Below are 60,948 nucleotides of genomic sequence, written 5' to 3'. Positions count from 1 at the left end.
CTTCCTTTACCAATCTTTCCCCCCACCAAATCCCTTGAATACATTTGTGTGATAGCGAGCAAACCTTCTCCTTTCTATCTTGGTCCTGCAGCCACGGTCCAAGTACAGAGTCTTTCCTAGGCAGATCCAACTGCTTGGCCAGCACCCGAGCCCATTTGTTTTTCATTGCTCTCACCACCAGTGTCCAGATTCTGTTTGCCATTTACCGTATTGGTAAGTGTGGATTAACTGAAATGACTTCAGCAGATTACTCCATCACTCAGGCCACAGTCTGACCCATAATGTTGAAGATTTTCATTACAAATGAAACAGCCTTTTCTACTGTTGTCAAAAAGTATGTGCCATTAATTCTTAAACTTCTGATCATTTTTGGTGTCATTTTACTAGCTTCCAAAAGCCATTATTAACTTTTTTAGCACATCTCTAATGGAAAAGAAAGTACTTGAGACATTTGCTTCCATGCCTTCTTCCATCACAAAAATATTAAAAGCAGTGAGAAAGTTGTTGCTCCTTTTAAGACATACTTTCTTAATTAAGCCATTTCTGTCAAGGGCAGAGGAAGCCTTTGAGTTCCATTTATTAAACAGATCTATACTGAGAGATATAACTTCTTTTAAACCAGTTCAGAAGATATCTACAAAGGTGACTGTCTCTAGGGCCCTGGTTGCTAGATGTCTTAAACTCGCTGTATAAGCAAAGCTTGAATTACAGCTCTACAAATCTTTTTTTAAAATAAATCATAGAGGAGAGCAGCCAGTGCCCTTAAAGGATTCCAGCCACAAGCTGTGGGTCTTAATGGGTAGGCATGCATGTTTGATTTAGTTCATTCCAAACTTTCTCCTTTCATGAGCTTTTCTTGAGTGTCCTAAGGTATAATGCCTATGGGCATGCCTGAACTATGATACAAATGAAAGGATAGAAGCATATTGTTATCTAACATCTTTGGCAAAAATCCACTAAGTAAAGTGTTCTCTGAATTCCAGACGAGCAAGTTTTAGTTGATTTGATATTCATATACCTGGTTTACTTGCTCTCCCATCTTCCATGTTGCTATAGGTACCACTATTCTGTGCAGTCACAAAAAAAGAATAGTGTAAAATATGGGGGGTGGGGGGGATGGGAAAAGAAAATAGAAGCCATTTGTCTCCAATGTTATGAACTCCCAGCAAGAGGTTCAGAGGAACTCGCTTTTCACTACCTCATCTGCCCAGCATTCAGCCTCATCTGGTCTGCTAATTGATTGCTGGAAGACATCTTTCAAAAACAAATGAAAGAACACAATAATGCTGACATATCTTATACCCTGCAGTATTCCAAATGTGTTAAAGTTAATATACAAAGTGTAGACAGGAATTTATTCATTTGCCAATCGAAAGGAAGAAGTACACAGCCACTTCTGCTGTGAAACTGCCCACTATAGTACACGGCAACAAAACAGCTTAGAAGAAAGAATAGAAATGAATTCTGTACCTACCGGTAACTGCTACGATAATTTAGCAAGGCAGAATGTAACGGCCTACACTGGTCTTTAGCTAAAATTGAGCAAGGAAACATCTTGCACAAGGGTAACATTAACACTTCTCATTTATAAGGAGTGAACCCTCCTATCCAAATATAACACATTCCAAAAAACAAATATGATTTGTGCCTAAGCTAGCTTCAGGAAGACAGTAGAGTTGCCATTTTATAAGTAGTTCTCCATTCAAGCTTCTCCTTAACTAACAGATTTACAGAAAGACCTTTCTTATCTGCTCACATAAGCATTAAATAGCAGCTTATCTTCTTATAAGCGTTCACTCAACATACCCTCTAAAGGCATATGTACATCCATGCTACGCAGCAACCACTAACCACTCAGACTTGGCTTGCTGCAAGCACACACGTCTCAGTGACTCCTCCTGAAGTAGGCAGCAGGTGACCTATAAAGGGGCCCTAATCTATAAATCAGTTTCTTATGACTCTACCTTGTCTTTCGGTTGGTTTTGAAGAGCAACAAAGACTGTCTCATTTTACATTTTGAGAGGTACAGTCTGATAATCAAATACTGCTGTACTCCTTACCCTTAGAGGACAGATCCTGCAAAGCATGAAAGCTCATGGGAACAGCCTGCTTCTGGAAGAAATGTATTTAACAGGGACAGACTCCAATAAGCTTCCCTCTCAGCAGTAGTCCCTAGCTTTATATTTCAGGAATGCTCTTTCAAAGGCAAGTGTTGAAGAAGTGCTAAGGGTTCAAAAAGGCAACACCTGAGAATGAAGCATGTTTCCAACCAATAAATGGACTGAACTGTCCTTTACAAAGGCCCTTCTTTGGCAGGTAGTTTTAGGAAATATCTTGTGTGTTTATGAGCTCCATTTAGCTTCTGTAGTTAGATAGTAAGAAACAATGATATAGGACAAAAGTCAAAAGGAAAAAAAAAAAGGAAAAAAAAAAGAGGACAGGATCAAGAATTGCCCAAAGCCCTGAACTCCTTGGAAAAAAAAGGAGTGCCTTTTGCTTCATTTCACCGCGGTTTGCTGGGACCATGTAAAGGTAATTCCTCAGCAGTCCCTACTGGAAAACCCTGAAAAATTTTCCCCTCAAGACTGCTGGTAAGTGCTGATCTATTTGCACTGACTTTTTAAAAGGATAGAGGAAAGAGCTCCTTTCTTTGCAGGGAGTAAGTGTGGGGCAGGCCTGCTGAATTTGTCTGAGAACTCCTCTAACCTATCCTGTTCACGATTAAACCTTCAGTGATCAGATATCAACAAACTCCAGCTGGCTTCTCCAAGGAAAAGGAATCTCTGATCTCTGTCTAAAATTTAACAGGTGTTTGAGTTCTCCTAACTCGATTAGGAGTTCAGTTTATGCATCCCAGCTGGTGTTTCACAGCAGTGGTGACGAGATGCTCTCAGTGTGGAGCTGAGATCCTTCTTGGTGAGATCCTGGGGCCTTTAACTCGCTTTCTGGCATGAGGGCTACTGATTATTTCTGAAGCTCAAAAACACCTTGACTGGCTGAGATTAGACTGTTGCATTGTGTGCTGAATTCACACTGGCTGATGTAAGTAAGCTTGCAGCAAGAAGTCAGTTTCTTGGTTGTTTCACTGATAAAAGTTTTCTTGATAAGGTTACTATGGCTTTATGTTGCAATTACGTGGAAAATAGTGCAATCCTCTGTGATGTAGCTCCGAGTCAGAGGGTCAGAGAGCCACCTTCCCAAAGTGCTGCTGTGAAAGCAGCCAGCTGCAAGAAGCATTAGTAGCTGATAAGATATTTACAAGGGCTTCCCTGCTTCTACTTTGAAGTGGGAATTAGGAAAAGCAGTAGGAGATGATTCCTGTTCAGTGCTTCACAGGATTTACCAGGACTGGTGCCTGTCCCTTGCCATACACATGTGCAGCTGAGGTTGTTCCTTTGAAGTGAAGATACAGTCTCAAGCAGGTTGGAGAACTTGGGATGCTGATGCTTCTCTCCCTGCAAATTTGTTTGAAATTCAATGTCTCGGTTTCCAAACTAAACCACGTTAACTGTGGCTGGAAGAGAGAAAATTGTCATGACAAGCAGAGGGAGAGATGTTTCTGACCACGCATCCAAACTCTCTCCACACAAGTGAGACTTGGCAGCCATACAACTCTGGCTGGAAATGTTGCTTTGACAACTCTTACCCTCAACAAATTACTAGCTCTGCAGAAAGCAGCAAGTAATGAGGAGTTACTGGGGAAGAGTGAGCGTGTTTTCTCTAATAGCATTTTTGTATGTATTGGACTCCTTGAAGGAAAAGCAAAGGGCAGAGGTGGATGGCAAAAGTTGTACAGACTGTACAAGCCTGTAATGTTTCTCCTACATGGAATGAATCTCCTAATTAACTATTTAAATGTGCAGCAAGAAAAGGAAATGAGGATTTTAACAGGCATCTTGTTTTAGCTCTGCTAGTTCCTCAGGTTATAAACTCTCCTAGGCGAACATTACCTTCATTTCATAAAGACCTGAGTGCACTTGGCATTTTAACAATAGTCTGATAAGTGTTTACTTAAGGTTTCACTATGCTCATTTAGCAAATACAGGATCAGCTTATAATAAAACACCCAATAATTTACAGAAGCTCTACATTAAAAGATAATTTAGTATTCAAAAATACAAAGCAATATATTAACAAATATACATTTTTCCAGAGATGCAAACTTTCTCTCTCTTTAGCCTAAACTGTACAAATACTATGAATAAATCCTTAGCATTTCTTTTACAACTTTGTTAAGAAACAGAACTAAAACATAGTCTATTGACGAGAAGAAAAAAACCCTACAAGGTGGATAGTTTAATCTCTTGAGCTGGTTAGGGAAAGCATAATGTTTTCTTTTAGCATTCGTCTCTGGTGTCTTCATACATGTCCTAGTGTCTTTGCAGCTGCTTGTAATTGCTGAAATTTACCCTAATGTGGAAGCTCTACACTGTCATCTGAATTTTATCCTACATACACAACCAAACGGCAAGGAAATCCATAACATTGTCCATCCCATAATACAAAGTAAACCCAAGAAATTAGCAATACAGGAAGCCTGTGTTTCATAGGCATCACAAGATGGCGCTATAGGACAGAGTCATCATGCTCATATTGCCATTGGATCGGCAGAAAATCTGCTGCCGTGGGCAGAAAGGGAGACGAGCCTCCCTCTGCAGGGCCGTGTCCAGTGCTGGGTTCCCAGTGCTAAAGAGACTGAGGCTACTGGAGTGAGTCCAGCAAAGGGCTACTGAGATGATGGAGGGATTGGAGCATCTCTCCTGCGAGGAAAGGCTGAGAGAGCTGAGACTGTTCAGCCTGGAGAAGGGAAGGATGAGGGGGGATCTTATCAATGTGTAAAAGTATCTGAAGGGAGGGTGTAAAGAGAGCGGGGCCAGACTCTTTTCAGTGGTGCCCAGCAATAGGATGAGCGGCAAGGGGCACAAATGGAAATGCAGGAAGGTCCGTCTGACTCTAAGAAAAATTTTTGCCTGTGAGGATGTCTGAGCAGTGGAACAGGTTGCCCAGAGAGATTGTGGAGTTTCCATCCTTGGAGATATTCAAAAGCTGCCTGGACAGGGTTCTGGGGAGCCTGCTCTAGGTGACCCTGCTTGAGCAGGGAGATTGGACTGGATAATCTCTAAAGGTCCCTTCCAACCTCAACCACGCTGTGATTCTGTGAATATGGGGGTAAGCCACATGCAGGTGAGGTGGAGAACCAGAAAGTCAGGGTTACACAGACTTAGACCAGCAAGAATCTTCCCATTTGTAACGGGTTCAGGGGATTGCCCTCTTGATGACAGCAGGAGCTTCACACGGAAGAAGCTCAAAATGCTCCAAGGGAAATAGAATTAATGTTTTGGAGAAAGGGGGTCCAGCTCAGAGTGCGGCAGTGTCTTTTTGCTTTATAAAATGACTTTGTGCTAACTAGAAATTTGAAAGTCCAGCAGTGGAAGGACAAGGACCTAGAGTACATGAACTTTGCCTATGTACTCTGTTCTATTAGATTTACACTGAAAAAATGCTGTGAAATAAAAACTAAAAAAATAAGTGCTCGTTGTAGCTGCCATAAAATGACCACTAGGGAATGTTTTCTTTCCAATGCCGTACATTTCAGTCACCTCATTCCTGCCTACATCTTTTTAGCCAGAAAATCTGTGTTTCCTTTACTTCATGGAACCACCCTGAGCCCTCCCTTTCAGATAACCACCCTGTGCCACACCTTTTTTTTTTTTTTTTTTTTATGTTCCACAAAGAGAGCCTTTGGACTTGCTTCTTAACGCTCATATTGTTTCTTATAGAATAAAAAGCAAATCCTGGGCTAGCTCAAAATCTGTCAGGTAGTTCGCAGTAGAAGTTTTTTCTCCAGCTTGCGTTGTAAATGCACATGCTAAGATGTTATCCTCACCCCATCACTATTCCTTTCTTCAGCAGGAAGCATGGTGTGGGATGTCAGTCCTTTCTCCCTTTCCACTGCTATTATCTATTATCCTCAGGGTCTTTCTGTAGCAGTATCTCTGAGCTGAGGTTCACTGCTTTCTCTGTAGACTCTGTGCTCTCCAGAGACAGCTCAGAGGATGTTGAAGTGTCATCAACTTTAAACTTGGAGACAATCCTGGCAGTCTCCTGTGTGATCTCAAAACGTTTGAGTTGCTGTTTCCCACCTGGGCGGCACTTGAGTGTGCTCACGTCTGGTGAGCTGTTCCTACTCCTACTGCTCTCCTCCAGGTTGTCCTTTGTTGTAGAGCTGCTGTCGTTAGGGTTGCCTTCTGCACCAAACTCCATTGCCGTGCTGGATAAAGTAGTAGTTCTCAAAGGCAAACTGGAAGACTTGGGAATGACTGGTCTCATTTTTGCCTGTGTTCGAATATATTTTACCGGCTGACGGCTGAAATGGCCTCTGGGCTGGGTCCCTAGGACCATGTCCAAATCACTGTCTGTCTTTTCCTGCACAGAGTCCTCCAGGTCTTCCAACTCAGAGTCAATACTTCTGTTCATCTCTGAACAAAAAATTAGAGAGTTATCTTAGAATGGTGAGACATGGTTACTACGACAGCAGTAAGTACAGTTTTGGTTGATGATTTCTTTTCCTAGTAGAAAGGATACTGAAAGCCCTTCAGTGCTGCCAGGCTAAAAATCCTCCCTCTAACAACTTCATTAATCAGGAGCAATTGCAAAGATAAGCATTTGAAAGAGGTGTAATATATGAATCAGGCTTATATTCTTAATGTTCTCTGTATACATTAAAGCAAGCACAGTTTGCATGTGTCTCTGGGCCTGAGAGCTGAGGCAGTACAAGGGAAAAGCCCTTCCTGAGAGCAATGGAAAATGTGCTTGCACTTTCAGGGAACGGTGGTCGTTGTTCTGCAGCAGGTTATCTGTACAAAGAGTGAAAGGGCCCAGCTATGCTTTCTCTGCTGTGTAATGTAGAGGCAGACAGAGACAGGTGTGAAAACCAGCAAACACGAAGCAAGACAACCTATACCAGCACCATGATCACCGCTTTTACCTAGGGCATCCGTGTTTAATGGACTGTGGGCTCTCTCCAGAGTCAGCTCATTGATGGCTTCCCTGGAAGACGAGTTATCAGACACATAGTCCACATTGAAATCATGCTTGGAGGAGAAATTCTGTTGGAAAAAGCCATGAGTGTTTATAAAGGACTCTGATATGAAGAGACTGTCCACTCCCACTTCACCCCAAATGCTGTTATAGACAAGTGAATGGAGGCAACTGCTTGAGCTAAAAATGCCTTAATTTGTCTTAGTTTAGCAATAATGCTTGAGCTGCCTGGTTCAGCAAGATGGAGATGCAGCACAGCCTGCAATATATGCTGGCTTTGAGCCTGTTCAGGCAAAAAACGAGTCTATTATAAGTGCATCTAGAGACCCCTAGTTTGCTAGATCTTGTGCTTATATGTCTAGCGAACAGTCCCTGTCTGGAAGTGCTTGTGGTCTAAATAGACAAACAGAGTGTGTGTTGGGGAGTGTGTGTGAAAAAACAGGGAGGGAGCTTGCAGAAGGTCCCATGGCAGGGCCATGAGAGCAAGTTATGGTTCCAGACCTGCCGAGTCCAGCACCCAGGCCAGCAGACTGCAACAACTGCCACAAAACTCACCCCGGAAAGCAGACGTTGCTTTCTGTGGAGAAGCAGTGTGCTGAGACTGAGATCCTTGTGTCCTACATGACACTGAAATAGCCCATTTTAAAATGAGAAAGGGAAACATCAGACACGAACGTTAACTGTAGCACAGTAATTATGATCGCATACAAATGGGATGATGAGTCAATTGCATGGAAGTTCTTGGGAGTTGTGGCTCGTATGGAACCAGTGCAAGTTCACACAAGGATTATATCACCTGAACAGGGGCTCCAGAAGTTGGTTTTATTAATTACAAAATGAGAGTCACATTAAAAGCAACTCTTCTTTTCAAAGGTTTACAACACCTTTTGTAGAATTCAGTTATACTATAGAATTATATAAAATGGCTTTGAAAGTATAAACCTAGTCACAGGTAATAGTTGTGTATCTCTCAAAGTGTTCTCTGAAGGTTTATTAATCCTGTAGGATTTCTGCATGCCAGAAGTGAATTGTGTCTACTCTGATTTTATTTCAGCTGTAATCATAGTTACTCTAATTTATGCTTCCTCAGTGAGCAGGACCTGTACAGAAAGCAGGATTACTGCATGTCGGACATGGATGTGATCATTGCAGACATGGAGTGTCTCTCACATAAGCATCCGTGACTTAAAAGTAGGGGGAGGAGAGTCCTAAGAACAGGATCCAACTCCCTTTTTTTAACTTTAGGAAAGTCATTTCTTCTTTCTGACTTAGTCAAACCAGCTGTGAAAAAGACAGAGCCACCACATCCCAGCTCAGGGATGTTATGCCAATTTGTGTTTTTAAAGTGCTGTTGTGAAATAAGCTGTGAACTGTTGTGAGGCAAGAGGTAGGGAGTCTGGGAAGGATACAGAGCACTTGGTAGCAGGGAGATAAAGGGTCCGTGGCTTCTGATCGGGAATGCAGCAGAGCCCTGTAGGGCTGCACAAAGAAATCAGCTGGGTCTTATGTGCACATATCTGCCTCAAAAGTTAGTGCTGTTTACGGAGAGAAACAGCACTGTTCCAAGTAATTTAGTATGGAGAAACCCACAACTCTTCAGAATGACTGGATTCTAAAACATGCAGTAAAAACACCATCCAAAGTGGTCTGAGAAGCTGCTGCGTGATCTGTAGCTCAAAATTTCTTCTATTTGTCTCACTCCACATGCAATGAGCTCTCTGCTCCTTCCTCTTTGAATAACCCTCTGCTAGCAAATGGTTTCCTTTTCTGTGAAAAAACTCTCTTTAATTGCTAGTCCACCTTCCTGTCTCTACAGCAGGGTCAGTAAGCCCAGCTCAGTGTCTGGGAGCTCTACCTCTAGAGTTACATTCTGGACTTTGTCTGGGTTCTGATGTCCTTCATCCTTCTCTGTCGATGCTTCTTGCGAAGGATTTTCACATCCAAGGGACAAGGATGAAGGCAGGTCATCCATCCCAAACACCCTTTCGTAGTTCTGAATGAGAAACTCCACAATCTGGGCTTGATACCCAGAGTCAACAAGGCATGACATTGAGACATCGCTCCCTGAGCATGGCCGGATCAGAGTTGGCCCAAATATTATGCCCAGGTTGTTTGGGGACATCTTGTTCTCTTCGTATTTCTCTGCCACCCTGGTGAAGGGAAACATGACTGTTAGGGGCTTCCCAGCTCTCAACCCGAATGCACAGAGTGTTCAAATGGAATGAGTCAATACCCCGTTTCCTAGTAGAGAGAGAAACCCCAGCTTTTACAGGGGAACAACATTCTGGTTTGCGCACAGAAACTCCAGAGAAAAATCTCAAAAGTTGCCTGGATCTGTCTGGGTGGTGCAGCTCCAAGCAGAGTGGCTGCTTCTTACAACCTGTGTTCAGAGCTGGATGAAAGGGGCCTGCTTCATGTTCTTCCTTGACCTCTTGATCTGCACTTTAACTATGAAGCATCATCAATAAGAAACTTCTAGTCCTTACTGGTCATTAAGACTTTCTCCTTATTGTTGCAAGATGTCAAATAGCCCTTTCTATGAATGAATTTTTAGCCTCCTCACAACTGCCTATGGGGCTCTAGATCAGGCCTCTCCCCAGTTAAGGAAGCGCAGATGCTCTTCTATACACATTTGGTGCTGTGCTAGCTGCTCTGGTAGTGAGAACTCAACAGTGATCTCCTCCTGTGGTCAGCACCGGAGCTAACGCTAGCCAGCGTGACAGCCAGCACACTCCTCACCTGTACAAGTGTGCAATAAGATGCCGCAGAGTATTGTAGTTGGTTCCAGGTAATTTGCTCAGCAAGTCCTTCATGCACTGGATGGGATCTGAAGGGAAGCCTGCACAGTCCCTCTTTTCTTCGCTGGGTTTTTGCAAATCTTTGGCAAGAGCAATGAGATCATCATAGAGCTGGTACAGCAGCACAGGTCCTGAAAGCTGCAGAGAGTGGGGAAAAAAAGAATGTTACTTCATCTGGTGGTCTGACACTGAGGAAAATCTCTTCATCTTTTTTTTTCTGTCAGACAAGTTGTACTTCAGCCTCACATGCTTTGACTCCCACTAGCTCTCATCCCCATGTCACAAAGGTTCCCTGACTCTAAGGGACTATAAAAAATGCCAAGCACTGCCAGAATTGCCATTTACCTGGAAAAAAATACTTGTGGCAGACTCAAAATATGTAAGACCTGCTACTGCTTAGAGATTCAGTCTCATCATCCCACTAAAACTATCAGCAAGGAGCTCCAAGTTCTGGTGAATCAGAACAACTCTCAGCTATTGTTTTAATGTCACACATAGCATTATTGAACATGTCAAGGCCAGTGACTAGAAGAAAAGATCTGGCAGAACTAAAGCCCTTTCCCACAAACAATGTGATATACCTCAGCAACTTGGTACTTAACCAAGAAAACCGGGAGTAGCCTCCTTTATAAGGAAGCATCAGAAATTGAAACCCAGTGCATGCAACTGGCTGAGACCTGCCCTCCCAACAGAGATTTGGTACCCACTTCCTTCAGGAAATGCTTTAGGACCCCGGTGATATCATGGGGGGAGTGCTCGGAGAGTTCCACCAGGCTCCTTCCATTTTCAAAGGCCTGGCACAGCTTTTCCACCCGGGCCTTGGATCCGCTTATCCGATAGATCCCCTACATTGTTAAAAGGGAGAGACATCAGGAATTTTGGATACAGAATATCAACAGAGCAGAGAAGAAGAGGGGGTCAGAGCAAGATATTCGCCAGAATAACTTAGCATTTCTGGATCAGGTTTCCCTTCAGGGTCAGTTAAAAAGGAAGGAAGGAAGAAGAAAGAAGTACCTTCTCCTTCTTGCTATGAATAATCAGGAGAATGTCACAAAGTGTGACAAGATTTGCTAGTTATCTTCCCTATAGCAGGACATTACAAATACCAGAACAACAGAGAGTCGGGGAAATTTCTTTGTTGCCGTTGTGTTCTGTGTGAGGAGGCAAGGCTCAGAGCCACAGTGGGCAGTGCATCAGGGAAACATATTTTAGCTGCTTCGAGACAAAAATCGCCAAGCAAATGTTTAATCAAAACTGTGGAGAGTTTTATCCTAAACCCTAGACTGAACAGAGTTGTACCCATCTGTGCAGGAGCTGCGGCCATGCTACTCACCTGCACTCCAAGGGCACGAGTTTCAATTTCTGAGGTGCATTTCACCACTATGAAGGGAACTTCCTCTGGGAAATCTCGAGGAACTTGCATGAAGTCAATGCCAAAAAGAGGTACTCGGTTAGGCAACTTCTTGTGGCCACAGGTGATCAACAGGTTCTCTAGACACTTCTTGTGGCAGGTCAGGTAGCACTGAAATGGCAGAATCACCCTCGATTATGGTCTGGTTATAGCCCAGACTTCAGCAGCATCTGGGTCTGTTGTTCAGGTCTCCTTGGAGGACTTGTCCTGGTCCCTTCCTCTCTGCGAAACTACCGTGCTGCCTTCTCAGTGCAGTGGAACAGCAGGGCTGTTTGGGGCAAGTGGCACTTCATGGCTTACTTGCTCATGAACAGAAAAATGTGCCTCATGTAGAACACAAGGAGAACAATCATGTAACTTACAGAGGGGCCCTTCATTTCCACAGTGCTTCAGTGAGATAATGATTATGACTGGCTCCCATACAAGGTGTCTGCAATGACAGCTGATTAGTTCCAGCTCTCACCTCCTCACACTCAAAGCCATTGACCATGAAAGTGTCACATTCCCTGCATTTGGATGGCCCCCGGAGCTTCCTGAGCCGGTGGGTCTGTGCTGCACTGGAGAGAAGGATGTTCTTAAACTGCTGCTGGGACGTTCCATTTTCTGTGGAAACAGTATTTAAGCACGATAAAGAATTGATACCTAAGCAAGAAAGCACAATGAGTTTCCACCGTATCCGTGAAATACCTCTGTATTGCTCACCATTTTCAAAAGTTTGCAATGAATCTCTCTCTTCAAAATCATCGGAGGAGGACATGGTGCCAGTGGATGGAGCTTTTAGCAACTTCCTGTTAGAGTTTCCTTGAGACAAGAGAAAACATAAACAGTTCTTCTCTCCCTCATAATGCACAAAGTAGTTCAGTGTATTTTATTTCCATTTTAGTTTTTGGTTTCCATATTAGGCAGGAATTTCTGCTGCACTCACCTGGGCTGGAATTGGGAGAGTCCAGAGATCGGGATTCACAACTCCCACCAAGGCTTTCTGTGTCACTGCAGAGGGACTTGCTCATACCTACAGAGGGTGGATACAGTGACAGACCATCCCAAACACTCTTCTAGCTGAGGCAACTAGTGAATGCCTCTGCATGGATGTATATTCTTTTCAATTATTTCTCATAATGTGCTCATCTGTGACTGTCCTTTAAGCAGAAAAACAGGCAGGTACATGATGGACCAAAGCAGCAACCTATCCCAGTCAAGTTGGGCTTTAACAGACTTCTAGGAAATGTCCTTCTGTATTAGAAAAATTTAGACAGTTTCTACTCTAGAGATAGATGTATTTGAGATGCTGTTTGATGGTGAAATAAGTTTTAAACTTGTAAAGAAATGTGATTTTCTTTGCTAGAAAGATGTAGATATGCTAACAGGAGGACAGGGCTGAAGCAATAGTTGTGAAAGGCTCTCGGGCTACACTGCTACATCACAGTTCATCCTAAGCCAGGATTCCTACAATCAACAGTTGAGCATAAATCAAGGATGGGTTTACAAACACGGCACTACCTATATATGGGTTTGGTGACAAAAACAGGGCCAAAGTCCAAAGCAAACTTCCAGAAAATCTATAAATATTTTTTGATACGTATAAAAACAAGAACAGAAAGATTAAGAGAGAGTGAGTGAGAAAGACAGCTAGTAGAGGGAAAACAGCAGGAGAGGTCTCACGTCATGACAGAGGTAAAAGCTTCAAAAGCAGAGGGGCAGGCGCATCCTGCCACAGGCCACAGCTAGCCTGGCAGCATGGGCACAGCTGCATTTGCGTCAGTGGTCACCAGAGACCGACGGTGGCAGCTGACACTTTTCTCTGTGACATGCAGCATGTAAGATGCATGCAGGTGAGAAGCAGCAAGAGTCTTGATTTACTTAAGGAATAGATTTTTTGGAATCTGAATTCCTTTGTACAAAAGTGTGATCTCCATGCTGCAGCCTTTCCCAATCTGAGGACAGCCTTAAGCATTGCCCTAAGAATCTGAGCTCCTCTCCCAGCTCTTTTTGGCTACATCAATATATGTATTAAACTACAGTGACTCAAGAGAAAATTAGGTCTTCTTTATTAAGTTAAACCTACTCTGTTCACCATTTGGGGAGAACTGCTTTCTTGATGCATCTTCTGGAGTGCTCACATCCTTTGCTGCAGAAGAGGCTCCTGTGTAATGCAATGTCGTCCTTTTTTTGCCACTGGGAGGGGACCTGAGGAGAGGTTGCAAGCAATTTGCCAGCAGTGAAGAATAATGAACAGTACTGCGCCACAGAGGTACTTTATGGATACTGAGACAAACCATCTGTTTCAAGGAGTTTGCATGTAGGTATAAACTGAGTTTTCAAGGAGGCCATAACAAATACTTGCACAAAACTAGGAATTGTTTCGGGAATTTTTTCACTACAGTTTCAACTTTTCTATCCACAGGAAAAGTATAGAACATAAGTCAAATATCACCTATCTGAGAAAAGAGTGATCCGGATCTTTGGCAAATGATAGAAATAATCCTAGGCCCACAGCACATAACTGCTGCCCTGTTTTTGCTGATGCTGGTCCTGTGAGCTGCTGCTCATCCCAAGGAAACAAATACACCTTTAAAGATCTGATCTCCAGTAGTGTTAATGGAACTACGTAGAGAGAAAAGACCCTAACATTTGAGATTGCAGGGTTTCCTGAAATTACCAATGACAATGCTACAGTATTGCTAGTGACTTTATAGTCATCTGTGTTCTAAATTTGTCTTTTTTGTTCTGTACATTATGTATTTTGACCTTTAAACTAGAATTTAAGTTTTTCTTTTTTTTTTTACCTCTGCCCCCCAGAAGCAAGTGGCTCAAATTCAAACACCTCCATATGAACTTCTTTCTTCTGCAGAGTCTGAATGAATTCCAGGTATTTCTCACCCACTTTGTATGGTCTACAGACTTCAGTCAGGTGCTGGTAACCCACTGGAATCTGTTCAGACTGAATCTGCCGCTGCTTGAACATCCTTAACGTGACCTTATAGAAAGAAAAAAAAGAAAGAAAGAAAGAAAGCATTGAAAGTCAAAGCAGAGATGATCTTTCCTCCCTTGGATATCTCTGTAGTTCACCAGTCTGCGGCTTTTGTGTTATCCATGCTCAGTTACCTGCACTTGTGCTTATTGATAGTTCTGCTTAACAGTATGGACAAAAAATGTTTGTCACTGTTTTTTGTGTTGTTTTTTTTTCCCCTCCAAGTAGGTCTTTTTCTATGGATATCTATGTTCTCAAAGCAGTAGTAACTGAAAATGCACTTAGATATCTGAGAACGGTCTGCAGCAGGTCAGTAACAAAGCAATGTCCACAGCACTCCTCTAATTTTGACTGTTTGAGCATGGTTTGTTATATGGTAATTAAACTATAAAATAGTGAAGGATATAGCGGTCTTATCCCAAACAGCAGCTTCCCTGAAACTAGGATTGAAGGAGAAATTAGAAGACTGCACATACCCATGTCAGCATCTCATCTCCTTGGTAAATGAGTTTCCGAATATGGGAGACAATCCGTGCCCGCACTTTCTCCAATTCTTGTCGTCGGAAGTTGGCATCACTGATGCACATCTTGTACAAAGCTTCTGTTTCTTGAACCTTTGTGTGGTGAGAAACAAAGCAAGGGAGGAGAAAGCCCTCAGAATAGAGAGGAAGATAGCATAATGCAGTCAGAGTGCAGACGTGTTGGAAGTAACAGCACTGCGGTCTAAACTCATCACCTTTGCTTGTGCCTCCTCGCAAGACCGACGGCGTTTCTCCAGCTGCTTGTTGGCACTGCCAGGATGAGTGACCGCTGTGCTCTGGTATTCATCCTCTGCCTTGGCACTCAGGTGCTTTGCTTTCTCCAGCTCCTCACAGCGCTGTACATATTGCAGTCGGGACTTGCGCAGGGATGACAAGGATTCATTCTTCAATTGGAAAAGAAACAGATTTAGGAAAGCTGGTGAGGCAGTAGTGCAAATGGGTACAAATCTGAACTGCATTCTCTCTCTACCGGTCTCGGCAGGTCAGTGGGAGGTAATGAGATCTAGCAGGTAGTGCAGACAGGATAGAGCAGGAATGCCTCTAGCACTCCTTCCCAGGTACTCTTTAAAAAATGGAATGTCCTTTTATTCAATTTGGTAAATAGCAGGATGCATGTTACATAATTTAGTTACTACTTGTTGGTACAGGTTTATGTTTCCGGTGTTTGGGCTGTAACTAGCATAAAGGTCAGGTCCATCTTTTGACCTCTTACCATTCTCTTTTGCTCTTTTATCCACTGATCTTTGAATTCTTTCCTCCACTTCTCAATTTCATTCTTCTTGGCTGACAGAGGCTGAAGAGGAATAATAGTTATGACAGCAACAATTCCTTAAGAGATAGGAAAAAGTATCTGACAGATGAGGACATAACATTAAAAAACAAGTTTTGCAAGATACTGCATTCTTGAAAGTAATGCTTCCTTTTCCCTCAGACTTGGTGTGAATTCTTCTCTCTCTTTTTTTCCCCCTCAAACCAAGGTATACCACTTCTGTTAGGCCTTTGTAATGCTCTAGCAACTGCCTCTGTCTAATTTTTTGGCAAAGTTGTCTAACCTAAGCAGAAATACATTACCTGGTAGAATTCTTTCTGTTGAAGCAATCCTGCAGTCTCGTTAGCTGAGTTTCCAACCATAATGTCATGTTCCAGGACCATTGTGTAGAGTGCCCGAAGAGGCATGTTGGACTGCAAAAACAGAAAAAGTCAGTGTAAAATTCCAAACTAAAGGGCTTGTGTTAACTATGAGCAAGACTGATTATAGAAAGGGAAGAGTGTCTACACTGGTTAAATTAGTGGAGTTTTTTTCAGACAACTCAGACTGCAGAATGCTGGAAGCAGAAGAGCTTTTATGGTGTACAGCATTGTGCTGACTTCTTGCTAGTTCATCCCTCTGTCTAATTTTCTGAACAGTCACTCCATGCGTTATAAACATATAGAAGAAAAAAAGGAATTGCTCTACTACTGAGAGGCTTAGGAAAGTCTTTGGATGGGGCATTTGCAGTAGGGATATTTGGAGGGATATTTGTTGTTGGATTCTAACTACAAGCAAGTCATGTGTGCAGACTGCCTCACATTTGCTTGGCGTAGGATTCCCTTCTTTCTTCTCTGAAATATCTGGTTCTTTTCCCCATCAGAGGCCAGACAGGTAGATTGCACACCTGGTTATTCTGACATGATATCGGCATTTAGAGTATCGCCAATCTTCTTACTTAGGACTGTCTGTTCAAAAGTGCTGAGCTTCTCTGGGTTTTCTTTGAGCAAAGAGGAAATCCCATCACGCAGACCTTATTGCTATCTAGAACACAGCACACCTAGCTCCAGGGGCAGTGTTTGCACAGGGGGATAGCGAACCCTGTGCCGTGCAGCAGTGAGGAAGGAGCAGCACAAGGACCCATACCTGATGGATAATCGCATTTCTTCCTGATTCTGCTATCTTCACAATCCCTTTGGCAAAGTCTGTTTCTGTGAAGGGGAAGAGTGGATTAAATGCTAGATTTACAGTAGCACAGGTGTGTTTGTCAAAGCCAGAGGTGCTTTCAGCCAGTGTGGCAATTAAGATAATCCTAACAGAATTCTGAAGGAGAATGAATTTCTTCTCCAGATAAGAAGAAATTCTCACTTAACATCTTCATCTTTATATTTAGCCAAAAGCACGTAAAAGGGTTTGTGTTTAGCCTATTTTTCACTGGTGTATTTTCATGCACAACTGTGTGCTCTGACCCTCCCAGTTACCTATGGAAAAACAAAAAACCCACCCAAAAGCGTAGGAACTCTCAGCTGGTATTGTGCATACTGATGACTCACCATAATTCAGACGTTTTTCAATCCAGCTAAGAAGCTCTTTGACATATTTACACCACATTTTGGCATATTCAAGGGCTGCATCAATGCCACCTTCACATTTTATCAACATTTCATCTGCCTCCTCAACTGCAAAAAATAATTCCAGATTCAGAATAGCTCTAGCTGACAGGCAGAGGCTCCCCCAAGAGTGATAAAATTGGAGTCTCCTTAATAGTTGGTGCTGTGAAATATTCAGATAACAGCCGTAAAATAGGTCTTCACTGAATAATGCCATTATCGTGTCAATGCCATACAGTCTCACCTACAAAACCATGCAAGTTCCCAGCAACTTAGACACATATATCTCCCTCTTCTCACTTTTTATTAATATTTTGATTTAATTTATCTTGAAAATCAGAAGTTAAGGACCTAATGCATTTTTGGGTGACAATGGGTATATTGGGGAATAGCAGTAGTGATTCTTGTTCCTGGCAGAACCTAAGACAGATCCATCACACTGTAGTGAGCAATTCTAAAATCATTTCAAGTTAAAATCTGTCACCAAACACTTATAAAATGTGTTTTTCTTCATATAAAGTCCCCATGAAGCAAGAAAGACTTTTATGTTGCATTTTATGATGCTAGCAGCAAGTACAGAACAGATGAGACTCTTCCCAGTGGCCAAGAAAAATGCTTCAGATGATTATCCTGAGTTTTATTGGGTAGCCATTTACTGTGAGTCAGACTAGCACATATTTTTTGTAATTATTGTCTCAATACTTAGAAGTCAAGACAACGTAAGGGGCTAGCTTAACAAGACGTTAGTGGAGGAACAAATGAAGATCTGCAGAGAGAGGGAGCTCGGCATGCACTAGAGGAAGCAGGGAGACTGTGGAGCTCAGCCAGGCATCAGCCTTGCTGGGAACTGGCCTGGGTTCAGTTCTAAACTGGTGGCAACAGTGACACATCTGTGTTACTCATTCTTGCTATGAAACTGCAGGAACTTCTGCCAGGTAATGGACCAAATATTCTCATGTCACCTTTTTAATTTTATTTCATTGTATTACCTGTTATGTCTGTCTGCACTTGCCTCTCTGAACTGTTTTTGCTCTTGCAGAAACTTTCACTCGACTGTAGGGGGGGAAAAAAGAGAAGAAAATGGTAAAGGAAAATGAGTGTTCAGAAGTTTAGAAGATTTTTCAAAACAGTCATCTGCAGTGCTTCTTTTGCTTATCTAAGCAGCCCAGTGCAGTTAGAATAACAGCCCAAGATTTGACAGAGGGAATGTAGCATGGCATAAAAGTCTACCACTAACAAAAACATGGAGGAAACAAACACATCATCAACGCAGAGGGATTAAGGCCAGAAAAGGGCTGCTATGACTGAATGTTTCCAGCTCTCATTTTATCACAGATCTCAAAAGATTTAAACTTTTTCTTAGATTTTAGCTCCTGGGATAATACAATTACATGAGAACATTGGCTGCCAGAGAAAAATTAAGTTTCTAGCCCTTTTGTTTACCAGAAAAATATGAAATGAGGCTGATTATTCCCAAAAGTCTCACACTGCCAAAAGCAAGCAAAAGAACCATTAATTTCTATTTTAAAGGGATTCTGTTTCTTGAGGCCAAAACTTTAGAGATTTTTGAAGCCTGACGCATGCCTCAAATATATTTTGGGCTTGCTGTGCTGCTGTCTCATCTGATCTTTTTCTTAGCACACAGAACTTAAACTAGCAATTTCCACACTTCCTTTTTCAGAAAAAAAAAATCCAAACAGTACATGCCTGAACATTTCCACTAAATATTATCTGTTCTGTTGCCACCACCATTATTGCAATAACTGAGTGTTAAAAAATTCTTTGCTATCTACTCAAGTAAGAGACATAACTGTTTTTTCAGATGGTCACCAGAAAAACAATTTGAATAACATTCACTTTGGCATGGGACATCATTGATAATTTCTTTTTTAACACGGATCTCGTTCTTTGCCTACCGGAACAATCTCCCTTTCTGTGGTCAAGTCTATGTTGTCAGTGCCATCCAAATCACCAATGAACATATCAACTGTCCTGTTGAAATACAATACAATACAATACAATACAATACAATACAATGAGATTGTAATAACCCAGAAAACTAGTTCTGTCCCATTTCTTTACATACACATTTCCAATTGAGATTTCTATGGCATCCAGACTCCGGAAGATCTCACTGTACCGCTTCTTATTTTCAGGTGCTCTCTCTTGACTGTCAAGACCTGGAGTTGGAGAAGAAATAGTTTCACTAAAGTGCTTGGCCCAAAGTTCCTGATATCTACAGGACAGTTTCTAGTGATGCAGTGGAACATGGCTTAGCTCTACTATCCTGGGTGGATTCACAGGGAAGTAAAAACTGTGATGGCCTGGCAAAGCATGACAAGATGAGGCCAAAGATGAGATGGGATTTAAAAGAAAACATTGGAAATGGTATATTTTTCAAGATTCCTTGGGCAGACGCCCCCCCTTGAAAATAAGTTAGTGGATGTCCATGGGAGACATCCAAGCCATTTTTAGGGCTTGCAATCTGACACAAGATCAGCTGTGAAAACTGCATGGAATTCTCTGTAATAGATGCTCTGAGCTAAAGTCAGGACACTGTCATTAGTTCAGTGTTGGCAATGTGCTGGCAGACCTGATGGAGGGGCTTATAGAATACAATGGCCTGCTCTGTACTTAGATCAAGTAAATGATCAGCCTCTTATTGGGAAGCCAGGCCCAGGTAAGCAGTGCATGTACATGCTGTTAAAACGTGCATTTGCAGAACCATGTGCATATGATGGTGGAACAGCAGACATTGCTGCAGTCAGAATTGTGGTGTACAGGCAGGGCTGAGTTGCCCAAGCTGTTCATTCCTTGCACATCACATGCATATGTTGCAATGTGTTTGTATGCAGTGACCATTTCTCAACCTTAGGCATGCTTATTTATGGTGATAATCTACATTAGGAAATATTCATCTCATTCAGTCTGTAGCGGGTGCAATTTATTGGGCATGCAAAGCATAAAATGTGCATGTCTCCACGTGAGAAGTTTTCAAACTAGGCAATGCATTCCTGCCATGGATCTTCGTAAGGGCTAAGCATATTCTGCCAGCAGCTGGACAAATAGCAGGGTGGAAGTGAGCATCGGCATTTTACATGGGGTGATCCATGCAGTTAATCTCACTTTCCACTCAGTCATACGTTGTGACTGAGGACAGAAACTAAAATTGACTCAGGCTGAAAGTCACTGCAGGAAAGAAAGAGAAAACCATTTTGAAATATAGAACTGGGCACTTTTGATGTAAGTAAAAGAAAACTTCACTCTTCTTTGTCCCCTTGACATTCCAGGAAACAGGATGTGGTTGACCTAAATCTAGGGTTGCTTCATTGGTAGTTGAGTCTTTGACAGTGAGCAAATACTTGCAAATGTCACTCAAATGATGCCTGATGGAAAAGTCAGTTTGTGTCTCATTTAGCTCTAGCTATGTCTGGGCCTTGTGTCAGTCCTGAAAAATGCAGATTTTCAAGTCAGATTTTTATTAGGAGCTGCCATACCATTAGCCTATCAGCTTGAAAATAGAAATAATAATAAACCACTGAGGCCTGAAGGAACTGTAATGAACCATTCAGAATGGCTGGCCTTGCTTGGAGAACCTAGAAAAGGAATTTAAAAGCACCAAAGGAGCTAATACAGACCTGTAAATGTACCCAACATGCATCCTAGTTGATCAACAATTATTTCTCACCTCCCATGCAATGAAAGTGAGCAGTCTGAAGCTGAGAACCTGGCTCACCTCTGCTGTATTAGTGGCAAGACCCCATATTGGTAACGAGTAGCATCAAGGCTCTGGGAAACAACTGTAACCCAAATGTCCATGAAGTGGCTTACAGGGGATAGCCTGAAATACCTGGTGCAGTCATATGAATCCTGTACCATGACGAGAAAGGCAATTCCCATAGCCTGTCATAGCTTCAGGATCGTAACCTGGATTAGTGGCAAAAGAAAGATCTTTGGGGCTGGCAGTTTCTGAGATTGGCAGCTTCTGACTGTTTTTCATTAGTAGAAATTCTCTTAACTAGGTCTCAAGCTTAACCGTTCACAGTTAGTTTCCAAAACATCTCATTCTGGTTTTCCAGAAGAGACGCAAATTGTTCATAATCTGAGGCACAGCACAACAAATTAAAGACACATTAGTTTAATCGGAATCCTAACCAGTCTCGTTACTTTTCCTGAGTACATATATTTCATTTCTCTTGTTTACCACTAGTAGAAGCAGAAGGATTGTACAACAGGAAGAAGTGACTCAACTTAGCAGCACTGGGGATGGGCAAAATGAAACATGCTGCTTTTGAAAGCAATCATTGTAAGGCACCATAAGATAAGAAAGAACCTCAGGTTCTCACAGTCTTTTTGCTTCATCTCAAATAAGATAATATTATATGTAATACTACAAAAGTAGAAAGTTAGAAGAACTCCCAATAAAAAGTTTTCCTAGCCTTGCCATATCTGATATTTTTAAATGCCTTCTCACAAGTTTAAACATATGCTCTCCTGTATGCATTCCCTTTGCCATTCAGGAGCAACCAATTTGTCCTGATCTATTTGAAATCTTTCAAGTGGCTTTTTGGCACATACAGGCCTGGGCCAAATGATCATGTGCCTCATATATATCTCATGAAGGAATTGCCTCGAATGTATTGCTTCTCTTCATCGTCACAGCTCTCATTACTCAGCCATCTGTCAGACATTTTCAAGCGGTCCCTTCCTGCTTTCACCTGATTAACAGTGCACCCTTGACTGCCCACTTGCTAAACGTGTAAACATCTGTATCATTTTTCTGTACTGCCTGGCAGGCTTGTGAGGGCTCCTGTAAATATCCATAAACTAATTCATCTTTCAAATCCCTGCTCAAATCCCTTTATCTTGTCCAGTGATGGTTGGGTGGCAGGCTCACAGCACATCTGCTATAGTGCTGCTGCACAGGCCTGGAAGAGACACTGGCTCACTGAGCCTAGTTAGTCCTTTGCCAATTCACTACAACTCCGTAGTCTTATTTATAAATGCAAGCTTCATTTTAAAACCAGTTATGTTACTGGACAACCGAGCGTCAACAGGAAGGCTGATCCATAAACTCACTGTTCTGGTGATTAAAAACCTTCTATATTACTAGTGTCAGTTTCTTGAAGGACAACGTATCCTTAGTCTTCTCCTGTGTCTGTGCCTTAAACAGCTTGTCAAACTCCCTGATGCTGTTTTCTCATTGCTCGCTTGTGCTTCCAAGTGCATTCTCCTGTCCCTTGTCTTAAACATAGCTCTTTGGAACACAGGCCATAGTTTTATTCTTCGTTTGGCACTCTCCAAATACAAATTAAATACTAAGAGTTAAATACATTTGTAGTGAAAAACTATCTTGAGGCAAATGAGGAGGCTTAACATCCTGTAATTAAACACTTTGATGGTCAGCAGCAGAGGAGAAATGGAATAACATAATTTCGAATATTTTGTTTGTATGCCATATAACTTTTTTTTTTTTATGCTATTCTTTCATAATAGCTACTCAAATAATCTGGACTACTGAGAGAGATTGCGCTCTGATTCAGAATTCTCTCACAGAGGTATCCCACCTGCATTGCTTTTTTTCCTCTTTTTTACCTTCAAAATATACACATGAAGATAAGGCAGTTCTTCATGATGCCTACTAACTCTTGGACAAAGAGTAATACATGAAAGCTGGAAAAAAGAGCCACTTAGTAAACGATTTGCTTTTGTCTGCTGAACACAGAGGCCTGAACATAATTTACTATGATGGGCACAGTTATCCCAGCTGTACAGATGAGGAAACTAAGACTGAGGCTACCCAAGCACCTAGCAATTTTCTCCTAAATCAAAAAGTTGGTTTGAAAAATTAGTGTTATATTGTCGCTAGAATATACAATGAGCATTATCTTCACCTCTGAGTCTGCTTTCAAAAAATCTCTGGCCTTGAGGTCAATAATGATTAGGTTCTAAATATCAGTGTAAGTGATGGCAAATGAAAACAGTTTGCAAATATTTTCCATTTTGCATCCCCTGTAAGTGATTTTGTTTAGTTAGTTCTTATTCTCCTTGACACTAACCAGTCCTAATGATGGAGCAGAAATCCCTTCCAGCATCAGCAACAGACCTGCATACTAAAGAAAAGTATCTGTGTGGCTAATGCTAGCACCAGAGTTGGCCAGCTGTCATACAAAGCTCTGCCACATCTTTGGGTCTTGAATGAGATGAGACTGTCATCTGATCTGCATCTGCCTTCCAAAAAGCACATTGCTCTTCGCCTCCTTTTGCTGCTGTTGTGGAGAGAACAGGCTCCCACTGCGGGGGTGTGCAAAGCATCATGGATATTTTTAGAAGGAGAAGTTCTTGTTCTGCAGATTAGCAGAAGCATCACTTCCCTTTCAGCCACAGTTACCATGAAATGAGGTAAATGTCTAAACCCTAATTTACTCTTCAGTATGGCACCATTGCTGAACATCAGTATCATCAGCCTGTTTCAGGAGTTCCCGGTAGTGCCTTCCTCTTTGCGTTCAATTCTGCAGTTTGCAACACAATACCTGAATTTTTCCACTGGCTCAGATCTCCCATTTCTGATAATACAGTCAAGCTGCAAAGTTGGTGACTGCACACATGCCTTCTGCCTGCACTGGGACTTCACTTTCAGCACTTAATACATATACATCATAAGTCATTCTGGAAATTGTATTTCATCTGCATATAAGGACTCATGCATATAAGCAGCAGCTATATAAAACCCACTGTTTGCTAGGTCACAATACAGTTTCAACCAGATACAAAATTCAAATCTGAAAACTCTCAAATTGTCTTCTGCCACTCCTGTCTGAAATCCTCCCTCCAACCCTTAGTGACACTCTGATTGTGGCTAAGAGCAAAGCAAGTTGCACCAGCTGCCTAGATCAGGGTCTCTCTACCTACCTGAGGAAGAAGGGTTTTAGAACAAACTAATCCCAGTTCCCTGAAAACAGCTTTGCAAAACCAAGATCCCTTCCCATCTGTCATTCCATTATTTCTCATATTCTCTTCCTATTTCGATGGAACAAAGGCCCTAGAAAAAAATGAACTTACAAATCAACTAATTGTTTAGGAGGCCGGAACTGTTACTGAGCTGCGTGATCACCCACAACTGGCAGGAAATAGACTGGCAAGGTCAGCTGTCTTAAATAGTAGTACATATCAAAAAGGTGCTTAATGAAACACGTCAGGGGAAGAGGGAGAATTTCCACTTAATATATCAATTCATTAGAAAAAAAGAGCGCACAGACTCCAAATGTTTCTGAGATGCCTGACAGTAGAAACTGAGCACAGGTGCAGTAGGCTGCAAGATAAAAATAAGGTAATTATTTCACTATTTTGTTCCCCTAAAGTTAGCCAAGCTGTGTCTTGATAGATGGCAGGCTTCCTACAGTTTTTTACTTGGTTAATAAACCTTGCATTTTAAGTAAGGACAAAAAACTATATTAAACTTCTGGCTGCTTGTTTCTTCAATATTAAGAATAAGGAAATGTTAGATATGGTAAGAAGAATTCACATTGGCAGTGAAGCACACCAGATGTGTTTCTAGTACTGGAAAACAGTGAAAGGACCTCCAAATTAGAGTGATAGCAGACCCCTAGAAAATAGAGGAAGAATTAATTTAGCATTCTTTATTTGCCAAATAATAAGACTAAAAAATAATTAATACCAGTTATCTTGGTTTTGCAGAAGAGTTGTCAAACAACCCCCCTTAAAAATACTAGATTCTGTTGGTAAAAGGTACTCTGTGGATATAGTACACCTGGATTTCTGAAAGGCATTTGACTTACAGTCATGTCACATTCTTATTCCATTATATGGAATTCTTGGTCACATGTTAAAAACTGTTTCACTGACAAACCCAAAAATACAGCTTTAATCAATGTATGGGGCTGTTTCTACAGGGATCTCAGAAACTGATTCCTGCTCTTTGGTGTATTTATTAATGATCAAGCTTATATAAAAAAATCTTTCCTGGTGAAGTGCTTGATGACAGTAAGATTGTAGACCCATAAATAAGGCAGACAACCATTTATTATAGAGTGTTTAAGTGGCCTCTGAAATGGTTATGCTTCCACTGCAGAATGTAGCTGAATGTCTGCAAATTAGGTACGGATGTTATATCTCCAGGCTGGAAGACTCTGTCTTGAAAAGCAGAGATGGACACAACAGAAAATTGCCTAACACGAGTTCCACAGGTGCTGCTGTAAAAAAGAGGACCTATGCAAGCTTTGGATATATACAGAAGGGGAAGATAAAGCAGAAATAAGGCTCTGCCTATGCCTCTGCAAGCAGTAGTGTATGGCCACATTAGCTGCTGTGTTAGTTCTGGTGCCCATGCTGGCAGAAGGATGTGGAGACATTGCTGAAGACACAAAAGTGGTCTGGAGGGAAGGGGTGGGCACAAAACTAGTCTCACAATATGAAGCTAAACAAACTCAGATTATTCAGTTCATAGCTATCCCTGTGTATGATCCTGAGACATAGAAATTATATGTTAGTTAATGGCTTTTCAATTTTTATGACAAAGACTTAACAAGGTCCAGCTGCTGAAGTTTTCTAGCTACAAGGATAACGATGCATTTGAATGTGACAGCTGGGAAAGTACTAATGGTGCTTGTCGTGTTTCCTTGATTACAGATCCACTGAGATTTTTTCACCTCTCTCTGAAGCACCAGAGATTGTCCCCTGTTGAACGTGGGGCTCTGGCAGGAGGGAATCATGCCCCCAGGTGGTACAGAGAACTCTTTCTTAGATGCTCAGCTGGTAGTGTTACTCAGATTCAAACTGATTATCTGAAAAATATTTGGGAAGAAACATATACAGGTTGGATCAGCAAGGACCTTGGTGGGCAGCAGCTGGGGAGAAGGGACAGATGGAAAGGGCGGGGGGGGAGCAAGACTTTCTCCGCAGCCTTGTGTAGTTTGACTGCTTGATCTCTGGGCATCTGTCAGTCAGCTCATCTGTTGTTGCTACAGGACTGAGCACCTTCAGCTACTTGTGCCAGTGCTACAGTTTAGTCTCCAAAGGAATGAAATGCTTAACTAAAACATTTGGTTTTAATACTGTGCTGCAGAGGGGAAGCCTTCTCTGATCTCCTGAAGCCACAGAATATCTACTGCTGCCCTCTGGTTTAAGGCATATAAAGTATTTCATGAAAGCAAATTACGTTCATAATTAAGGTTGACACCTTTGAGAACAAGGGGTTATGGGAAATTTTTGTCAAGGGGATTTTAACTAAAGGTACACAAGTACCAGCATTATATGTTCCAAGTCTCTTAAGAAAGAGCGATGCAACTTCTGACTGCTGAAAAAGAGGGGGGTTGCATCCTTTCCTCTTACAAAAGTCAAAATCTAGTACAAATACATCGAATAATTTAATCTGCCAGAGAAAGATTCAGTGAACTGAACAGCCAAGATCCTCATAGGAACCCCCTTCAGAGGAACTTACAGCTGTATAACAGCCATATTTGCTAAGTGCCTTACAGGCTGATCTGCATCTTATGTCATATCATGCCCCAAAAGCTTATGCTATAAACAGTATAAGGTTGTTTCAAATGCCATCACATACCACTTGGTTCTTGATCTTCCATGGCTGAATCCTCAGGGTTTTGGTCTGAAAGCAGCAGAATCCCAAATTACCCAGCTTTGAATCACAGCTGAGTTAAGTAAAACACAAATCCTTGGTCAGATCAGATGTTAGCAAATTATCCAGTGGCCCATGATAGCTGCACACAAAGACCTGTCTGAAATATTTGGCAGAAGTGTCTGTCAGTGAGTATGGCTGCTGTAGTCAATCTACTTCCTGCAGACACACTTCCGTGTAAGGAAACAGTCTGCAGTGCACATTTGATCATGCAATTTGCATAACTCGGGTCTGTCTTGCTAAATAACAAAGAAGGGACCGTTTCAGACTCTTGGCTTCAGTACTTGCAGCTATCACAGCAGCCCGAGTGCTTGCTTTTGCAATTCTTGTACACAGGTAGCACTCACTGTCTCCTGAAGAAAACACCACCTGTGTTTCCAAATACACAGAACAACCCACTGAGAAACTGTCAGTGATGAGGGGAAAGGGCCGTTAGGTTAAAAACATTGACGGAAGAAGGGAAGGGATCAGCATCTCAGGCTCCAGCTACCACCCTGTAGTTTTAATGCCCGTTCAGCACCAACGCTTATGCCCCTGAACTACTGAGCCTCCAATATGTTGTTAAGAATTTCATCCAAATTTGCCACAGGTGAAGAGTTACCACAAAACATGGCCACTGTTTTAACAGACTCCTATTCAGAGCAGGGTACTTCATGTCAGGCCAGGAGGAGTGGGTTTGGGGCTGCAGACAGTGAGAGAATGGCAGAAAGGGGCCTGAAGCAGTTGTTATCTGCACTTCTCTCCCTCCACTCTGTTCACTGGTGTGTGGGTATAATGGAGCCTTCTCAAAGATCCCAGCCTTTCTCGAATTTAGCTCGGCAAAACTGAAATGTAAGGTTTTGAGAATTTATTCTGTAAATTAAAAAAAAAAAAAAGAAGAAGAAGCCCTGATTTCCTAAGTTTTTGATATGCTAGAGAAAAATCTATCTCCTGCTTGCATCAATATGTTCTTCAGCCTGGGAGCATCCTTCAGACTGTGGATCGTGATGTAAGCCTTTAAGTCCCAACTATCCCTCTCGTTAGATGTTGTGCCCTAGCTCAGTTACAAACTATGGATTTACTGGGTGGAACCATGTAGCTGGTGTTGTTGATTTTTAAAATCTGTTAATTTTCCCTTCAATCTAGAAATACTGTTAATGATTTAGTGATGAAACTGTGAGATGGGAAGTAGAAAACACATTTATTCAAAGGTTATAGATTGAAGTGAGCAGAACTTGGAGTGTTTTTTTAAGAAATTATTAATGAGAGAAGCATATGGCCAAAAAAAAAGGTGTTATAAACAAACTTGTGCTCAGCAGTGAAGCTCTTCATTTTTCTTCACTAAGTTATAAATAATTAAAAAAATACATCCGTTTTCTCTGTGCAGCATAAAAACATAGTATTGCTTCAAATGTGTTAAAATCACACTACTAAACCTCCTTAATTTTAGTTTCCTTCTCAATATGAGCAAAACCTCTGCTAGCTGAGGTTTTTTGGTGTGTGGAACATAGGAAATCATTGCCAGTTCCTTGGAGTCTTTGTCCAGTCTGGAACCAGTTGTTTGCTCACTTAACTAAGTGAGCAGGAGAACTGTTTTTTGTGTGATGATACAAGCAGAACCCACTGTGAAGCTCACAGCTTCACACATATTTCTGCTCATGCAGCTGTCTGTGGGCAGGTATCAAAGGCTATAACGCAGACTTGAATACAAACGTTATTGTTAGAGCACAGTGGTTAAATGTTGTTCACAAGTTTCTGTGGTTTAAAATACAGAACTAGGGACACAAAAGCATGATGTTTCCTCTAAGTCATCCTCCTCTTCCTCCTCCTCCTCCTCTTCCTCCTCGTCCTGTTTTCTGACTCAGTTTTGTAATCTTGCTTTCTCTCAGGGTTATGATCTGAGTGGAATGTCTGATCTATACCTACTGTGGCAACATACAGAGCTGACCTGCAGGGATCTGCTGCAGGCACACTGTAATTTTTTTGTGGCTTTGGGCTCCCCAAACCCACCGTTTCCCCTTCCTCGACATCTGCTGGAGACTTAAGTAATGCTGCTAAATATCTTCTGCAAAATTTTTCACTGCAGTTGCATTGCAGACTTTGTGGCAGCCAAATCTACTAGCTCTTCTGTCACATTAACTACAGGCAGTCAGGCCTCCAACACTTCACTGGCACGAGTCAGAATTAAGATTTAGCTGACCTTTCTATCATAAACACTTATTTCATTTAAAAAATCATATAATCACAGAGCTACTGCTTTAGCCTCAAATGTTTCAAGTGAATGTTGTGTGCGTGTGAACTCCAACGAGTTCTGTTCAGACAATGGAATTAGCAGTTAATTGAAAAAGAGAGGGCGAATCAGGGTGCATAACTGCAGGGAAGAGCTGCTGACATCAGTCGAATGTCAACATCTGTCTTGATGAGTTTCTCCCATCAAATCTTCCCTGGCCTGTGTCTCAGTTGCTTATGTTCAACAGGTATAATTATCATTACCCGGTTTGTAAAGTGCTTTATTTACAAATAGGAAGTGCTATAAAAAGTGTTTTTGCAGTGTAAAGGCATTTATAGCTAAAAGGGTTGCAACATGGTAAAGCAACCCCCCCCCTTTCTTAAAAAAAAAAAAAAAAAAGCTCATAAATCTAATAAGCACTAACATAGTAAAGGGTGTGGCTCCCTATTTACCAGAAAGTAGAACTCATGGTCCCAAATCCCAGTCTCATCAGCCTGTCTTCTAGACATTCTTCCTGAATTAGTATCTTCCCCCTCCCTTTTTTTTAAAGTAGAGATGGTAAAACCCCAAACTTTCTTTTGCAGATAAAAGGTTCACAAAAGGGACGTCTGAGAATTCTTAAAAAATGGACCATCTTCCGCTGCCAAGATAACAAAGAGTCTTATACAGCACAATACTACCCAGTCTCTTAATCTCCTGAGATACAGTCTCTCCACTTGCTGGTGTAGTCAGATCATCATTTATCATGGAACAGAAAGCAGTGAGACTGCCACAGACATTCCTGGGAGCCCTTGTGCCAGTCCTAGCTCTGCTCGAGGGAGGCCCGTACATCAGAATTTTGGGATGGGTCGTTCAGAATTTTCTTCAGGCCCCCTCAACAGCTGTGACTGGCAAGGCATCTGTGGGAAATCCCTTGAAGCTCAGTTCAGCCCCAAAACAAAGGCCAAAAACCACTGTGCCTTTCTTTTGAGGTGACAGAGAGCAGTTTTCAGATGAGGGTTATCCACTAGATTTAAGTATACCCAAGCTCCCAAGAAAGTTACTGCTGTGCAAAACAGGAATAGAAAGAGCTTTAAGGATTCATTTTCAAATGTTCCAACCCAAGAAAGCCATTGCAGAATAGGATACTACCCTTACTTCCTAAAGGCTAAGTTAACAGTGTCTCTTAGTTATAATAGTGTGTAGCTCCTGCAGATCTCCAAGGGTTGTGTAAGTAAAATATCACAGCAGTTCTGTGGGTCATTATAATTCCCCCCTCTCCAATGCACTAACAAGAAAACATGTTGAGAGGTAAAAGCCTTTTGTATGGGGTTATACAGGAATTCAGTGCTGAGAGAAGTCCTGACACATACCTGCTTACTCCAATAGCCAGACCAAAGTCAAAAACAGGTCCTCAGAGCCTTGCATTTCCATTCTTCGGTTTAACCATCTGAACACAGCACATCTTTATTGGTGAAAAACACAGATGTGTGCAGTTTGCCAGCATAATTGCCGAGCTAAGTAGAAGGGGTCTCATGTCTAAACTTTTCTCATGCTTTCATATATTTTAAAAGCACAGTCTTCCCTAAAGATGAGATCTGAATATGAGTAAACCTTGATGATCACTGACCTCCTGCTGCTCAGCTGCGCAGCTTCTGTAGTAACATGTGCTTTACCTGCACATGGATACCTGTGTCTGTCTATGCTGAGCCCTGTGAGAAAGTGTTCCATTCCTGACTGAACCCTCTGCCATCAAACACAGGGCAATAAATACAGCACTGGTTAGGTTCTCGCAGGTTATGGATTTACCATTGATACTGGTGATAAGGGTTGCTACAGCAGGCTGGATGGCATCCCCAGTCAAAGCAGGATATGTATTCCGGAAGGAAGAGATAGCTTGCAATAAGTCTGCCAGTTTGGCTTCAACAGGGCCTGAAATAACTTCTCCTAAAATTAAGAAGGGAAAAAATATGGGTTTTTGCATGCGTAAACTCTCATCCTCACCTCTCCCAGGGTGAAGTCACTTCAGTACAGCAGCACAGGTGCCCCACTGTTCCTACGTACAAAAGTTCCAGGCAAAACAGAAAATAACAGAGGCTGAAGACTGAAACAAGCAAAAAACCCACCTGCAGTGGTGGGATGGATCTGGACAGTGCCTGGCCTTTAGTCAATAGAGCCAGGAACCCCACTGCGGTTCCCTGCAGCCCTTTGCCCAGGTTCTGCTTCGCTGGCCCAAGTAATGAACGTCCCTGTTCCCCGCTGCGGGAGTGCTGCATATCTTTTGTCACTTTACAGCTGCAGGCCAACCTCTAAGAGAAAAATGCGGTCCCAAGATGAGCGTTCAGCAGGACATTCAGGGAAGGAGAGGAAGCCGGCTGAGCTGAGCAGGCCCAAGCAAGTCTAATTTACATGTAGAGCTGGCATTGTTTGGGGGCTCTCTGTTAACAGCAAACAAGTTGTGAAGCTAAGAGCATCACTGGAGTTATGAGTTTGCTGTGAAGAGTGTTGCTAACCCAACTTGTTCAGCATGCCTGGGGTAAGACAGTCACCGTGAGCTACAGCTTGCGGCTGTGGGTGGAGAAACTAGGATCACAGGGAACTCTGGATAGCTTGGAAAAGAGGGTGGCACTCATTCAGGAAGTTTCTTGCTCCAACAAGTAGTTGAGGGGATTGTTTGTTAATGCATCTTTTATAAAAAAGCTGCCATACTGTACAAGGTTTCTCAAGCAGCACTGAATCTGTTACGTGATAACTGTTTTCTTCATTCTCAATTTAAGTCTATAGTTTGGTTTCAAAGACATTTACTTGGCTGCATTTTGTGGAGCCTGGAGAGCATCCTGGAAGTACAGAGACTATTTGGGGAAATGGGAGAGGAGAACGGGCCGATGTGTAGAACAAGAAGGTACGGTACTTTAGTTGTAGCAGGTTCTATGTTGTGACACATACTTGGACTGCCACCACGACCTAGATCACTTTCAGCTTTCACCTCCATTTGCCTCGTGTTTGGATTCTTCCCCACTGATGAATCTCAGTTCTCTCAGTAGTCATCACAGATACCCTTTCTTTGAGCTAGTTTAAGTCACTCAGTGTTTGCAGGTGCTGTCAATAGCATTTACGGGTTTTTGTGTTGCGTTTGAAGGAAACCTCTGCACTTAGATGCCTAAGTGCTATGAAATTTTATCTATTGGTACAATTCGTTACAGGAAAAGACATTTGCACAATTAACTATCTACACAGAGAGAAGCCATCCTAAATTGTCTGAGGACCATCTAGATTCACTGTTTTAAATATATAATGCAGCAAGAATGATACCCAGGCTTGCTTTTGCCCGCAGTTGGGAAACACTGGCCATAATCTGCTTGTTTTGCAAGCAAATAAATACATTTTTTAAAATTTACCTTTTTTGAAGAGCTCACGGAAGTTCTGAAATTTCCTGTTGATGTTCCTCAGGTGCTCAGTGATGTGGAGTACCTCACTAGCAGAATGGTCCATGTGGCTGGCACAGTCACCGTAGACAGGGCTCTGAACTGAAGCCCGCACAGCACTCAGGGATCTGGAGTCAGATTCATGGTCAGATGTAAGGAGTCTATTGCCTGGTAATCTGCTTGCAATCTGAGCATACCTGGCATTATCCCGAGATTCTGTTTGATTCATGGCAAGACTGAGATGTAGCACCAACTACCGGGCAGTACTGTTCTTTCCAGAACCCAGCAGATGAATTTTTTTCTCAGGCTTGGATTTTGGGTGTCCAGTTCCAAAGTCCTGCGGGCCTTGTGCACAGCTTTCACTCATTGAAATAAAGAAAAGAAGCATTCTGCAAAAAGTCTGGAGATGCAATACAAAATACTTGGAAAAAAATGGAAGGTATGAAATGAATTCTCACATTTTGTTTGCAGTATTTCTTCATTTTCTAAATCAGTAGAGCTGTAACCAGTGCCTTCCGAGAAACTCACAAAGCAAGTTTTAATCATCAAATTTCCTTGCACTCATTTCAGCAAATGGAAACCCAAGGTTAGGGAACTTTTTCTTAGCAAGATTTGGACATCAAAGTAAGCCCTGAATATCCATATGCAATAGCATTGCATTTCTGTATCAGTCTCTCTTATTTAGCATAATATTGCCTACAAGTAAAAACATTGGTTTAGGCGAGTTGTAGAGAATATTTTCCTTCTCTTTCATTGTCCTTTCTTAGCTAAGACACAGATAAGGAAAAAACATGACCTATTGTGAGAAATCTGTTGGCTGCTTAGCCCAGGTACCGCGGCACCTCGGTGTTTGCTGATGCAACCGGAAAATCAAGTTGTCGTCCCTACTACCTGCGTCCTCGTGCAGCACTCACTCCCAGCGACTGCAGCTGGGCTCTGAGGTCTTCCACGCTGCCACTGTGTCAGTCCCTTTGGAGGACGCGCCGGTGGGAAGGAGTGCTACGTGCAGGCTGTGTGGGACAAGTCTGAAACCTCAGACAGGTGTCAGGCTATGCGGATCTTCCACATTCCTCTTGGGAGTTATGAAATTACTCACTTCCCAGACCATCTCTGCCATCTATAGGATCAGACTGATCCTCCCACCTGACGTTCCTTAACTCTTTACTTCCTGAAACTTGTGAAGCGTATTCATGATTCGGCACATAGTAGTAGTTTACTTGTACAGTATAGCAAGGCCTTTTCTAGGAAGTATTATTTGTGAAATAGGACAAAAGTAAAGTAAGAATTACACAGAACTGTAAGGTAGCACATCTGAAAAAATAAATATATCAGAAATTAAGTATTTGCACTAAAGGGTACTTAGATACTACTCTAAGCACTCAAATGACCTTTGTTCTATGTCATACTTATAAATAATAAGCCCCACACATGAAACGAGAGCTAAATATCTTAACAGCACTTTGCATTACTGCTGTGCAGTGTATCAGTCAGGAGGATTTTTCATGTGTGAGGGAACTTAAGGTGGAAAAATAATGTGACTTTTCTAAGACCACAAATGGAGCCACTATTAGAGCTCAGGCAACGTCTAGTCTAGTTCCATGTTCTGGCCGAAAAAAAAAAATCATCTCTAAAGATAGAATAAAATATACTTTTTTGTGTATTTTATCAATAATATTGAGTTTTTCTACTAGGCCCACTGGAGAATTTAAAGGATGTGCTGAGCAAAGGGTTTTGTAACCTAGTTGTCTCCTGACATTGGACATTTGAAATGAGGTTTCAGGTATCTGGATCTTAGCAATTAACTCCAGCTACAGATTGCCCTAGAAAACCCCCATCAAGGAAACAAAAGACGAGTAAACTTTGCCAACTGCAGAGCTTGCAGAGTAATACTGAACTGACACAAAGGTGTAGGGGTTGGTTTAGCTGTTTGGCATCACTGGTCATTCCTGCATATTGGAGCTTGTATGCTTTTCCTTGGACTGTATGGCTGAACATGACTTAGCATAAGGGACAGCCCAGAGCTACTTGGGAACGCAAACTATTAAACCTGTTCCCAGCCGTTCTTTCTCTGCAGGATTTTTCTATTGCCTGCAGTCTGCGTTAAGTGCAATACCATGTTTACTCTCTAGGTAGAACATCTACAGCTCATGTTGCCTCTTGTTCTCCGATCTGTAACGTGACTCTTGCCTATGATGTGCCTTGCAGGTTTTGTTTCTGTTGCTTTCCACATTTTGTGAAGCTTTATTAGTAATGAGAAAGGTATGGCTATACCTCACACTTTTGTCCAAAGTACATTCATAAGCATTATGGCTTGTATTGGGGGGGGGGGGGCAAAAAGAGGAAATAAAGAGCTTGTTTCTCTTTATTATGTTAGCACAGCAGCACTTTCCATTGTTAGCAGTTTCACTTTTCACAATTGCTCAGCGCCTATTGCTCGGCCTGTTGCTCTTTCACACGATAACCAACAGAAGAGTAACTTTCTGTTTTGAGCACAGCAAAATATGGTGGGTAAAAATGGACAGGACAATTTCATATTAATATAATTAACAAAAAGTCAAGTGGTCCTTTTACTAATGTCAAAGGTCCATGAGGGTGAGAAGCAGCACCTGACTGCCTATTAATAGTTATAATACTAAAATGGACAGCTCTTACAGATAAAAGCATTGCCCTTTGCCTCCCTCCCATACTGTCATTTCCTCAGGCTCCCGATTTGTGATTTAGAACTTCCTTTTTTTAAATACTGTTGTAACAGTCTATTGTATTAACTGTTGAGCATTGCCCTAAGTAAATGGAATAACGTTTTATAAATGACAATTAGAGTATATCTGACAGTATAGTTTTACTCATCCAGCAGATAGGCCATCTGAAAGAAAGGTTTTATTTGTATCTCTTTGCTCAGTGTCAGTGTGCCATACAAAATACAGGGAGCATCTTGAAGGAAGCGGCCTTCTTGCTGCTCGTATGGCTCTTCCAGGATCCCTTAGTCCATTTTTCTTTCTCTTTTATTTTTTCAGATTCTCTGTCACAGACTGATAACAAGTCAGCTGGTTATACTTTCTTCATCTGAAACATGAGAGATCATTCTGTTTATTTTATTTTATTTTTTTCCATGGGAATCTTTGTCTGTCAGACATATACCATACCTGCAGGTACCAGTCTTTTACAAACCAAGCCAGATAGCCAGGGCTCTTAACAGTTCCTCCCAATCATTTGTTTTATATTAATTCTCCTTCTTCCCTCTTCTACCTGTCAAACTTGCTGGGTAAAGAGGGGGAGGATTAAGTGAGAAAACAAGTTGAACAAGCTGGCCTTGCACTGCTTCTCTATCTGTCTTCAACACAGACCTCTGTTCTCAGATCCTTCATGTTGTTACGGAAAATATTCCTAGGTTCCCGCTGAGGCAGAATTTTGAAGTCAGATTGGGGAGAAATATAATTTAGTGATACACGTGTGGTAATTACAGCTTGAGCTGGGTGCCTCCGAAGAGGGACCCCGAACAAAGAAATCCCTGGGCAATTATACCCTTACAATCTAAATTCCCCACCCCTTAAGCGATAGTTTGGACCAATAGTAATAGTTAGGTCTGGGTTCTTCCCCTTCTTCATTGGGCCCCTTCATTGTCTCTAGGCAGGCTGCTTCTTATCTTCAAGGTTGGCTACTCCTGCTGTCCGTGTAACTTCTTTATCCCTCCAGCCTGAACCGGCTTTGGGGCCCCCTTTTACTTATCTAAGTAAAAGTTCACAGCCTGAGGCCTAAGGCTTCAGCAAATTTAGCTACTAATGCTAAGCAAGTTATGCTAAGCAATTAATTCTAGACAGCTTCAGTCCGATGTTCTCTAACAATGTATCCAATAAAGTTTTAAAAATCCTCAGCTCCTCCCCCCACCAGTGATATAATTAAGAACAAGGGACCAGAAATGAGCAAATGAATTATTCTTTGGTCTTTCACAGGCTTACTGCTTTTCAAACTCCTTAGTTCCTGGAGATGCCTCCATCTCCAGTCTGCAGCCTCCGTAACCAAGTTTTTGTATGCTCCCAAAGGTGTAAAAATATCATCTTAGTTGGCTTCATACAAATCAGTTTAAACTGGAAGGGTGAAGCAGAGAGCTGCTTACTCAAGATGTGTCCTGGCCTTACAGTTTTCCTTACCCGCCCAGCGCTTGCAATGGTAGGTGAGGACAGACGGGTCTTTGACCTGACTCAGGCCTGCCAGCTGTATGGTTATAAATATTTATGCTCAGGAATTTCTTCAGTGGAGCAAAGGAAGGATTCCTTGAAGGAAGCTTTCTTGAGGTTGTGCCTAGTTAAACGCTTTCTAACAAGGCTGGAGCTCCTGTCCGAAAAAGGGACCCGGGTTCTCTGCTACTGTGCTCAGCACTTGATGCTTTCCAGCAGCAGATGGCAACCGCGATTAGCGGAGAAAAGGAAGAGGTTTGCAGGGCAGAGGCAGGTCACTGGGGCAGCTGCTGAATGTTGTATTGCTGGTCATGAAACAACCTGTTCATTAGCTCTCAAATGAACCTGGCTGGAATGTAAACTTGCAGCAGTATATCAGCAGCAACACGAGAGATTTCTCAGGACTTGCTCACTTAGCCCATGGCTATCTTTCTGTCTCCAAAAAAGAATACATTGGCTTATTGTAGGGATTCTGTTCTCACTGTTGTTTGCTATAGCTTCTCAGTGTCTTCACAGCAACCCATGGACATGCTGTTTTTTTTTTTTTAATGCAGATCCCCTTTTTAAAATTGTTTTTACTGACTCATTCACTGAATGCTGCTCTCTAGTAGTTACTTTTCTTCTAATGTTTTTAGTAAACGAACAACAAAGACTTTACCGTGAGATTTTTTTACTACAGTAAATGTAAGGGTCCTGGAGTCATAAAAATGAAATGTGATTTGGCCAGGCTCAGAATGCCCTTAATATGCTAACTAATTGTCTAGATACCAAAAACTATGTGTGAAAGTAGCATGCATTCGTCCCAGAACAATTTTCCTTTCAGAAAACTGGCAGACTTAAAATACAGATAGATGTCACTGGACACACTTGTAAAGCCCAGTTGTCTGCCTTGTCTCCCCACTCATATGCTGACTCACGCTAAGGGTTCTGCAGCTATCACCACGATCACAGTAAATCTTAGGGATCCAAAAATTAGATAAATAGACTTGTGTTCCTGAGACTGCATGCAGCCAGGCTGAGATAGTCATCTGAGGGAAGTCCCAAGCCATGTCAGCATAGCAGCTGCAACCTCATGAGCCCCTAACAAGACTCTTCACCTTCCTCTTTCTTTTCTTCATTCTTTGTCTTCTTGTTCAGTTTGTATTTGAGGCGGCGGATGGGGTCAGTGATGCTGCTTCTAGCCAGGTCATCAAAGTCCTCTGCCAAGAGGAAGTTTCTGTCTACTAGCTCAGCAGCCTCCTGCCAGTTCCTGAAGCAGGCAGGACCCATGCGCCTAATCTCTTCCACAGCATTTCCAACAATCACCTCCCCGTTTGGCTTCAGCACCACCACTGCAGGTACATCAGACACTGCAAACCTCAGCTCCAGCACTCTGGAAGGCAATGGGGGAAGAAACCACAAATCAAGAAGAGCAGTGATCCTCAAACAGTGCTAGAAGTTCCTTGCCATTCATTTAGACGCCTACTGCTGAGAAAAGGATGGCTACCAAGGCTACTGTCTACAGGCTGCTAGGTTTATACTGTGGGGGAGTTTGCAGATCTTGTTGTAGACAGGGTTCCATGATGATATACTGCTACTTGTAGTATATATATCTGCCTTGGGCAAAAAGCGGTCTTGGAAAGTAGTTCACGAACCCTGCTGATTAGTCCAAGATCTGATAATTATGCAGATGTCTTACCCTGTGGTGCCAGTAAAAGGGGAAGGGCGTTTAGGTGCTGCCACATCAGGGCACCAGTAGATGCAGGATGACTGCTTTGATTTGTTCTACGCAAGCAATGCAAGACTTCAACAGTTAGTAGGAAGCCTTGACTTTTTAACGTGCTCTAGTTTATCATCAAAAGGAGCCGGACGTATTCTCAACATTTACTATTTAATTACAATTCTTTCTGCCACTAATGAGGTTACATTAGATAGGGGCATGTTTCCCTTTTGGAAGGTACACTTCAGTTACTTATGCAATCTTTCACTTTATATATTCAGCCTGGAGGGATGATGTATTGGCAGGAGAATACAAATATATTAGATCAGCAAAAAATAGAAGTAGAGGAAATATTTTTTACTCTAAGTCCTTTATAAAGGTGTTCAACGAAATAGCTTTAGCAGTTTGGGTTTTTTTTCCTCCAGCCAAACAGAACCATGAAGGCTGTAACATCCTCACTGCTTCTTCTCTGTTCAGTCTGTGCCTTCCTCTTCCCCAGCAGTGATTTGACCACCAACACCACGGAGGACTTTCCTCTGTATTTCCACAGTGTGGTGCCTGCCTCAAGCTGTCAATTAAACGTATGAATGCACCACGCTGACCGGTCCTGTGGGGACTGAACGTGGGGATTTTGGAAAACTGTATAAACGTTTGAAAATACAGCATGGAGTTACCTGAAGGAAACTTAGAAGCTGATAAATTTTGTCTTGCCGCTTTATTCAGTGCTTACCTTTTGAACTCGTCCTTGAAAGGCAAGGACAGCCATCCCTTTGGCATGGTCTTCAGGAACTTGGTTTGCTTTTCCTCTGTCTCATCCTGAGACACGTACACCAGGACCAGCTGCGAAGCCCTTTCCACGTAAAATTCGTCCGTAAGTCTCACAAAGAAATCTCTGAGGAGCAGCGAGAACTTCTGGCATCGTGGGCACTCCCCAGACCCAAAATACAGCAGCAGCACCTTGTTCTCCAGCCTGCGGCCCAGCTCCCACTCCGTGTCCAGCTCATCCCGGGCGCTGTTGTTCACAACCAGGACCCTCCCGGTGAAGAGCGAAGCCATGGGCAAGCCCGAGCTGGGTCAGCTGGGGGATTTACGGGCCAACGAACAACAACCGTGCCGGGTTTCAGCCCTTTGAGGACGCGGGGCTCCGGCTGCAGCCTCCTCCGGGCACCTGCTCGCTCCCGCTCCCAGGGCGCTCCCGCCTCCCGCTCTCGGGCTATTAATAAACGCGGATTCCGTGAAGTCTCCCCTAATCTGCTTAAAGTGCGAGGCCAAAGCCTGGGGCGGCCGCGGTGGCCGCGGGGAGGCGGTCGCCGGCCGTGCGGGACCCCGGGCCATGCCGGTTCCCTGGGCCGTGCGGACCCCGGGCCATGCCGGTCACCGGGCCCCGGCCCCGGCCTCGGCCGCGACGACAGCGCCGCCCAGGGGGCGGGGCGCGCAGCACCCGCCCAAGCCGCCCCCCGTGGGGGCGTCACGTAGGCCTTCCCCACCGCCCAATCGCGGAGCGGCAGCCGCTGCCCTCCGGCCTATCAGAGCTGGCGCTTTGGGCGCTCCTGCCCCTCGAGGCGCCGCGCGTGGGGCGCGGGGGGGTCGCTGCTGCCGGGGTCGCAGAAGCTGCTGAAGCCGCTCAGGTAGCGGGGCCGGGCGGGCGTGGCGGGGCCGGGCTCATCCGGGCGGGCGCCGCCTCCTGTGCCCGCCGGCTGCAGCCGGGGCGGGGGATCCCGGCGGGGGCCGGGGCGGCCTGGCTGTCGGCGCCCGGCGGGGGGGGCCGGGCCGCCCTGACGCTTGCCGTGTCCCCGCAGCATGCACGCCGTCGGGGCCTGCACCGCCTCCCTCGGCTCGCTGGGGCTGATGCGGTTTTTCGGCGTGCCCTGGTCATGGAGCCTGGCGGCCTCGCTGGGCGTCTACATCGGCAGCGGCGGCTGGCGGCTTCTGCGCGTCGTTTTCAAGACCGCCCTGCGAGACCTGTTGTGAGTATTGCCCCGCAGGTGCCTCCCCCTCCCCCCAGCGCTCAGCGTTTCCACCGAGCCGCCTTCGCTGCCCATAGGAAACCCGTCAGGTTTTGCCACCGGCCCTGCAGGGCGGGAGGTGCGGGTGGGGGATAAGCGTCCGCGTCGCAGCTCGCTCTGCGTCCGAACCGCACAAAGTGTTTACTGGAGGCAGCTTTTCTTTCTGGCAGTGTTTACTGGAGGCAGCTTTTCCTTCTGGCAGCCTTCCCTGCACGTAAGGAGAAGCAAACAGCGATTTGGAAGGCCCAGTCTTAAAAGGAGCAGGTGAACAGCTCACAAAACGGGGATGTGAGCTGCAAAAGCGTCCTTATGTGGCACGCAACGAGTAGCTTGTAAAGCATTTGCTTAACCTGTGGGACGAGTTACAGAAGTGAAGTGTGCTGTTGTTTCTCCTAGACTTGGAGACAGTCGGTATTAGACCACGTAAGCTAAAATGATCATTTATGACCTACAGATTTGTAAGTCTTCGGGGCCATCCCCATCTCCTGGGAGTTTGTCATTGCTGTCTCATTTAGTTCCGTGGTTTTTTAGGCCTTTCTGAGGAGATCCTTTTATTCTAAAGGATTTAGGGCTCTTGGGATTGCCAGGGACTGCCTGGCTTTACTGTAGCTGTCAGTGTGCTTTGAAGAGCTGTTTCCTCCTGATTGCATGGCAAGCTAGGAATAATGGCAGAAAATAAACTAGGCAGAATGGAGCCCCTTAAGTATCTGGAAAGTGCAGCTAACCAGTGAAAAGGCTCTTCTGTTCTGTATTTGGCACAGCTTAGTGAAAGGTCACCATGAAAGCCCAGCTCAGTCTGACAAATGCCAACAACTTGTTTCTCAAATGTACCCTTCCCCCTTCTCCAAGGCTTCACTGACCAAGGTTCCTGCTATTGACATTCACTCGTGAGAGTTGCGGGGGTTTTAAGTACTAATATTAAATGACCTTCAAGTTTCTGGGGATTCTTCCAAACTCTTGTTGCGCAACAATTTCCTATTTGATGGTGGAAAAATAGTGCCTCCATCTTCCTATCTCCAGGAAGGAAATGCGACCCATTATATGCACCCAGATCTGCTGTTCTCATTTTGATGATGATGTTATGGAAGTGTACTTTTGGATATCAATTATAATTTAGATATGAAAATAAGCTTGCTAATCAAGAGAGCTAGTATGTTTCTAAAGATAGTATTCACCTGGAGAAACAGAACCATATAAGTGAGACAGTTGAAGTTCAGACAAGGACTTTTTTAACTGCCATAAAGCTTGAACTGTGTCAAGATTTAACTTGCAGCTTCTGCCCAACAGACTTAAAAGAATTACGTAAATTACAGAAGACAGAAAAGCCCCCACTTCCCTTCCTGATGTGGAAACTGATATGAGTAGTTATCCAGAAGCATCATCCTTTTTAAAACAAAACGAAACAAAAAAACAGAATTGCAATATAAAAGGAAGAATTTTTTCAGGTTACAAAAAACAGTGACAAACTTAGTGGCCCTCCAGATAACACAGAGAATGTCTCAGCACAGAGAGGTCTTTCAGTCTGTATGGCTGCCCAGAATCTTGAATCAATATGTTTTGGTGTGAATATCAAACTGTCTTTGAGACCTTCATAATTTTTGCTAGAGTTATGCCTTCTCTTTCTTTGCTGCAGTGGCCTCTCAGTGCTGTTACGAGTCAAGTATAAGTTGCGAAGGCATCAGAAAGCCAAAAACACTATTCCGAAGATGTTCCAGGATGTTGTCTGCAGGCACCCTGACAAGGTGGCTCTGATTTATGAGGCCACTGGTGAGAAATGGACTTTTAGGTGGCTAGATGAGTACTCCAATGCTGTGGCTAACTACTTCTACCAGCAGGGCTTCCGTCTGGGGGATGTCATTGCAATCTTCATGGAGAGCCGTCCTGAGTTTGTTGGCCTCTGGCTAGGGATGGCAAAAGTTGGCATTGAAGCAGCTCTTATTAACTTTAATTTGCGCTTGGATTCTCTGGTTTACTGTGTGACAACCTCAGGTGCAAAAGCTGTGATCTTTGGAGGAGAGCTGTCTTCAGGTGAGTCACTTGGACGTTTGTGTGCATTATGGTCAAATCATGAAGCGAAGTGTTCACTTGGTCCTGAATAAGGCTGAGTCCCGTTTAATGCAGAGATCAAGTGTACTAAAAACAAAAAGATATGGCCACATCTGGCCATATTAAAAGCTAGGAACTATACGAAGATGGTAAATCTCCTAATGATTTAAAAAATGCCAAAGTGTTCAGTTAATATTTCAGACTAAAGGAGGAGCAGTGCTCTGAGTTTCATATGCTGGTGTCTTTCTGGTATCAGAGGGCACAAACTGAACTCATTGGTTTGATCTAGTTTCATTGGATCTGGAAGAGCTGCATCTGGAGTTTTGTACTTTAGCATAGAAATGGTGAAATGTGCCGCTAGGCTTACTTATGTTTCTCTTTTCCTTGGTTAATAATCTTTGCTTAATGTCGCACTTTATCTGCTGTATAATAGGTTTATCAGTGGATGCTGTTTTTAAGCACATCCCTGCTTTTCTAATCAACTTTCTTCCAGCAATTATTGTTAGAGCTGATAATTTAATATTCCAAATCATCTACTTGAAATCCTTCTAGATCATTTGAAGATCATGGCATGGTGGGTCATGTGGAAAAGTAATTTTGCTTAGTTTTGTGATAGGGTCTTTGCTGGACCCAGGACGGTGACTGCAGTTATGTTATCTGAACAGATATGACATAAGTATTGTAAAATAGTCTCTGGTTCTCCAGGTCTTTCCATTACAGTGATGCTGTTAGGCACAACAGGACTCGACGCAGTTCATTTTTACCATTGCCTGCAGTGTTACGTTTGTTGCAAGAGAGACTTGTTTTGTGTTGCAGCAATATCTGAAGTGAATGGGATGCTGGGGAAGAACATGGCAAAATACTGCTCTGGTGACTATAACCCAGATGTTATTCCTGTGGAGACCAGACATCTTGATCCTCTTCTGAGTACTGCATCAAAATCGCCTCCAAATCAGGTTCCAGTCAAAGGTTTAGATGGTAATTTCCTCAATGATTTTTACTTTTCAATGTGATGTGAATAAGGACTGCACTAGGTCACAGTAAAACAAGAAAAATAAGCAAATAAAGAGTAATTAAGTTAACTCAGTCTTGGGCTCACAAATAGAAGAATAAAATGAAAAAAAAACAAAAAGAAGATCCTGGTTCTAGGACTTTCTGGGTTAAGCTTCTCATTGCCTGAGATTTCCAAGCTTTACAGAACTCATGTATTTAATACTTAAATGAAGGCGATTGGCACATACCCTAAGACAACTCTTCCATTGCATAAGAATGGCTGTTGGAACGCACGGGTGCAGAAGCTTATATTTCCCAGGGTTACCTCTCGCTCCACTACCTCTACAAATTTATCCTATTTTTCTGTAGGATATAACAGCCTATATTGTTGTGCCCCCCCCTCCTTTCCCTGTAACTGACTTGTATGTAATTAAAAGCTTTCTTTGTAATAAGCCTGTGCTGCAGCTGAGCATTGGTGGATTTGTAATAAAAGAGAAGGGAAGAGGCTAGCTGGCTAGTCTGTATTTCATATTTTAAGACAGCTAATCACATCTGAGATTGGTAAGGCAGTAGACTCCATTTTGGTACTTTGGATACTGTAGGAGGAATGATGCTGCCATGAGGCTTGTGGTATCTCTTCCTTTAGGTTATCTTTTTTGCTATAGAATCTCAGAAATCCTGCCCTACTGTCAGACACAGTTTGAGACCTCTCCTCTAGAGTCATCTCCCATTAGTGTCTGACCTGGAGAGTTAACCTAGTTACAGGGCAATTTGCACGAAGAGGTAAAGTTCATGTCCTTAAGGCTTTGCAAACCAGTTGTACAGGTTTCTGTATTTACCATTACAGATGACATTCAGGAGCACCACAGATTCTGTACTAGGGCTGCAAATTGACTTTTGTGCCAGCTTTAGCAGCTTACTATCTGCTGTGCTGTCACCACTTCAAAGCAGTTTCTCAGCTGATAGGAACAAAGCCTAAAATACCAGCCCCACGGGGATTTTTCTCAAACAGTTGAGAATAGTCTGTCTGGCACCTGACTCCTCTTTCCATTCTTCTAGATCGACTCTTTTATATCTATACTTCAGGTACAACAGGAATGCCAAAAGCTGCCATTGTGGTGCACAGCAGGTGAGGACCTGAAGAGGTACTTCCCTCTTGAGGTGCTTTTCACATAGGTAAAACCTTGAGTTTCACTATTTTACCTCCTTAGCACGCACTATGTTCTTACAGGTATTATCGGATAGCTGCCTTTGGTTACTATGCGTACAAAATGCACCCTGACGATATTCTCTACAACTGCTTGCCACTGTATCATTCTGCAGGTAAACTTGCTTCTCCTCTGAGGTGGAGATCCGCCCCCATACATGTTATGATCCTTTTGCCACTGAGATCTTTCATGTACCTTTACAAATGAATGAACCTAGAATGGCCAAAGCTAACACCAATGATCCTTGTTTTCCAGGTAACATTATGGGAGTTGGCCAGTGTCTAATCCACGGCCTCACTGTGGTAATCAGGAAGAAGTTCTCAGCCAGTCGCTTCTGGGACGACTGCACAAAATACAAATGCACGGTGAGGGCACTGATGACGCTTCTAATGGAGCAGTTGCTGTCTTTGCTGCCTAACTCTAGTCTCTCTGGTGCTGTCAGTATGCTGCTTAATTACTGATCTCCAGATAGTATTTCCCCATTGTTACCTGTCATCTGTCCCTTTCTTTTCTTACCAGTCTGTCAGTCTTTGCCTCCTGTGTTCCTGTCATTCCTTCCTCATTGCTCAGTAGCAGCTTTCATCCAGTTCTGAGCGTCCTTCCTTTGCTATCTGTCCCTTGACCCTTGGTAAATATAGAGGTACTGGCACCAAAATGTGTTCAAATTGCCAGTGCCACATCAGGAGTGCAGGATTAAGAGGCTTTCTGAAGTTTCAGTCGTCCTCTACTGCTTCCCCTTTGTAAATTTATCAAGACCAATTTTTAAAACAAAAAGGGGTTTGCATCCACCACTGGCTGGAAAGCTTTTCCAGAATCTAACTGCATTAGGAGAGTCTGCTGAGGAATCTTCTGTGCATTTCATTGCCAATAAGTATCTGCTTGTGTTTGTGTCAACATTATCTTCTAACTTAAGCAGCTCTTCCTCCTTCCTTGTGTTTTTCTTGCTCTTTTCCCTTCCCTCTCCCCCTCTTCCCCCCACCCCCCAAGTATTTAATGATAGCAATTGCATCTCCACTCAGGCTTAATTTTGCCAGCTCAGGCAAGTCAAGTTCGTTCTTTGTGTTTGGCCGCTCATTCCCCCTATCTTTCTAGAGGTCCTTCAGGACCTGTTGAAGTATGAGGGTTTTTCTGTGTATGGGTATCTTGATTCATATTGAGGAATCCCTTCTCTATTCCTCTCTCTTTCCTGATGTTAATTTGCTGGTTCCTGGGGGGAGCAACTGTTTTACCTTTGCATAGTTTTTCATGGAAAGAAGCCCCAACTTGAACTTGTAAACTTTCACAGTTTATTAAAAATCTGACATGTCTAGTTCCATGAGGTACACTGCAGCCAGTGGCCTCTTAGTTGGCTTTTTCCAGGGCACTGTAAGGATTGCCTGAAGTCTGAGCTATGTTTTTGTATTTACCACTTTAGATTATTCAGTATATCGGGGAAATCTGCAGGTATCTTCTGAATCAGCCTGTACGAGAGTCAGAAACTCAACACTGTGTGCGGCTAGCAGTGGGTAATGGTTTGAGACCCACCATATGGGAAGACTTTACAAAGCGCTTTCGAATTAAACAGATTGGAGAGTTCTATGGAGCCACCGAATGTAACTGTAGCATTGCAAATTTGGATGGAAAGGTAAGGAAAGAAGTGATTATAGTGGAAGGTTAGGGAAAAATACAAAGAAAGAAAAAACTCTGATTGCTTTCCTTACTGCTCTGCATGTTGCATCCTAGTCCTCTTGCAAGGGATGACAGAGAACTAAATTGGTGATTAGAAGTGTCACGCACAAAAACATGGGATAAATCTTGCATTTGGGGTAAATTTGCTTGTCTCCTGTTAAATGGAGGGGGAAGAATGAGCAGAGAATTCCCAGAAAGTAGTAATACATAAACTAAGCAATTTACTTCCGCCTTTTGTTTTCCTCTACCTTTTGGAAGGTTGGTGCCTGTGGTTTCAACAGTCGGATTTTGCCCAGTGTTTATCCCATTCGTTTGGTGAAGGTCAACGAGGACACAATGGAGCTGATCCGTGATTCTAGGGGGCTGTGTATCCCCTGTCGCCCAGGTGAACATTAATCTCAACAAATGAATAACGGGTTTATTCTTTAAAAAAAAAAAAAAAAAGAAAAAAGAAAGAAAAAAAAGAAAAGAAAAATAAAAAAGAAAGAAAAAAAAGGTCTAATGAGCTCTAGTTGGTTTGAGTGGTTTCTAGTGTAGTACGTAGATTTCCACTTCTAGATCTTTTCTTCAAAGGTAGTTCAGTTCAGCAACTGAATATCCGTGACATACAGCAACCACATATGGATGTTTACAAAGTTTAACTGGTTGTGAAATATACCATCAGTTGTCATCTTGTGGTGTCTGGCCCTGTTTTCTGTAGGAGAGCCGGGATTACTTGTAGGTCAGATAAATCAACAGGATCCCCTGCGTCGATTTGATGGCTACGTCAGTGAGAGCGCCACCAACAAGAAGATAGCTTACAACGTGTTTGAAAAAGGGGACCAGGCATACCTTTCAGGTACTGTCAGCATGAGCACTGGATTCACCAGTACTGATTGCAAACATTCTTCAGCATTGTGCAGAAGATGGTCTTAAGAGCTTCTAAATTTTAACTGATAAAATTCTAAAGGTTCTAAATTTTATTTGAGAATAGTGGGATTTTTCTTTTCAGAGACAGACTGGTGAGAGTTTAGAAGTTGCCAGCTTTTGAGCTGTTCTGGATTTAATGAGATTTAATGAGAAACATCTAAATATGTGTAGGGAGAGGTTTTTCCTCTGCTCTTCTAATGTTGTAGCGTTTTTTTCTGTCCCGTAACATGGAGATGCAGTACACTGCAGGTGAAAAGTCACTGATCTAGCTCTGTACCTCCCTGGGAAGAAGGCAGTGCTGAATCTGCATGGCGGATCAGAGGAAAGGAATGCAATCTTCAGTGCTGCAGAACTTGAGTTCTGAGATGGTTTGGCGTCTTCTCTCTCCCTCCCAGGAGATGTGTTAGTGATGGATGAACTCGGTTACATGTACTTCAAAGATCGCAGTGGGGACACCTTTCGATGGCGAGGAGAAAATGTCTCCACCACAGAAGTAGAAGGAATTTTGAGTCACATCCTCAACCAGACAGATGTTGCAGTGTATGGAGTGGAAGTACCAGGTAAAACATAGTCAGAACTCTCAGGGTTCAGGGAGAAAAGCAAATATTAGGCAAGCATACTAGATTTACGTCACACTGCAAAACAGGTAGAAATCAGTCACCTCTACTAAAACTGGGTACCCCAAAATGAGAAGATACGATAGAGACTGACAGTGGAGTTTGACGTGGCTGCCTCTGTTCTGAGCAGTAGAAGTAACCTGACAGCCACTAGTGATCCGTGTTGCCAGAGGTGGAGTCTTTATTTGGAGGAAGGTATGTCATTTAGAGATTAAACAGATTTTTCCTCTTGTGTATTCAGAGTTTTCCATCTGCCATATGGTACTACTCAGTCCTGGTTCATGCTTTTGTATATGATTTGTATCTATTTGTTTCTTAATGAGGAAGGTTTCTATGATGAACTTCACAGAAACTCTTGGTGTGAAAAGACCTTTCCGTAGGAAGAGCTGGGTGTTTGGGCCCTTAAATTTTCAAGTAATGCAGAAAGGGGGATTGGGGAGAATGGGACAGAGGTGGGCACAAGGATGGGAACAGGATGGTCAGTCACTTGTTCCGGAGAGTGCTACTCCAGTGGTGAAGGTCTCCTGGCTCTGCTCCTGAAAGTTCTCATTTGTGAAGCCTGGCTTTCTGGCATAGCAAAGTAATACAGAACAAAACAAGTCTTTTGGAAAGGATAAATAAATAGCTCTCAAGCAATGTGGGTATAAATAAAGGGTTTGGACAAAGTTAGAGCGGGCCAGAGGAAGTGTCCCTTTGAGAGGAGAAATCTATCCTGAGCAAGTGTTGGTCAGAGAGGTTCCCATTATGGTAGTTCGGTCCCCTGAATTTTTATTGCAGTGTATGTGAGAGAAATCTGATAAAAACAAGGTCTGCATTAGTTTTCAGGGGCAAGGATATTTTGTGGTTTTACCTTAGACTAAGAGGGAGTGTGCTGGAAATGGATTTAATTACAGTCTGCAGTTCTCTTCGGCATGTTGCACTTTGCTTCAGTGTGAAGAGGAAAGGATGAAATATCTGTGCTTGAATCTGTTAAATATTTCATACTTAACCCAACCATTGCTCCTTCTTTGCCTGTAATCTCCATCTAAGCTGTGCTGTTTCATTTCAGGGGTGGAGGGAAAAGCTGGAATGGCAGCAATCGCAGATCCTAAAGCTAAAGTGAATCCCAATGTTTTGTATCAGGAGCTACAGAAGGTGTTGCCCCCCTATGCCCGGCCCATCTTTCTCCGTTTCTTACCCCAGGTTGACACCACAGGTACCAGTGTTTCATATGTAAACTGTTTTCTTAACAGCTCTGGGAATGTTGAGATCCAAAAGGAAACTGAAACTGTCAGTGTTGTATTGCAAAAAGCTGAGAAACCTGTACTAGACACTTTGTTTTGACTGGAGTTGATTGGTTGCTGTCCTGTGCTCTTCTTTCAGGGATTTCACAATGCAGTCCCTGAAATGCATAACAGAACCTCTAGTATGCCAGGCACATAGTCACCATTAATAAAAATAATGACTGTAGTTGAGTCTTAAACACAAAATTAACTAGTTCCAAGTCATTAATAGAGAAGACCTTTATAGGGAGGAAAAAAAAAAAAAGCCTTTGTCCTTTGGAATACTTCCTGCAAGATTGTGCAAGTGTGGGCAAGTTATTTGTAAAGGTCAACTGAAGCCTTTTGCCCAACGGTGAAGCTCTTGGAAATAATGTCTGGCTAGCTGTGAAGTAACCTAAAGGGTATGCACAAACTGCTTTTGAACAAATGAGTACAGAAGCTCTTGACTCCTTTAACTCTTTCACATGCTATCATTTGGCCTTACTCTAGTCACTCTACATACGCATGCGCTTAAGCTTTCTTACGGTATGACTAACAGCCATATCAACCACTAAAACAGCTAATGATTTGGCTGCTTTTTGTTTTCAATTTCCCAGGAATCCAGACACTCCTTTTCTCAACCTGTGTGTAAGAAGAAGTAAAAATTGCACAAGCTTCATATAACTGAATAACAACCCATTTAGTTACAAGCTTCAATAAGTTGCTAATTCTCAGACAAAACTATAAACTAAAAATGAAATGCCAGCTAGGATGTCTCTTCCTCACTGTTTAAACAGTTTTTTTGATGCTAAATATTTTTAATGTTTTTTTTTTTTCCCCCTTGAAGGTACATTTAAGATTCAGAAAACCCGCTTACAAAGGGAAGGATTCAACCCCCATCAAACATCAGATCGGTTATATTTTCTGGATCTAAAGTTGGGGAAGTATGTTCCACTGGATGAGTGCCTTTATGAAAGGATTTGTGCTGGAAAAGTTGCTTTATGATCTAGTCTGAAGCCAGTCTTTTTACAGAAAACTATGACTAATTGAAGGGGTGATGCTTGTGGGAAGCAGTGGATTCCTGCTTAATATGCAATGTGAGATCCTTAAACCGTGAATCACTAGCAGGGAAAAATCTTTATGGGATGTTTCCCTTGTCTAAAGCACATTAACCTGTGACCTGCTCCTTCAATGAGCACTGACGTACCATTAATCTGCTGTTAAACATCTAGAGAGAGTATTTTTTGTAACCACTACAAACCCAGGTCCTTTGTGCAACCTGGGAGAAGTTTTATGGTTATATTTATTTATGTCCTGAGGATAAATGGGGATGTTTGTGCCCTGCACAGGTTTCTTTCTGCTTCAACTCTGAACTTTACTTACCAAGCTAGAAGACTTCTAATAGTGTTTGCTTCAGGCGGACCTTAATTGTCCTTTAATTGTCTTAGCTCACATTTTACTTTAACTACACACTGGAAAACTCACATTGAAGTGTGTCATGCCCTTAGGGCTGGAGGATTACGCACATTAGTTAGGATAGCATCTGGAGTCATTACAGGCTTTGATATACAGGATGAGTAAGTTGCTAGCTGATGAAAAAACGTACTGTGGACACCAGCTGTTGAACATGAGCAGAGCGATGCTGCTCTACAGAGCTGCGCCTAGGAGGACAGGCGAGTGAAGACACCAGTGTGCTTGTTCCCTCCCTAGGAGACAGCATGCTAAATGGCCGCACCAGCCAGGAGCTGTGTGGCAATGTTACACCATGCTAATGCAAAGCCTTAGGAAATGTTAATTTTGATGCTGCTGTGCTTTGATTTGCCCTGTCACCTTTCACTGGCCAGCTGCAGGAGAGGAGGTGAGCCCGGAACACAGACCTGGGTCACCAGAAACAAACCAGGAGAGTGATTTCAAACCACTGTTTGTTTGTTTTTTCAATATCGGAGAAACCTACAGCTGCAGGACATCTGTTTCCATGTGTTCTTACCAGCATTACAACTCTGTTCAGTTCTGTGTTTTAAGATTTACAGGCTGGGCCTTTGTGTGTCAGTGTAATCATTTTGGGGTGGGTGCCTGGCCTGTCCCATCCCCCCCCCCCCCCCCCGAGGGACTGGGAGCCTCACGCCTCGTGCGTGCTATCCATCCGTTGATGCCTTAAGGAACCTCAGATGAACTAATACCTGGTTATGCAATCTGTGGTGGAGGAGCCACGTTCTGCTGCTGCCCCTGTCACAGGGGTGCTGGCTGTGTGTTTGCCTGGGGAGCGCTGACACGGAGTTTGACCCGAAGCCTCTTCCTCGCTCTGTCAGAGACTAGTGCTTTGTGCACGGTATTTTTATAAGGACCTTGCTCATGCTTTTCAATCATGATGTTTAAGTGTTTGGATAGCTGAAACCGAGTAACTGCCGATGCTGTAAAACTGTAAATGTGATATGGACGGTGCCTTTTTGTGTCTTTTCATCCAGCTGCAGCCAGGGCGGGAGGTTGCTGCGCAGCGGCGGCCGGGCGCGCTTCCTGCGGCGTGTCCCACGCGGGCACCCGTGGGGCCGGGCGGCCTGCGGCCGAGCTCTCGCGCTTTCCCCGAGGCGTTGGGTTGCTGGGCAACGCGGCGGCTGGGGGCTCCGCCCCTTCCGGCCTTTCCACAGCCGCCCGGGCACGGTACGGCGCGCCGCTTCCGGCCGTGCCCGGCGGCCGCCGCCCCCGAGCTCGTAGTCGCCGCGCCCGGCCCGGCCCGGCCATGCCCCGCTCCGCGCCCCGCCACATCTCGGTGTTCCCCTCGCCGCAGGAGCTGGGCTCCTCCCTGGCCCAGCTGGTGGCCCAGCGCGCGGCCGAGGCCGGCGGCCGCTTCTCGCTGGGGCTCTCGGGCGGGAGCCTGGTGCGGATCCTCTCCCAGGAGCTCCCGGCCGCCGCCGGCCCCGCCGCGCCGGCCCGCTGGCTCCTGGCCTTCTGCGACGAGCGCCTGGTGCCGCCCGGGCACCCGGAGAGCACCTTCGGGGCCTACAAGGTGAGCGGGGCCGGGGGCGGGGGCGGCGCGGGCTGCCGCGCCCGGGCCGCCCCTGACAGACCTTCGCTCGTCTCCTCAGGCCCAGCTGCTGCCGCGGCTGCCCGTGCCCGAGCGGCAGGTGCTCGCCGTCACCCCCGGCCTGCCCGCGACCGCCGCCGCTGCCGACTACGCCGCCAAGCTCCGAGAGGTACCGGCTGGCGCGGGGGCTGCACCGGCAGCTCCGGGCCGCCGCTTCCCAGGGGGGCGGGCGAAGCTCCCCGGCGCCGGGAGCTGGTGTCTCCTGTGGGGGTTACCGGGCGAAAGGCGCCCCGGCCGGGCTCCGCATCCCCTCGCGTTTTCCCTGTAGAAAGGGCAGGCGCCTCGCTGGCCAAACAGCAAACGCGATGCCTTCAGGAACAGGGCTCTTCTCTGAGCTGATGTGGCGAACGGGCTTAGGGAAGGGCCAGCGCTGAGGAGAAGCTTTTCCGGGTAGCTTTGTGCATGCTCTTTGTGATGTTTTGTTCCGGCTTAGTTTATCAGTGACTGCTCTGGCAAAGGGACGTGAACCGCTGCTGTTCTTTCTCCCCTGTCAGGTGATTATACCACACAACAGGGCACTCAAGCGTGGGGCACCCCAGAAGCTTTACGGCCTGACTAGAAATTCATCGTGATAGAGTAGCAGCAGCGTCCTGTGCTTTTACAGTTCAGTTCCCAGTAGAACTTACTCCCTTGCAATATGCCACCTATCTGAGTGACCAAGGTTTTTATCTTCTGTTTAATCTTTTGGGTTTTTTTATAGGCTTTTCAGGGTGAGAACCTCCCTGTCTTTGATTTACTGATTTTGGGAGTGGGGCCAGATGGTCACACTTGCTCCCTCTTTCCAGATCATCCCCTTTTACAGGTAAGCTTGTAGAACCAGGAGGGGATTTGGCTTAACAAAATACGAGTTGTGCTTATTGGACTGCTCTCAGGTTATTTGTCTTCCTGATAATTCTGATTTTAACTGTCCTTAGTTGATGTGTGAAACATGGGGTTAGTGGCTCCTCCTGTCCTGTTTTTTGTATGTATGTGGTTGTGCTCATGACTCTGACAGAACATCATTGTCTCTCCACTGGAGTTTAACTCTGAGTGAATATATGGATGCTATTGCTCTGCTGTTTTAATGAGTAGCTCACAAATTGCGTTCGTAAGACTAGTAGTCTGATCTTGGACTCCTTGGAGTGAACAAAGGAGATCTCGATTTAGGCGGAGATGTGAAAAGTTTTAGGAATCTGCTGCTATATCCTAGATTGTCCTCAGTAACGATCTTTTACCTTATTCATTGCTTAGAGTCAGGCAACTTACTCCTCTGTTTGGAATATACCATATCTGCCTTGAGTGGTTCTCTTGCTTTATTCTGATTTTTTTTTTTTTCCCACGCTTTTTTGCCCTGACAGGAGAAAGAGAAAATCGTTGCTGCCATTACTGATTCTCCAAAGCCACCACCAGAGCGGATAACATTAACTCTACCCGTGCTTAATGCAGCACGGACTGTTGTGTTTGTTGCTACAGGGGAAGGTAAAGCTGCTATTTTAAAGGTATGTATGGTTTGAAAACAAAAGATTAATCTTTTTAATGAAAATCCAGATTGTCAGCAGATATTTTGGGGGAAGACTGATTTACTGACTTTTCTGGAGAGCCAGGCCAAATAGTTACACCTGCCATTTAATCAAAGGTCTGCTTTCTACAGGGATAGGGGTAAAAACATGGTAGTATTTTAGTCAAACTCTGAAGCTTTTTTTTAAGATGTGAATGATTTAAGGTTCATGTTGTTGGTTTGCAATACTCTTTCACTGACCACTCTGCTGAAACACTGTTCTGTTTCTTTGAACAGCGCATTTTGGAAGGTGATGAGGAAAAGCCCCTTCCCGCTGCTCTTGTTCAACCTCATACTGGGCAGCTGCACTGGTTCCTGGATGAGTCTGCAGCCAAGGAATTGACTGTTCCCTTTGAGAAACATTCAATCTTGTAGAACCAAATGTTTGACTAGATTTTCTGGTAGGAATCTGGCAGCAGTAAATGCAGTACCTGCACAGAACTAGCTGTGTAACATTCCAGATCAAGGACTCCACATTTGGTTGTAGTACTTGGGGGTGACACAGAACTAACACTATCTCTCTCTCTCTCTCTCTCTTATTATTATTATTATTATTATTATTATTATTATTATCTTTTTTTGGAACAAGTGGTACTTTGTGGAGCACTGTGTAATAATCTCTTTGGCTTGGTACGGGACGTATGCATCTGGTTTCTAGTTGCAAATGGAAATGCTTGAAATTGCACAAGGTGACAGTATAATGCAGTCTGTTTTGTGAATGGTCGCTGTGATGTCAAATGAATGTACAATATTAAAGATAAAAATTTCAGCTATTCTGCTCGTTTACTTTTTCACCTGGTCACAATGTTGTGTGAATAGCAACCAAGAATTGAAGGAGCAGGTGTGGGATTTTGGATATCCTGGACTCTTGCTGTCTGTCCTCTCTCTGTCCTCTCGCTGTCCTGCAAATGTCAGGGTGGCAAGACTTGGAACACCCCTGAACTCTCTGGCTTTAGGATAATCTTTTGTTTCCCTTGCTGGTTTTGTTGGACTGCCCTCAGGTTATTTGTCTTCGTTATAATCCTGACTTTAACTGTCCTTAGTTCACGTGTGAAACATAGGGTCAGTGGCTTCTCCTATCCTGGTTTTTGTATATATGTAGAGGGTCTGTTCTTTAGTTTCTGTTAGAGATCTTTGGTTATACTATTCATGAATCTAGACTGTCGAGAGATTACCACTGAAGAAACTCATACATGTATTTTGGACACATGAGGAGGGAGAGGGGCTGCTGCTCTTTAGGTGGCATCCTGAAGCTCAGATAAATTCTAGTGATGCACTCCTAGGAGCATAACCAGTCCAAGAAGAACAATCTACAAACGGACTGAGGTAAGTTTTTGGCTCAGAGGCTTTCAGTCCTCCTTTGTTATGCTTTCAGCTGTTGGTTTCAGAATGTTTTGAGTTTGCACGGAGTCCAGCAATCTGTTAGTGCATAGCTGGCAAGAAAAAGTATTCCAGTCTTTACAGATGAAGAAGCTGAGTCGGGAAAGATAGATGACTTATCTCCTAGGAAATGCAGCATTTCCGTGCCAGACGTGGGAACAAAACCCAGGAATTCAGATTCCTGGGTTGTAAATGGAAGGTGATACGATTTTTACAAATCAGTTGTGCAGAACCTGGACAGGACTTTGAGCAGTTTGCTGTTGACAAGTGTAGCGGAATTGAAATTACAGTGCAGGACACATCTGTTCCCTTTTTAGGACATATCTCATCCTTTCAGAGCCATAATCTAATAAACCTTGGCAACAATTACTGGAGTATAAACTGTTCAGCCTTCACCAACAAAGTGTGCAAGAGTTGTCTGCATGATTCTTGGTTTGCCTCTGTTGCTTATTGTCCTCTGTAGCATAATTTTCCTAGGGGCATGAATTCTGGTAGGAGCTATAAAATAGGACTGGTTAGTGACTGTTCTCATTGTTCCCATAGGCTATCTTTGAAATTAGTTATAAGGAGATCCAGATAGAATGTCACAAACTGGTAAAACATCTTTGCATCTGTGATTCTTGCTGCTGTTTGTCTCTGAGGGCAGATGTGGTCTTGGTGCTGGAGGAGGAAGCAAACTTGCCAACTGAAGTGCCAGGCAGAAAAATGCATCTGTACTCCTCTGATTTCTCCCCCTTCCCCCCTTCCCCCCTTCCCCCTCTTTCATACAGGGAAGGAAGCCATGGAGGAATCTTGTGTGCAGTGCTTTCAGTGTTTGACATGCACCAGTTTTCTCCTCCCCACCCACCTACTTTTACTGCTGCTTTCATCTTTCTGCTATTCACAGACCAAGTTAAACATATTTTCCCCAACATCTCGTGAAGTCTCCATGTCTCTTTATCAAGAGCTCTGTCTCCTCCATGAGACTCATTTCTGATGAGACTCCTGTGACTTCATTACCAGTTATCATGTCAGCCTCCCTTTTTATAGTTGTTCACTCTTTTCCAGTATTGAGTTCAGCATCTAGAGAAGTCAGAATTGTTTCAATTCCTTTTTGATTTTTGCTCTTGAGAAGATGGGGCATGCTGTCAGTTTGGGAACTCCTATCCCTTTTTATGTTTTATTCCATTACCCCTTGTTCTCATTGCCAGTCCTTCGCAGAAAAGAAGTAATGTCCAATTTAATTGATGAACTGGTGAAAGAACTATAGGAATTGGTGAGAGTAAAAGGATTTGTGAGTTAAAGAAGTACAAACATTACTAAAATCATGTTTATGTCTGCCTGATTGTTGAGCTCTGCATCTTAAAATATGAAATAAACAAAGTAGATGTGTACAGACAAGACTTTCAAACTCAAAATCTTATTAATGCAAATTGCACCTTTCATCTCAAGTGACATGTGTCCTGAGTCTCATGCCTGCCATACTGTGGAAGATTTAATAAGATAGTTGTGCAAATGTGAATCCAAAAATGCATAGTGCTAGACTTCCAAATAGCCAAGAGACACAGCTGGTTCATCCCGCCTCCAAGTGCCATGTTTGTAGAAAGCTGCTTCTCTCTGTTGTGTGGCACAGTATTATCACTTTAATGATTCTGAACTCTTTTTCCACCTGGTTTTATAGGGCCTTTTTTTTTCCCCCCCTGAAGTCTCCCCTGTTGATTTCTCTATATTAGAAGTACTTTGGCTTTTTGACCAGTCTAAGAACTGATGCAAGTGCTGAACATTTCTGCTCAGGGTTTCCTGTTTCTACATGTTCTGTGGGGTGTGAAGGGTATCAAAAATTGTCAGTTGCATAACAGTAAAAGTGGAAGATAATTTAGGTCAGCTTAATTAGGGAACTGAGAACTGAGAGCAGGTGCAGAGTAAAGCAATGACCAGTGTTATTTCCATGACATGCTTTCAAATTTAGAAATAACTCAGAAAAATCCCCTTATCGTATCCCACTCATTCACTTCTGCCTCGCTCCCAAATGCATTATCCCCTAACACAAGCAGAGGCCCCTCCTGAAGTTTGTTGTGGGATGTCTTGTGCAGCGGTAGCTGAGAGGGAGAGAAGTGAGTAGAGTATGAAGGAGTACCAAGAGCATCTGATAAATCTGGTAGTGCAGTTCACAGCATCATGTAAATTTACAGGCTGTACTGCTTTAGCATCCTAACCTTAAATTCCAGGGCAAACAGGCTTGTCTTGAATAGTTGCATTTTTGCTTTGTATTTAACTAACACTAAGCAGCAATATTTCTAGGATGGAAATTGCACTTGCAGTTCAGTAAAGAAATGCGGTGTGTTCGTTATTCACTTTACAGTTCCATTGTATCCAGTTCACTGTGAGCTAGTCCTAACCCGCTGTGAGAGCATAGCTAGGGTGATGTTGAGCATGAATTCTCACTGACTCCACAGTCTTGAAAATAAAGCAGAAATCAAGGTAGTACCCTTTTAACATCAGAGGCTTAGGGGTAAAGCCTGTGAGAAAGGGGAGCGTGTGGGCAGAGGGACTGTGGTGCTGCTGCCTCTTTAAGGCTTATTTTGTGAGTAGGGGTGTAGACAAAGGGCTGATATGAGAGATGTTATTTGAATATTTATGAGCTGGAGGAGAGTATGACAGAAAAGGACAATCTCTGCTGCTTTAAGAACTTAAAAAATCGGTGTGTGGTACGTCCTCTCTCTTCCTCAGATCCTGACCTTGAAGCCTGGTAGGCAGTGAGCACACTGAAGCAGAAGATGGGAGGAAGATATTCAAGCCCACTGAGTGGGAAGCAGCGCAGGTATCTGAGAGGTAAGAAATGGCTTCTACTATCTCCATTGCCTTTTGAAGAAAAAAGTTCCTGTTTATAATTGTTTATAATTAATTTTGTATATAGCCTCATAATCCCACACACTTACATTTATGTATTACTGTCTGTATTGGGTGAGGGAAGACTGCCACAGAACTGTCCTCAGAAAACATTCACAGGACGAGACTATTAGACTTTGCTGTAAAGAGAGGGCAAGATCAAATCTACTGGCAATCAGCTGAGAGAACTAAGGTATTACATAATAGTTGTATAATCTTTAAATAGTAAATTAAATGTAGTGTATTAGTACAGATGGCAGAGGGTCCTCTATAAAATACAAGAGGATACATTCAACTCCATTAGCTGCTTCCTGCCTGCACTGAGAGTAACTGGTGCTCAGGTTGGTTGTTTTACAGGACACTTTCTCTCCTTCCGGTGTTGGTTATACCCAGCCCTTCTCTTCTAATGATCTACTTGATCCAGGCCTGATCTGGATATTTCCCTTGCTGTTAACGTACGAGATGCAATCTTCTCACTGAATCCCTTACTAATAGCAAATTGTCCCTGCAAGCTGGACTCCAGCAATGCTCTGTAGATAGTTCAAAGAAAGCCGCCCAGCTGAAGATCACTTGTCCAGAAGTTCTGATCCTTTTCAGTGTCAGGTCTGCAATCCTTGAACTTTCATAATTTCTGAACTGGGTATTTTGTGTGTGCTTGGGTTGACTGATGCTTTCAGATGATTTGTGCCGTCTTTGGTTTTGGCCTAAAACCACTCAGATTTTCCTTGCTGCTTTCATTTCTTTGGACAGTGTCAGGGAAGGACTGAGTAACTGCAACAGCCAAGACATGTAGTGCAAATTCATTGTTCAGCAACTTTCAGGATCCTTCTGATATTAACCGTTCAGTGTTTTGCTTATTGCATGCAACAGTGATCATCAACTGAATCCCAATGCGGGGGACAGAGAATTTGGGTTACGTAAGCGGTGTGGAACCAGCTTTTAAACCTTTTCAAGCCTAAATAACTAGGGAAGAGCATTTGAAAGAGGCAGGATAGGAGTTCTGTTTGTTCCATAACAGCCTGACTGTCCTCCTGAGTACCGAATGTAATTAATCTGTATATATGTTACAAGGAGTGTTCTGTGCATCAACTTAAGCATGGGGATTGTACATTCAAAATGCTTATTGATGAGCATACAGTGATCCCAGTAAAATGTCAGATGTGACTGCCCTTTCAGATTCTACTCATTGCTGTATTGAATGAGTCGCTTTAACAGTGATTACTTGTAAACTGGCCCCTCTACACTTAAGTGAGATTTCTACTGTCGAAGCATCATCTTTGAGGCAGGGATAAATGAACTCAGAGAAATTAATAAAGGAAAATCCTTCTTCCCAAAAGTGTGATTTTTTACTACCACAAGAGTACCAGTGAACTCCACAAGTCTCCAAAAGAGGTGGCTGTTTCTGAATCCCTTCTCTGCTGTCTGGTAAGTTCTTCTGGTGCTTAGTATAAGTACTTCTCAACATCAGAAGGCTGCCAGCATTGGCTTAGTGCTCGCTGAGCTCAAATTTGGGCTTTGAGAGATGTGAAATCTAATTTAGGTGTTGATTTTAAGATGCTCATTGGGCAAAAAAGGACTGTGTGTGTGTGTGTGTGTGAAACTAATCTGAAAGCCCTCTTCTCTGATACCTTCCTTTTTGAATGGTTCTCTGTGTGAGAATTAGGAAATGCATTATTTTTAGACTGTCAGCTTCCTCCCCTTTCTGCTTCCTACTGTTTCTTGAGCAACATATTTCTCTGCCTCTTTGCAATCCCTTTAGTGGTAGGGTAGGCAATGTGCTTTTGGAAGCCTCCACAGCTTCAAACTATAGCTTTATTGTCAGATTTTTTTTAAGTTTACAGCTGTTTTAGGCGTGACATTTCAACAACTCAGCTATCAGTGAATTTCCTCCCTTGTTTTCATCTTTTCAGCTGGTGGAGAAAATATTTGGAGAAGCAGTGGCATATAGAAGTCTTTTATTTTTGAATAGCATCAGACCTCTGACATTTTGGATCCTTTTTTCACTAGACGTCTTCACATGCTATACTGACTAGGTTCCCAAGATGATAAAGCGCCAGCAGTTTAGGGTCCAGTGACGACTGCAAGAAATAAGGAACTTGGCCTCTCTGGACCTTTTGAGATACAAAAAGGTTGCATCATGCCTCTGTGCTTGGTTTCCTCTACTGCAAAATGGCACTAAACTGTATCACATTTGATGCAATTTAAGGCATTTGGTAATCGCTTGAAGTAGCCAAAAATAGGAGTGTGCATCCACTAAACTGCCTGGGCTGGGTTAGGCATTTGTAATGCAAAGGGCCTGTAGTAGAGGTCTCTTTGGGCAAGTGGCATTATTCAGAGGTTACAAACATGTAACAGCACAGTGAGGAGAGTATCTGGATCTCAGAGGTCATGGTGAGTTTGTAACAATTCCTGCAGAGCCTACCCATAGCCTTACAGCAGCGCCCTGCGTCAGGCTACCATGTTTGCAACCTCTGGAGCAGTTTGGGTGTCTGGAGCTTAATTAGCAGCCTTGTTTCTTGGGAGGTGTGCTTCTAATTCAAAAGCTGTTCTTGGAGGAGAAAAAAATGCTGATTAGAAACAGAAGGCTGCCTCCTCTGTGAGGAGACTATGAAGTGAAACTGTCTCTGTTCTTGCTCTACCCCAGGTTGCACAGCTGCCATGATGAAGAACTTTTTGCCCTATTACCAGAGGCAGCTTGCAACAGCCTTTCTGCAACAGGTCTCTGGGGAACTGGACCTGCAAGGCAAACTTGCCCTGCAGCTACTACAGAGCAAGGTAAATGATAAGCCTTCGCACTTGATGTCATATCCCCCAGAAACGCTTTCCTCCTGAGGTTGATCTTGGGGATGCACGTTCTCTTATGAATGTAAAGACTGACTGCTATTCCCTGTCTCTTTGCAGCTTCATTATGCAGTTGATTACCATTATGCAGATCACTGACCTATTACTAAGGGATAGTTTATCTTTTATGGCCTAAAAATAGATGTTTAGGAACGTATTTTAAGACAGCTGTGACAACAGACGGTACACTTGTGTTGCCAAGTGGCCATTTATGTATTTCATGCCCCCATAAAGATAGGCTGGCTCACTTTTGAGGACTTGCTCCTTTGTATAATTAGAAGACTAGTGT

General features: G+C 43.3%; 4 protein-coding genes across 5 annotated transcripts; 2 read left to right on the top strand and 2 right to left on the bottom strand.

The window, feature by feature from the left end:
• Nucleotides 1-5,765: 5,765 nt before the first annotated feature.
• Nucleotides 5,766-26,869, bottom strand: GMIP (GEM interacting protein). The gene is made up of 21 exons (XM_067314674.1): nucleotides 26,702-26,869; nucleotides 19,208-19,301; nucleotides 19,038-19,113; nucleotides 18,111-18,174; nucleotides 17,065-17,190; nucleotides 16,658-16,722; nucleotides 15,835-15,945; nucleotides 15,476-15,556; nucleotides 14,958-15,146; nucleotides 14,698-14,835; nucleotides 14,037-14,227; nucleotides 13,316-13,437; nucleotides 12,176-12,262; nucleotides 11,953-12,051; nucleotides 11,714-11,853; nucleotides 11,173-11,361; nucleotides 10,547-10,684; nucleotides 9,781-9,977; nucleotides 8,897-9,191; nucleotides 6,989-7,109; nucleotides 5,766-6,479 (listed from the first exon to the last, which is right to left on the bottom strand). The coding sequence occupies exons 1-21, from the start codon at nucleotides 26,721-26,723 to the stop codon at nucleotides 5,959-5,961; spliced, it is 3,066 nt and encodes a 1,021-aa protein (XP_067170775.1). The 5' UTR covers nucleotides 26,724-26,869; the 3' UTR covers nucleotides 5,766-5,958.
• An 8,382-nt stretch (nucleotides 26,870-35,251) lies between these two features.
• NXNL1 (nucleoredoxin like 1) lies at nucleotides 35,252-39,658 on the bottom strand. Its single transcript, XM_013961885.2, has 2 exons — nucleotides 38,994-39,658; nucleotides 35,252-37,936 (listed from the first exon to the last, which is right to left on the bottom strand). Exons 1-2 carry the CDS (start codon nucleotides 39,317-39,319, stop codon nucleotides 37,645-37,647), a joined length of 618 nt encoding a protein of 205 aa, XP_013817339.1. The 5' UTR covers nucleotides 39,320-39,658; the 3' UTR covers nucleotides 35,252-37,644.
• Nucleotides 39,659-39,855: 197 nt separating this feature from the next.
• SLC27A1 (solute carrier family 27 member 1) lies at nucleotides 39,856-51,393 on the top strand. Its single transcript, XM_067314646.1, has 13 exons — nucleotides 39,856-39,891; nucleotides 40,063-40,230; nucleotides 41,903-42,297; nucleotides 43,132-43,293; nucleotides 44,368-44,437; nucleotides 44,540-44,631; nucleotides 44,772-44,881; nucleotides 45,931-46,140; nucleotides 46,443-46,569; nucleotides 46,885-47,022; nucleotides 47,489-47,653; nucleotides 48,759-48,905; nucleotides 49,799-51,393. The coding sequence occupies exons 2-13, from the start codon at nucleotides 40,064-40,066 to the stop codon at nucleotides 49,954-49,956; spliced, it is 1,941 nt and encodes a 646-aa protein (XP_067170747.1). The 5' UTR covers nucleotides 39,856-39,891; nucleotide 40,063; the 3' UTR covers nucleotides 49,957-51,393.
• A 50-nt stretch (nucleotides 51,394-51,443) lies between these two features.
• On the top strand, nucleotides 51,444-54,343 carry PGLS (6-phosphogluconolactonase). 2 transcript variants are annotated; one of them, XM_067314647.1, is made up of 5 exons: nucleotides 51,444-51,955; nucleotides 52,035-52,142; nucleotides 52,734-52,835; nucleotides 53,371-53,511; nucleotides 53,808-54,343. In XM_067314647.1, the coding sequence occupies exons 1-5, from the start codon at nucleotides 51,689-51,691 to the stop codon at nucleotides 53,943-53,945; spliced, it is 756 nt and encodes a 251-aa protein (XP_067170748.1). In that variant the 5' UTR covers nucleotides 51,444-51,688; the 3' UTR covers nucleotides 53,946-54,343. The 2 variants fall into 2 exon arrangements, with proteins under 2 accessions (XP_067170748.1, XP_067170749.1); XM_067314648.1 differs by lacking the exon at nucleotides 52,734-52,835.
• The last annotated feature ends 6,605 nt before the right edge of the window (nucleotides 54,344-60,948 follow it).

This window comes from Apteryx mantelli, chromosome 36, assembly GCF_036417845.1.
Source record: "Apteryx mantelli isolate bAptMan1 chromosome 36, bAptMan1.hap1, whole genome shotgun sequence".
Taxonomy (NCBI): Eukaryota; Metazoa; Chordata; class Aves; order Apterygiformes; family Apterygidae; genus Apteryx; species Apteryx mantelli.
The sequence above is the reverse complement of the archived record's forward strand: the minus strand, read 5'-3'. Positions and strand labels throughout refer to the sequence as shown.

Excerpts from the sequence above, each read along its gene's own strand:
- GMIP (XM_067314674.1), bottom strand. The coding sequence starts at position 26,723 with ATGGAAGATCAAGAACCAAGTG. Across the intron at positions 17,191-18,110 it reads AGTGCAGACAGACATAACAG|TTGAGGAGGCAGATGAAATG; the intron begins GTAATACAATGA and ends TATTTTTTGCAG. Across the intron at positions 6,480-6,988 it reads ATTAAACACGGATGCCCTAG|AGATGAACAGAAGTATTGAC; the intron begins GTAAAAGCGGTG and ends TTTTTTGTTCAG.
- NXNL1 (XM_013961885.2), bottom strand. The coding sequence starts at position 39,319 with ATGGCTTCGCTCTTCACCGGGAGGGTCCTGGTTGTGAACAACAGCGCC. Across the intron at positions 37,937-38,993 it reads TTCAAGGACGAGTTCAAAAG|AGTGCTGGAGCTGAGGTTTG; the intron begins GTAAGCACTGAA and ends ATTGCCTTCCAG.
- SLC27A1 (XM_067314646.1), top strand. The coding sequence starts at position 40,064 with ATGCACGCCGTCGGGGCCTGCACCGCCTCCCTCGGCTCGCTGGGGCTG. Across the intron at positions 44,632-44,771 it reads GCCACTGTATCATTCTGCAG|GTAACATTATGGGAGTTGGC; the intron begins GTAAACTTGCTT and ends CTTGTTTTCCAG. Across the intron at positions 47,023-47,488 it reads GGACCAGGCATACCTTTCAG|GAGATGTGTTAGTGATGGAT; the intron begins GTACTGTCAGCA and ends TCTCCCTCCCAG.
- PGLS (XM_067314647.1), top strand. The coding sequence starts at position 51,689 with ATGCCCCGCTCCGCGCCCCGCCACATCTCGGTGTTCCCCTCGCCGCAG. Across the intron at positions 52,143-52,733 it reads ACGCCGCCAAGCTCCGAGAG|GCTTTTCAGGGTGAGAACCT; the intron begins GTACCGGCTGGC and ends GTTTTTTTATAG. Across the intron at positions 52,836-53,370 it reads CAGATCATCCCCTTTTACAG|GAGAAAGAGAAAATCGTTGC; the intron begins GTAAGCTTGTAG and ends TTGCCCTGACAG.